The 72,089-nt window shown below is 37.4% G+C and overlaps 2 protein-coding genes and 2 long non-coding RNA genes across 4 annotated transcripts; 3 read left to right on the plus strand and 1 right to left on the minus strand.

Annotated features, from left to right (window-relative positions):
• Positions 1 to 15,159: 15,159 nt before the first annotated feature.
• On the plus strand, positions 15,160 to 18,381 carry LOC113304147 (G2/mitotic-specific cyclin-2-like). Its single transcript, XM_026553208.1, has 10 exons — positions 15,160 to 15,163; positions 15,642 to 15,706; positions 15,859 to 15,981; positions 16,087 to 16,263; positions 16,355 to 16,483; positions 16,811 to 16,900; positions 17,001 to 17,228; positions 17,385 to 17,480; positions 17,582 to 17,760; positions 18,153 to 18,381. The coding sequence occupies exons 1-10, from the start codon at positions 15,160 to 15,162 to the stop codon at positions 18,379 to 18,381; spliced, it is 1,320 nt and encodes a 439-aa protein (XP_026408993.1).
• Positions 18,382 to 27,611: 9,230 nt separating this feature from the next.
• Positions 27,612 to 29,449, plus strand: LOC113304148 (aspartyl protease family protein 2-like). The gene is made up of 2 exons (XM_026553209.1): positions 27,612 to 29,015; positions 29,396 to 29,449. Exons 1-2 carry the CDS (start codon positions 27,612 to 27,614, stop codon positions 29,447 to 29,449), a joined length of 1,458 nt encoding a protein of 485 aa, XP_026408994.1.
• A 514-nt stretch (positions 29,450 to 29,963) lies between these two features.
• Positions 29,964 to 31,805, minus strand: LOC113302405. The gene is made up of 2 exons (XR_003336870.1): positions 31,522 to 31,805; positions 29,964 to 30,604 (listed from the first exon to the last, which is right to left on the minus strand). It is a non-coding gene; the product is annotated as an uncharacterized LOC113302405 (long non-coding RNA).
• A 2,404-nt stretch (positions 31,806 to 34,209) lies between these two features.
• On the plus strand, positions 34,210 to 35,472 carry LOC113302167. Its single transcript, XR_003336678.1, has 2 exons — positions 34,210 to 34,962; positions 35,045 to 35,472. It is a non-coding gene; the product is annotated as an uncharacterized LOC113302167 (long non-coding RNA).
• Positions 35,473 to 72,089: the final 36,617 nt, after the last annotated feature.

Genomic DNA, 72,089 nt, shown 5'->3' on the forward strand with positions numbered 1-72,089 from the left:
TCTTCTCCTAAACCTTGATCAGGTATCTGGGCGTCGTCGTGCTTCCATTAAAACATTGTGACATAGACGGGAGCCATCGGAATTTTTCATCTGCTAAATCAAAAGCAACGATTTTATTTTGCTCATATTCTAACCAGTATAGCGATCCATTTGCAAGAACACCCCTCTTGCACAATAAGTAGCTCACTTCCCCGATGCTTCTCTAGCCTTAAGTGTTACGCCCTAGGATGCATATCTCAACAATTCCCTTGGGGTCTGGAACAAAGTCGTATTTTCTATTCGGATAATGGATTTGTACAACTTTGTACTCATTTCTTAAAGGATGGTATCCGAATCCTCTAATAACGTAACCAGATCTATGTTTCAAACGTGGAAGGTTAATGTATTCCGTAGTGACAGGGTTGAAGATGTAGACAGGATCATTGACTCCGTGATGAGGTATTTTTAAACAAACCAAACCATTGCAAGAATTACCAATTTGATCTACCCATGAATGTTTTATTCGCTGATTAATGACAGGGTGATTGATCTTTGTAAGATTCCCGTAACAAAACTTGTCAGGTGCACAACTTGCTTTGCTAAAAATTTCATCATAATCTCCGTAGTAGAGTTGAAGGTTTCTTTTCCCGTATTCTCCAATCAAAAAAAGAAGACCCACTTTTTTGTGAGAGAGGAGGTTTTCCCATGTTTTGCATACAAGTTTGCACTTCAAAATTTGTTCCGGAGGCAGATGGGAAAAGATTTATAATCTAACATCTTCCGGAAGATCCTCCATTGAAGAATTACCAAAGGGGGAAAATAAATCACTCACCTTACATGGCTGATGTCTCTCCTTAATGATTAATTGTGTTTTATAGACAGATTATACAGAGAAAAAGGCTGTGTTTTTATAAACTATTTCCGGAAACAGATCCGTCTTAGGAAATCTTCTCAGCACTCTAATGAATGAACTTTTATCTTTTCCAAAAAAAAAAAAAAAAACTTTAAAAATTCTTACTTTAACTATGTTGTATAAGGCGCTAGGCGAGGCCTTATACAACATAGCTTGACAGCTTAATATAATCTACAATTTGCTTTAATTGTGATGGCTTAAGATGATATCTGATCTTAGTCTATCTTTTGGTTTTTCTTTTCTGGAATAAGACACAAGAAAATAAAATCTGATCAAGGCATTCATGTGATGGTCTGTATAGCTTTAAGTTCAAAAATACGCACTTAAATTCTCCCGATTATAACTAGGCCTGCACACGGTTCGGTTCGGTGCGGTTATTGGTAAAACCGTTCACCTAACCGTGTATAGTGCGGTTATCACAATTAAAACCGCAACCGAACGGTTTAGTATTCGGTTCGGTTTTTAACCGCACCGACACTATTCGGTTATTTTACGGTTCGGTTCGGTTATTGTAACTATATCTGCACCTGTACATATACATTCTGAAATTCTTAATAAACTGATACATTCCGTACTTAAGTCTTAACAAGATAACCAAAGTCTAAAGATTAAAAACTGAGTTGAAGTTCAAAAACAAGGTAACCAAAGTCTAAAGATTAACCAAAGTCTAAACAGAGCAAGTAGGATGAAGAGTTGACAGTAAAAGACTGCAGTCATCCCCTTAATCTTCATTTCTCAAGTAGCATACCAGTAAAAGACTGCAGTCCATCCATTTCTCAAGCCAATCATCCCCTTAATCTTCATCCTTGCCCAAAATGTCTGCCATAAGAATGCCAAGAAGAAAAGAAATAAATAAGATAAGAGAATGACTAGTGGAATGTTAACATGGCATTGCAATAGCAAATTCCCAATTTCTGTTATCTTTCTGTCAGATGAATATGTTTCAAAACCACACTCAGTAAATAAACATCCAAGTTACACTAAGTTACAAAGTAACACTAAGTTGCACTACAAGATAATTATGCAAAGTTGCCTCTCTTAACAATAAGACTGAAAGAATGCAAGTAAGCAACTGGAATGGGATGACTGAAACTGAAAGATACAACTAATGCTTATGGGGAAAAGATGCAGATTATAACTACATAATGCAAAAGACTCAAACTGGTTTTGACTTCCAGATTCTACTAAGATCAGATACAAACTGACAACAAATTATAGATGAGATTGAGTGAAGCAGATTTAACTAACAGGGAAGAGATATGACAGTAGTTACCAAAAAGCTAAAAAAAAAAAGCTACAGATTCAGATTATTAACTAAAACTACAACAAGTGTCACAGAGCTAAGCTACAGAATGCAATATGCAGTAAACTGAGAAAGTTAAAACCAAACTAGATACAAATATGTACTAAAAGTGGATGACTGAGATTAAGAGTTACAACTAACACTAAGATGCATGCTATAATTACAGACAAGCTATGTGAAAAGCAGCTACAGACTCTCTAACCTAAAAGAAGATAACAGATCTGACTCATCATGCTTAGTGTATCAGCCACAGTTAGTTACTACATTTATTCAAATTTTAAGTCAATTACACATAGAAGAGATTCCATTACCATCTTCAATGCTGGCATTGTCATCTGGTACATAGTCGCATAACCATTTATAGCCCCTGCGAAATGTAAACAAGTTAGTTGAGTTGGAAACTTGGAAATGGCTAGGATGTTCTTAATACAAGCACACATATCTCTGCAACAAATATCATTTCCAACATTTAGTTCTTAATACAAGCACACATATCACTACTCAAGAAGATAAGGAAGAACAAAGGATTCTACTTAAGCTCAAGCAACAATTTAGTAACCAATCAGCATTACAATCATGGATTTCATCATCAAACCCTAGCCACTACTAATTGGTCAGGTATAATTTGCAACTCTAACAACTCAGTTACCAAAATCTCACTTCACAACATAAGTATTACACAAATAGTTCCAAATTTTATATGTGATATGAAGCATTTAACAGAGATTGAAAAGAGTAAATAAATTCTCAAAGAGTAATTCATATAACAACAATACCTCATATCAATCAACACCCATTAAAAGTTTAAAACCCTTTTGCTCATAGTCACAGACTCACAGATAATGAATCACTTCAAGGGTTTTACATCAGCAAAACCTTTTTCATAATCAACACTGAAGATTGAACTCAAATCAAATAGAACAAGTCAAACTGAAGCACTAGTTAGTAGTTACCTGTTTCAGCTGACAATACTCTCTAGCTTTAATGAAGAACTCCAGTTGTTGGTCCTGCTCTTCAAGGTCTGAGAACATAATAACAAAAAAACAAAAAAAATAATTATAACCCTAAATCGATCGATAAACAGTAATCGATTGACAACAGAAATCGACTGATAAACAGAAATCAAACCATTTCGAGAATAAAAAAAACCCTAAAAATAAAAAAACCCTAGAAAAAAAATCAATCAAGGAGAAAACACTTACTACTTACTAGATCATAGAGGTGGTGGCGCTCTTCAGTCTTGAATCTTGATGGAGGTGGAGGAGGTATATGCTACTGGTGGTGGTGGAGGCGACAGGAGACAAGTCTCAGAGAGGGAGAGGAAATGAAGAAGCTACAACTTAATAGTTTAGGGTTTCTACTATTTATACTCTAGGATTACTTGAATTTAGACGGCTAGGATTGATTAGAATAGAAATAAATCAACGACCTACATTAATCGGTTAATCTGTTCGGTTAGGTTGCGGTTGTTGGTAGAACCGTTGGCCGAACCGAAGATCTAACGGTTATTAAAATTAAAACCGAAACCGACCGTTGGATTATCGGTTCGGTGCGGTTACGGTTCGGTTTGTGCGGTTATCGGTTCGGTTTGCGATTACGGTTCGGTTCTGTGCATGCCTAATTATAACTAGATAAGATTCCCTGTCCCTTCCCTTGAGACATAACATTCGTAGCTTTCAGTAGTATGTCACTTATGATAAACTCTCTCTGTCTCTATCATGTGTTCTGTTTCTCTTAAGAAAATCCTTTTACATCTGAAGTTTGAATGTTGGAGATGGAGAGAATATGAAATCTAGCCTTCTCAAGCTCTAAACCGCATTTTTTTCAGCCCATTCATCATGGTTCATGTAGGAGTAAAATACCACGCACGCCTCAAATGTGCGAAATAACGATAATTGAATATGAGCGAAGGATATCACATATAGATTAATTGAAATGACGTATCAGATGACGTCAGAATAATCACGAGAAAAGTGTGAAGAACCGTGCGAAGTTTAGAGTGTGTGCGATATGAGTCAATGTAAGTGTGCGTATATAACACACACCAGATCCGAAAATATGGGCTTTATTAGATGTTATCCAGTATGTAAGATCGTATATAAGGGATTGAGCGGCCATGTAAAGAAGGGGATCTTTTTGAGAGCTTAGACAAGAAACTTAGGAGAGAGAAAGATTATTTGGAGAGCAAGTTAGGATTTTCATATCAATTTGTATCCAACTAAAGATCTTAATGAATGATTTTACAATTTCCATTATGATTACTTAGATTATCACTTAAATTACTTAATGGATGTAGTTATAGGATTTTCTGCAACTACATTTTGGCGCTAGAAACAACTTGGAGTGATATATCATGTTGGTGAATTTGCTTAGGAATCAGACCTCAGATCGTTCACAATATTCCGTTATTAGAAATTTAGATCCAAAATTTTCGAATAAACAATTGTAATATTCATTATCAGAAACTTTTCATTCTCCTAAGAATAATTTTTCCTTAATAAGACAGTGGTGATGGTGAGAATCGAGTCTACTGTAGAGCAAGCGGCAACAATCAGGAGAAGTAGAAGAATTGCTGGATGACGAAGAGCTGAAGTCGATGAATCTTCAAGAACAGAAGAAAGAAATAATCAAAGAAATGAAGCTCAACATGAACCTCCGCGCGAACCAGAGCAACATAATGCTATTGATTATGACAGAGTAAGTGTTCATACTGGAAGAAAAAATTCTACAAAAGAAGATATGCAAGAAACTGGAGATGCAGGATTAACACAAGGAAATGAAGAAAATATGATGATTGAGGAACTTAGACAAAGATTTGTGGCAGAACGACAGAGAGAAGATGAGGAACGTGCGAATTTGATACAACGAAATAATGATTTGAGAGAAGAAAATATAGGATTAAGAGAGCATAGATAAAGAAGTACCACAGTACAAGCTCAAGGACAAGAACAAGCAAGAGCTCGTCAAGACAAAGAAGATCTAATATGAGAGATGATAGGCGAATACAACCTTTAGGAACCATTGAGGAAAATCTACAAGTAGATGATAACTTACAGGATCAACGTTAGGGAAGACGTGAAGAACAAGATATGGAAAATAATCGATATGCACACCCACGCGAACTTCTTCACAGGCAACAAAATCAGAGAGATAATAGACGTGAAAACGCAAGCGAATCCCGTTAGATTTAATTTGGATTTGGTTCTTCTTACATCGCGTATGATTCTTCTTCTACTACTTCTTCTTCTTTTTCTCTTGTTTAATTTGGATTTGGTTAGATTTAATTCTCTTGTAAGATTCTAGGATTTTCACCAAAAAAAATCTGTTTCGATTAGACTTTAGGGTTATATCTGCAATTAGGGATTTTTCTTTTAATCTGGAATTTGTTAGGGATTTTGATTTTTACAGGTATGTTAATGATGTTGTTTTACCTGTTTTATTAGGGATTGTTATTTGAATCTGGAATTTGTTGGGGATATTGGTTTTTTTCATGTTTGTTAATGCAGCTTGTACCAAGAAATAAAATTGGTCGATCTGAATCGATTGGGTATGTGATAGACACATTTTTGTGTCTAATTTGTCCTCAATGTCCGTATTGTTGGAACTCTATTTTTGTACTAATATTGTGTTTTTTATGTATTTTTAGGAAATAAACATTTTTGGAAAATTCGGCTCGAAAAGTTGATTTTGGCACCCGGAGGACAAATGTTATTCGGACTCTCGCTTTTGGATAAGGGGTAACTTAATTACTAAGGGGAACCTCCAGGTCACCCCCAAGGCAGCTGCTATTCGCACCCCTACTATGGATAGGGAACTACCAGTTTCTTCCCCATTTGAAACGATTTTGGCGGGAAATTTCTAAACAGTTCTGGCAGAATTTCGATCGTTAAAATGAAGGGGTTATGGGTCGATTCAATGGCTGAAATTTGGTATAGAGATGTGGTATAGGTTAAGGAACATAGTATGGGTGACATGATCGATCAAATTTGGCTGGAATTTTCGGTATGATTCACACACCCAAAACAGAGCACGTGTACTGTAACACGAGCAAAAATTGAAGTTCTTGTGTGCATGGAAGAGTCCTACTAGCGTTGTAAGAGTGTTGAGGCGTGGAGAAGACATTTGGGATCGTGCATGATCAAAGTTAACGCGTGCATGGGATTAAAAATGGAAATTTTCGTTATTATTGGCAGCCGAGAATATTTGGATTAAATGGAGAATATATGCAATCAATGGTCGGATTTTTGGGTCCAATTCACTATAAATACAAGGAAAAACAGTTTGGGAAAAGGTGTCGAGAGTTTTGGGAGCTAGGGAGAGCTAGAGAAGACGAAATTAGAGTTTAACAAAACTCTGTTTCTGCTGCTGCATGAAGATGAACACGAAGAACAATAGACTGTAAGAGACTGTTGTTATTCAACAGTGACAGCGACAGTGGAGTGTGGGTCGTAGTTTCCCAAAGACTACAGCATTTCATATGTATCGTTCTTGTGTGACGCTTCTGTGGGTCGCACATTAGCTGTTTACACCATTTTCTCTTCTTCTCATCATTTGTAAACCATTTTTGATCCATAATAAATTATTTTGAGAGCATTTATACTATGATGAGCTAATTCCCTCGTAACCAAGGAAATGGAGGAAGCTATTCACGCAACATAAATGGGTAACTATTTCATTTAATTATATAATTCACCTAATCGCTGCTTTTGCAGAGTTTTAAATTGTTTGAATGATTGTCTTAATTATTTGTTATTCAGTTTGATAGGTTATGCTTGGTTTAATCTCTTGATAATCTATGCTTAAGGTTTACAAATAATGTTTGAGAATCTGTATGATTGATAGTGAATTAAAGATAAAAGAGGACTTAAGAATTGAATAGAGTTTTGAAATATTTATCATTCAATTTTGCATAATAGTGGAATCTATTGTCTTGATTACCTCTCGCACCCATTGTTCATAATTTTGTATATAATTTTATTAAATCTTTAAATTTAATCTTCACAAGTCCGAGAGTTTGAACCTCATTACTACAACCCCATCAAAAATCTTTAATCATTTTGGCGCCGCCGACGCGGATTTGTGCTTAGGTAGAATTTTTAGGTTATTATTATTATTTTTTTACTATTATTTGTTCCTTTTTATGTTCTTTTTGTGTCTTTGATTTACAGGTTCGACGTGGAATACTAAGGACTTGCGAAAAGCTTAAAGCTAAAAGCTAAAAGAGAAGAAAAAAAAAGACATAATTTTTTTTTTAGGATTTAATTTTTTTTATTATTATTTCTTTTTGTATATAGCTTTTATTTATTTATTTTAGAATTTGTAAATAGGATTTATTTTTCATAATTTTTGTAATTTTTGGACTTTTTATTTGGACTTTATTCTGGACAATTGGACTTTATTCTTTTTTTAACCCTACGGAAGGGTATTATTAAAAAAAAAAAATTATATAAACTGTGTGCAGGGAAGGACGACGATTACTATATCGTCTCGGCCCCTCGGGTTCGTACATGACATAGGAGTCGTGGCCCGAGTCGACTTCAACGGTTCATCCCCCGTCTGGTACGGGAGGTAAGTCCATCGAAACACTCGCGAATCTCCTGTCAGCGGGTTTACTGTATTCCTTAAGGTGATTCATTGATTGAGGACGAATTTGGACTTTTAAATTCCTAGTAAAGGGCAAGGCCTGGCCAATACAAGATAAGGGTTCGGATTTCATCACCGCTCCCTTCTTGCCCGCCTTAGGAAAACGAAACCTAACGCGAACCCAAGCTTTAAAATTTGGAATAGAACGAGACCGATAGGGTAACGAGCTTAATAGGAAACTGTTCGAAAAATATTGGTTGCTCTTTAAGCACACTTCAAAGTTCATGATGGTTTCTGTGAGTTGAATGCGTGACTGCGCCGCCTTCTAATGCGGTGAGGCCTTGGGTATCAAAGCTCTACTAAGCTTCCCTCGCCTCGATTCAACTTACATTAGCTCGGATTGATTCCAGGGGTGTGCTCAAATTGTAACGAATTCCTTTTCGAAGGAATAGAAGCTGGTCTAGAAAACAATCTAAGTGAAGCCATCATGCTTTTTGTTTGCTAGAAATTTAGGTTTGTTTTGGTAGAGTCGAGTCGGCCTTGTTTGTGGTTGTGTAGAATTCCCTTGCAATGTCTGGTATGATAGAAGCCAATACAATGAGTATCGACCTGAATTTGAATATGGACATCATCAGTTTTATGACCATGGTGGGAATAGTAGTTGGGAACGCCAACCTTTTCAAGGTTATGGTTCATACCATGGTGAGCCCAATTACTATCCACACGCGAATTGGTCTTACGAGCAAGAAAATCAGGAACACTGTAGTACTGGTTACTCGTTTTTGGAAACTAGTCCTGATTATGATATTTCTGAACCTGTTCCATCTCTAGAAGAGACCCAACAACGGATTGAAAGGACGTATAAATGTTTAGTTGCAATGAATAGTTCAAAAGAAGAGTGTACACGATATTCTGAGATGATAAACGAGAGTGGTGAACGTATAAGTGTTATGCTCAGTGAAATTCAGGCACGTCTAGAGGCAGAAAATGAACAGTTGGCTAATGCTGCTCGAAATAATCTAAATTTCCAAAATAGGGTTTCTAATTCTACCCTTGATATCAATAGTGAATATTTGCCTAATTTAGAGGACGAGGTTAGAATTGGTAACACTATTTTTGATAAGGTTCGATCATTTTCATGTTATTATAGTGATGATTATGATGAGGATAGTATTGATGAAGAACATGAAATATGTAGGCATAGTGATCAGGAATTTGTTACTCCGATTGAGCTTTATAATGATAGTGTTGTTTCTAATACAAATCCAAATAATTTTAATAATTATTCACCTATTCAAAAGGATGGATTTGACTAGAGATACCACCGTTTTAGACGATGTAGTTCATGATCCTTTAGCCTGCAGTATGTTGGATAATCCATTATTTGATGTGCCTATCAGTGAATCGGAGGAGGTAACTATGATTAAAACCTTAGTTTATGAGCCTTTCTCTGATAATCCTTTATATGATTGTGATGATGGTTTAGAGGAAAGAGTTTACCCTGAGAATACTGTTTTAGAATCTAGCGATTTAGAAACACTAGTCTTAGAAGATGATAAACTCGTAGAAATGAGTGAGGATGAACCCAACTTAGAAGAATCTATTGACCATTTCCAGGAATCTGATGACCTAGAAATTAGGGAAGTTGTGACTAGTCTTTCTAGAGACACAGAAAACTCTAAGTTTGGGGGTGATTATCATTCTCCGTGTGCTTTAACTCTTAGAAAGTACCCTCCTGTAGGACTTGACATTTGTGCCTCAACCATCTTACAAGATTATCTTCATACACGTTTTCCCGAACCTAATGATGTCCAGAAAGAAGCTCAGTTGTTAGAAACCCATCCTCTGGTTGATGTGGTTAACCTAGGCTATGATACCAAGATTGACTTTGTTTTCCCACCAAAAAATTTTCAACCAATTGTGGGAACTTTTGATTTTAAGATGTGTCGTTTATTAAGTTTTGATACTAAACCTAATCACTTTAGGATATTAGGGTCGACACATTTTCTTAAGGAAAACCACCTCTTTCACTGTGTTCAACTATGTAAGTCATATCTGATTGACTTAGAGGATCCGCAATTATTTAGGTTATTACTTAGTGATTCTAAGTTCGTATTTGAGTTTTTACAGACTCTAAGACCTAGTGATTTGGATCCCATCTATGAAGAAACGCAGCCAATGAAAATATTCTATTTAGACCCTTTCATAGAACCTGAACCTGAACCGCAATTAGCGATAGTTTTCAGGAAACTAGGTAAGGGCATGCTTTTCTTGTCCATTTTCTTGGTTCACTGGAGTTTCCTATGGTCAGCTCTATTTGGTTTTGAAAACCCACAGTTATTTCGACTGTTACTTTATGGTTCGAGTTGACCAATCCTTTTATAAGTCTGGCTGAAGACTTTAAACTTAGCACTTCTTGGGAGGTAACCCAATCTCATGCAACACGGTAATATCCTTCCTTAACTCTTTTGCTTCAAATAGTTCCGTTTCTCCTTGTTATGCTTTTAATTTCATCTTTAGATCATTGAGGACAATGTTAGGTTTAAGTTTGGGGGTATGGGAGAAACTTTTTAGTTGCAATTAGTAAACTCCAGAGCCTAGAAATTTATGCCTATTAAGGTTTGCACTAACCAATCTAAGTGGATGGGAACATCTTGGTTATAGGAGTTGAGGAACCAATCTGATTAGATGGAAACATCGAAAGAGTTTATTCATAAAAGCACAGAGCTCAGGTGTTAGAATAACATGATAGTTGCACCATATCTCGTTGAGTACCTTTTATTTCTTTTTTATTTATTTTTTTCATTTTAAACTATGTTTCTCTAAGTGATTAGGTGGGGCACACGATTCAAGTTGTTACCACTGCTAGGGTGAATTAGAGTGACTGAGTTACTAAAAAAAAAGAGACTGGACCAGTTAGACCAATAGGAATAAGTATTAACACTTGGATAGCAATATGCGTGTGTTCTCCCTGTTTCTGTCTCCTAAGCAAGCGTGGAATGCAGGACCCGTGGGAACTATCGTGTAATCTGCTGACAAGAAGCATGCGCTTGGATCAAAAAGATCTATTCATGCCGTTAAGTTAAAAAAAAAATGGTTATTGTTTTGTATAGTCAACTGCTGGTTCCCTTGTATTTGCCAGTTTGTTGATCTAGATTTAAGTTATCGACCACTGGTTCCCTTGTATATGCCAGTTATGTTGATATTAGTCAGACCGGTATCGCAGTCCATTAGGATAGGTTCATTCTAGCAGTGGCCTTCAGACAGATATGTGAAACATCGATCGTTTGGTTAACATCAAAACCATCTACATTTTTCTATTTCCATCTCCTTTTTTTTCTATCCATATGATTAGTTTGACTCCGAATATCATGTCCATAGTGCAACTATCTGAGTAGATATCTGTCACTTTATATGAATTTTAGTATGCTTGAGTGTAAACTCGTGTACAACAATTGGAATTTCGCATCAGGGTACTTCCTCCTGTAATCAGTGATTGTAAGCCAACCAAGGAGATTCTTTAGTGCCTTCCAAGGTTCTACATAGATAAGCTAGGGTCTGGAGTAATTGTTTTGTGGGCACACCTCTGGTAAACCCTCCCGAGATTAACTCGGTTTTATTTATTTTTTATTAGTTTTTCTCGAGAACTAGCAAATAATAAGTTTTGGGGTATTTGATAGACACATTTTTGTGTCTAATTTGTCCTCAATGTCTGTATTGTTGGAAGTCTATTTTTGTACTAATATTGTGTTTTTTATGTATTTTTAGGAAATAAACATTTTTGGAAAATTCGGCTCGAAAAATTGATTTTGGCACCCGGAGGACAAGTGTTATTCGGACACTCACTTTTGGATAAGGGGTAACCTAATTACTAAGGGGAACCTCCAGGTCACCCCCAAGGCAGCTACTATTCGCACCCCTACTCTGGATAGGGGAATACCAGTTTCTTCCCCATTTGAAACGATTTTGGCGGGAAATTTCTAAACAGTTCTGGAAGAATTTCGATCGTTAAAATGAAGGGGTTATGGGTCGATTTCAATGGCTGAAATTTGGTATAGAGATGTGATATAGGTTAAGGAACATAGTATGGGTGACATGATCGATCAAATTTGGCTGGAATTTTCGGTATGATTCACACACCCAAAACAGAGCACGTGTACTGTAACACGAGCAAAAATTGAAGTTCTTGTGTGCATGGAAGAGTCCTACTAGCGTTGGAAGAGTGTTGAGGCGTGGAGAAGGCATTTGGGATCGTGCAGGATCAAAGTTAACGCGTGCATGGGATTAAAAATGGAAATTTTCGTTATTATTGGCAGCTGAGAATATTTGGATTAAATGGAGAATATATGCAATCAATGGTCGGATTTTTGGCTCCAATTCACTATAAATACAAGGCAAAATAGTTTGGGAAAAGGTGTCGAGAGTTTTGGGAGCTAGAGAGAGCTAGAGAAGACGAAATCAGAGTTTAACAAAACTTTGTTTCTGCTGCTGCATGAAGATGAACACGAAGAACAATAGACTGTAAAAGACTGTCGTTCTTCAACAGTGACAGCGACAGTGGAGTGTGGGTCATAGTTTCCCAAAGACTACAGCATTTCATATGTATCGTTCTAGTGTGACGCTTCTGTGGGTCACACATTAGCTGTTTACACCATTTTATCTTCTTCTCATCATTTGTAAACCATTTTTGAGCCATAATAAATTATTTTGAGAGCATTTATACTATGATGAGCTAATTCCCTCGTAACCAAGGAAATGGAGGAAGCTATTCACGCAACATAAATGGGTAACTATTTCATTTAATTATATAATTCACCTAATCGCTGCTTTTGCAGAGTTTAAATTGTTTGAATGATTGTCTTAATTATTTGTTATTCAGTTTGATAGGTTATGCTTGGTTTAATCTCTTGATAATCTGTGCTTAAGGTTTACAAATAATGTTTGAGAATCTGTGTGATTGATAGTGAATTAAAGATAAAAGAGGACTTAAAAATTGAATAGAGTTTTGAAATATTTATCATTCAATTTTGCATAATAGTGGAATCTATTGTCTTGGTTACCTCTCGCACCCATTGTTAATAATTTTGTATATAATTTTATTAAATCTTTAAATTTAGTCTTCACAAGTCCGACAGTTTGAACCTCATTACTACAACCCCATCAAAAATCTTTAATCAGTATGTTGAGGGTCTTACCAAGGTAAAATCTATTTTGATTTCTATTTAAGCTACATATATCTTCGTATAGTTTGAAATCTTTAACCGTAACTGCTATTCATTTTTTTTTATCTGGTCAAGGTTGATGAAAAAATTGATCACATGGATAAACAGTCAAAGAAGAAACAAAAGGGGTATGATATTGATGCTTCTTGTATCTTTTTATTAAGTGTATAATATGTGGCTAATAGATTGTGTTTGTGATTGTAGGGTCTGGACTATATGGGTGATATTCAATTTGGAATGACCTAAAGTCTGCATGGGTGAAGCAAGAGTTGGAATGGCTAAAGAAATTAAAATCAGGAGAAAAAGATCCATATGTACAATTAAAACCGGGTTCCTCACTTCTCTTAGGATTTCTAGAATCTTAAATGATTACTTTATCGTTCATATTGAAGTCCGTGTTGTTTATGTTGTGTATATACTTAGTGATGAGATACTTTTGCTATGTAGGAGAGGAAGCTAGCTGGCAGGTTAGGATCTTGGTGGAGCAAGAAAGAGCTTACATGCTTTTATGAAGACTATGGGAAAGACTAAAAAAAGGTTTGTTTAGTTTACAATATTGTATCCTAGGTAGCCTTTCTTTTTGTGCTAACCATGGTTGACATAGAAACTCAAGGATGGTGTATTGTTAACTCGATTTGGTGTCCGAATATGAACTCACTTTACATTGTTGGGTATGTTTTGATTCATGTATAGCGTTCCTATTTGATAGATTAATTTTTTTGTCTTCCAGGCATAATTATCTCTTCCAGAAGTGACGGCATCAGTAAATGGGTTAACAACAAGGATGACAGACCATTACAAATTCTGGTGAGACAAAAATTGGTTCTTGGTGCTGAGACTTTTGATCCTAAATGCTTTTATCTTGCACCTCCGTTAAATATGAACATCTTTTGTTTTGATTGCATGGGATGAACATCATCTAATAATACTGTGGTTCTGTTATTGTCATGTTCAAACTCATGTGTTCTTGTTGGTGTTATAGGGAAAATAGTCTAATACTATTGTCGAGTGATGAAATGCATATGCATTACGGATGGAATAAGGATCATTCTTTTTGTTTCTTTCTTTTATCGAGTACTCTATTTTTTTCCTGTCCTAAGTATCGAATTGTTTAACTCAATGGTTGGGTTCCTTAATTTTTCTTCTGTAACATCTCTGTCGATGTCAAATATTAATTCCTTACTTGGGATGCAGAACATGTGGAAAATTAGTTCATATGTTATTCATTGAATTTCAGTTTGAGTGGATATTCGTGTATGTGTTGGTAGTGAAGGTGTCAAGTATATTCCTCATCCCTTTTTCTTTTTGTGGTTGTTAGTTGATATAGTCTTGATTTTATTTGCATCTTAAGGCTGGAATGATGGATCTGCGATTGGGTCAGGGTCGAAGGCCTAAATGTTAGTGCTTATGAAGATCCATATGTGTTCACTGCATCTGCGAACCAAGCTCCACTAATTTCAAAATTTGTAGAAAACAACCAGTATTGGGATGGATATCAGGAAAAATTCAGCTGAATGCTTGAATTTTTCTTTTTTTTATCTTCTCTATGTGAAAGGAGAGCTGAACACATGGTCTCATCTTCATGTTATCAGGAAATAAGCTAAAACCAAGGATTTCAGAACTGTCATCGAGGTATATATCTTCTTTACAACTTAACGAACACCACCATTAGCAGACTCTAACTGCAGTACCTGCAGAACTTTATTGACCTTGCTGGTAGGGGAAGAGCTACTCAGACACATGCATACTGGGCTAGGCTAAGGGAAGGTTTCCACATTAACCCTATTAATTATAATGACTCCGACTAATGTAATCATAAATCTCAGGTTAGAATTTATACGCGAAGGCTACATCAGCAACTGAATTGTGGCCTTCGATATTTTTAACAAGGAAATGGCTTGCTACTAATGCTAGTTTTTCTGCGAACTACTTACTCAGTTTGGTAAAGTAGAAACATATATTTTTTCAGGACATCCTATGTTCGACAACTGTTACTTTTTCGTTTTGTTTTTTTCCCCTTCTAGATTCATTGAAATGGTTGATTAATTAATTTTCTTGTTGAACTATTTCTTGTCATCACAATGCTAAAATCTCATTTTGTGGAACTGTAGATGCTTTTAAAGCTTTTATTATTATTATGTTGTTTGTCTGGTGTACCGATGGGTTAGCAGGTGCTTTCTGCATGACTGAATGATGGACAAAATATAAATCTTGCTCTAAATTGCAGTATGCAGGGGTTTTAAAAGCGCACGCTTCGTGCAGTAGGACTGAAGCTTTCTTGGCATATTTCTCTGTTATGTTTGAAGTTTGCATCCTATTCACCAGAGGGGTGGTGGTAGTGTGGTGCATATACTGTAATTTGCATACTGCTCATTTGAGGGAGATGCCTCTCTTGATGTGCTGCAGGTGGTCCATAGCCTGATAAAGCAATTAACTATTTGACATCATCCCTGTTGGAACTAGAGAAGAACACCTCACCCTGTTGTCTTGTTATCCAAATATCATTTGGCCCCGTTGTGTACATAGATGGAGTAGATGCTGGTAATCACGTGGGAGCACTCAATTTCTTTAGATTTATATAGGTTTCATGTCATAATTTAGTCATTTCTGATGTATTATGTACTTTTCTTAAAAAAATCAGGACATGGTGGAAGTGATGGCGTCCATGGATACATGTATTCCCTTGATGCTGCAGACAATGACTTGGTATGTTTCACATGAACGCTGAAAATAAACGAGAATTTTATCTTGCTCCTTTTGATTCATTTAAAGAAAATTGCTTGAAAAAGTAATAATTGATTTGTGTTTTTTGTTGTCTGTTAAATAACAGAAAGCCATCATTAAGAAGATGTTAGCAGAAAATTGTTTTTTTGTATAAAAATCATGGGATCTGTGACAAAAATCCTTCCGTTGTTGTGCATAGACCAATTACAAGAAAGATTGCTACTCAAATTTCTAACCAAAACCAACCTTGTCAAGTGGTAATTCGTTTCTCTTAGAACCAAAATGTTTCCCAGTAATCTCTTTGTTTAGATGTGATATACGAAATAGATTGGTTTTCCTTAGGTTTATTCAAATGTTTACAGGAAACTAAGAAGCCAGTACAGATTTCATCATCGATTATGATTGAAAAAGTATCAAATAAGGTCATTATAGATGTAGATAAATATAGAGCAGATAGTTCCTTCTCCGATCCAATGTTTGTGAAGCACACTGAAGAAATTCTTGATGAAGTCGAAATCTTCGAGAATATTGATTTAATGGTATGATGATTTTGTGTTTTGTGTTAAGGGTTTGTTCCTTATTTTCTTGTAGTGGCAACAATGTTAACAGTTCTATAATGTAATGTTGTAGGAAGAGGAAGTTGAGATGGAGGATATTGTTGAAGAACTCATTCTGGATATTGATAGTTGCGACTCAAAGAACACACTTGCAGTTTTAGATTATATCGATGATATATATGCTCACTACAAGAAAACTGAGGTTAGTCTCACTGTTTTCAACTCTTACTTTTTTCAATTTTGATGTAGCATTGTCTGATTTTCCTACTCCATTTACTCAAAATGCACATACTCCATTTACTCAAAGTGCACATTTGAGAATCAAGTGATAGTCTTACTTGCTTTAGTGACATTCTTCAATCTGAATACCTTCAAATGCTTTGCCTAACTATTCCAATTTAGAGTGTACTTTAACTTTACTTTCTTTATTGCTGAAATCCCCAAAACTTCAAAAGTAAGAATGCAAAAGTAAGATAAGGTAGACTTGTAAAGCCTGAGGTAACTTGATTGAACCTTGCCTTTTTTCCAGAATTCTAGCTGTGTATCTCCCAACTATATGGTTCAGCAATCCGACATCAATGAGAAGATGAGGGTCATCCTAGTTGATTGGTTAATCGAGGTATACGAAATTTTGACATGATTTTCTATCTCCTAGAAAGGGTAAGCATCCTTCTTGGTTTGAATCTTGACAGGTGCATTATAAATTTGAATCTTGACAGGTGCATTATAAATTTGAGCTCATGGATGAGACATTATTCCTTATGGTTAACATTATAGACAGATTCTTAGCCCACCAAACTGTGGAACGAAAGAAACTTCAGTTGGTCGGAATTACAGCCATGCTTTTAGCATGCAAGTATGAGGAAGTTTCAGTACCGGTTGTAGATGATCTTATTCTAATTTCTGACAAGGCTTATACAAGGAAGCAAGTTCTTGCTATGGTAAATGTTTCACTTTTAAGTCATATATCTCTTATCAAGTGTGTTTAGTTTTTCCCAGTTTCGACATTGTGATTCTAACACTGCAGAAACATGTTTAGCATCCTTAGTTTTACCCAGTTTCGACATTGTGATTCCAACACTGCATAAACATGTTTGCAAGAGAAATCGATAGTAAATACATTGCAATTCAATATGTCAGTTCCAACTTCATATGTATTTATGAAAAGATTCCTTAAAGCGGCTCAGTATGATAAGAAGGTTTGTATAGTTAGTCTTCCATCAGATTAAACTGTTGATCCATAGTATTTTATAACTTTTTATAGCTTGGATACTAACATATTTTTTGCATTTTGAACCAGCTTGAGATTCTCTCTTTTTTCTTGATCGAGCTATCCTTGGTTGATCATGACATGCTTAGGTTACCACCATCTCTGTTAGCTGCTGCAGCCATCTACACTGCTCAGTTTACTCTTAACATGACTAGACATTGGAGTAAGACCACAGAGTGGCATTCATATTACTCAGAAGATCAATTACAGTAAGTGATAACTTCTTCTTGAACACACCGAATTCCTTGTTTTTTCTTTGGACATTCGACAGGTAGTGCGAGTGTTATGAATGTACACATTTAGCCGACATTTATGATTGTTTTTTTTACGAGAAGCTAGTTAAATGTTCTTAGTTTTAATATATTGGGGTTTATCTCATGGTAGACATCGTTCCAGATATCAGATTCGTATTTTTTCTCCTAATTGAGAAACCATTTATACTCCCCACTAAATATATACATTTTTTTATCAAAGGATGGTTGCGGGTGGTTCTGGACTCGGAACAGTGATGGAGTGGAACACAAAGACTCCCTTGTAGTGGGATTGGGAGAATTTAGTCATGTTCAGTGGGAAAGTAAATGACATTCCTAAGGCTTCGCAGCAACCTACTGACTGGGGTGTTGAAGCAGACGGCGGGGGGAATTGATAATGGGTCTTTCTGTTCTCCGCCTGGTGGTGGGAGAGATGGTTCTAGTGGTGGTCATTCTGGATATGATTTGGGAAATAGGTCTTCGTCTAAAAGTTCTATATCAGAATCTATTGATTCTTCAGGGAAAGTAGGAAGTAGTAAATCCAAGTTTAACTTTGACACAGTTGAAGATTTGAGATAGTCGAAATTGTAAATTGAATTCACTATTCAATAAATTCACTATTCCATACAAAATGAGTTTAAAGTCGCTATTATATTCAGTTTCGAAGTCATTATTAATTAATTCCCGTTTTTAGTTTTTGATTCAGTTGAATCAGCTTTGGATTCAGCTGAATCAATATCAATTTTTTTTTATGAAATATAATTTAAAAAACTACTGTTTCTGTCAGTTTTTGCCGATCTGCTGCTAAAGAAAGTAGTTTTTTTAAAGAATTCAACTTTTTCCAGACATAGTCGTTTTGGAAAAAAACCACTTCTAGAATGCAGCTGATGGACACAGTCGTTTTTAGTGATATTACTTCATGTCCTGACAGTAGTTTAACTTCCATTTTCCACTAGTGTGTCACCCTTGAGAGATTGGCAGAAACAATCGATTTCATTTAACGCAGAAGAGGTGCCGGGAGGAGGAGAACCACATGAATGCTCTTTGGTGGTGAAATTAGAAGTAAATCCAAAATTTAAAGTCGATGAAGATGAAGAGGATGATGCGAATACCTGGGCTATAAATAGAATATTAATAGATCTTGGAAGTTCAGTAGATATTTTATTTTATCATACATACGAGACCATGGGTGGTAGAGATGAAGAATTAATTACGTCAACATACAAGATTTATGGTTTCAATGGTACATCCAATAAACCAAAAGGAGAGATAACAATGTGAATTCCTTTGAAGAGCATGTCATCAGAAATCGTATTCTGCGTAGTTGACGTAGAATCACCCTATAATGCTTTGATTGGAAGACCATGGCCACATAGCATTCTAGCAGTCTCTTCAAATTTCCATCAGTGCATCAAATTTCCTATACCCCAAGGTATTGGAATCATAAGAGGATATCTGATTGAAAGTAAAACCTACCAGGAGATTGATGTTGACAAATGTGAAGAACATTCAAGCAAGCGAAGAGAATGGAATAAGCATATAAAAGAAAATTAAAGGGGTGAAAGGCTAATGGTTGATGTGGTATGTAAAGATAGAGAAGATGGAGAAGCTAACAAGGGTAATACAGTAACAAAATCTTCCACAAAAATATACAACAAGCGAACTAGAGAAACTACATTTCAAGAAGGAGAATTGGTATTGAGGAAAAACCCGTGTCATCAGAAAAGAGGTAAATAAAGCACAGAAAGCGTATGGGAAGGTCCATATAAGATTAAGAAAGTTGTTAGCAACAGAATGTATGAATTGGAAGATGAACAGGAAGGAAAGGCATCTACTGAATTATGGAATCAAGTGTACTTGAAGAAGTATGACTTGTGCGAAAATCATCGCACGAAAGGGACTGAAGTGCTTATGCGAATTAATGTGTTGGAAAGCATTTGCGAACCTAAGAAAATTTATAAGGCGAAAGAAGCATGCGAGTAATCTGAGAAGTAAAACTGTTTTATCTTCATAAGTAATAATATAATAAGAGTTCTATGTACTAGAGTTATATAACTCAAAAGTAAGAATGGAATGAGAAATTTTATTTCTTTATGATGTTGTCATGTCAAGAAAAGGAAAAAATAAGACCTTAATAGAAGGCACCAGAAGTAAAGACTCTAATTAGGTAGGCTAGGCATCCAATTGTGTCTTGCAACCTAGTTCGCATACAACAAGAGGCAACAGTAACACCTAATGCACGTCATAATTGGGGAAAACCTAGTTAACATGACTCAAGTGAAAGCTACATCGACCCTGGAGCTTGATTCATGGAGATTTGGGGTAAGATAAAATCCCATCCAGGAGAGACACCTAAATCGAAAGATTAAGGTAATAAGATCTCTCCTAAGGAGTGCAGAAACTAGATCAGGGCGCCGAGGTACACGGTTGAGTCAAGAGTGCCCGGGGCGTCTGGAGTGTACCTTTCCACTCTTGACAAGTCTTGACTATGATGCACTCGGTCCGAAGAAACCCAACTTAGGTTGCGGTCTCGTAACCATATTCCATATCGGTAGGGGGATAAGAGACTGCGAAAACAACTGGTTGTTGCATCACTAGATGGGAGGATCCCACCTTAACCCGTTAGGGGTAAGCTTCCTTGAAGAGGCAACCAGGGGGAATATAAGGACGAAACCCTCAATTAGGGAGCTGAATTGTGTCAAAAGACGTAAATATCATGATACTTTTTACTCATGGGAGTATCAAGGCTTATCGTATTTATGCACCTATAAAACTTGCAGAGGAAATAATACAAGAATATGATAAGACGAGATCAATGGGTCGTTACACTAAAATGTAAAGACCGCCTGCGATATTTTCGCACAAAACAAAAAAAATATACTAGGAAAAGTAAGACCTTTAATTAGAAAGGTCAAATAAGACCTCATGAGAAGAATAGAATACAAACTAACATTGTTTTGCAGAAGATAATCAGAAAATAAACATATTGCGAATTAGATCGCATAATGAAACAAAAAATGGAAACAACAAAGTAGCAAATAACTGAGGAAGGGATAAAAACATCTCCAAGTAAATCGTTTGGAAACGACTAACAGAGGCAAGAATGAGAATGCAAGCATATAAAAGATTGTTACTCGTTCCATACGATAGACTCATGAACATGTTGGAAAGAACAGAGCTTCGCATTATATAATTGCAGATAATCCAAAAAGAATATACATTGAAGAAGACTTTAAGTATTCAAGGAGTTTATATTGAAAAAGATATACAATAAGCAGAAAAAGAGTTTACATATATGCAAAATCATCAATTCTCGCCTGGGTCATCTCTATTACTTCGCTCAGCTTCAGAATCACCGGCTTCTTCTTCTGTTTCCTCATATTCACCATCACTATCTGAGATGTCTATTTCGTTGGGAGAAACTTCACTAAGTTTATAAGTTGAAAGAGGAATATTATTATCAGTACAGATTTTCTTGATTGCCGCATCACGAATTCGGATAACATCCTTGATATTATTAGACACAAAGACAGACAGCTTTTTCTTAAGTCTGTGATACTTAAATTTACGAGCAACTAAGTCTGTTTCTAGACTTTCAATCTTCTCAGGAAATTTCTTTTCACCATATGGAAAGAAGATCAGAATGTTAATTAAGGCTATAAGAGAATGTTTTTCAAAAATAACAGGTATAAAAGAATAATAAACAACCTTCTTTGTTAGAAATAATATCCTAACCAATGCGATATGGTCAGATTCAAGGCTCACATTCACAGCTAAACCTTCTCTAGAATTATTAAGACTCTAGCATCCAAGTCAAATTCATCTTCACTTTCTATGAGAAGTCTAGAACGAATTAACTTCTCTTATTCAATAAGTGCGTTATTTTCGCTTATAGCACGATCTCGCTCTATTTGAACTTGAAGAATGGTTTCTTGAAATTCCTTCAAATATTTAGCACCATTAAGAGAAACCTGATCCTTCTCCTTGATAAGGGAATTAATTTTTGCTTCCAAAACCTTAATCCTTTCCGTGGATTCCCAAAAACGACGTTTAAAGCCATTACTAGAAGTTAAGGCACTCTTATGGTCAATACTGAAAAGTTGGTACTCCGACTTGAGTTCCTCCAAAGATAGGGTTTTCATTTTGTCTTCGGTCAGATTATTCAGAGAAGAGTTAAGATATTTAAGGAGGATATCATTATCAATAGGATGACGGAAGGAGCGAAATAGAGAAGATGCTTCACCAGAAAGACGGTAAATTTCTGCAAGAATACGTAATTAAAAGAAAATAAAGGTGGCAAAGGAATAAAGAAAGAGAAGCAGTAAAGAGTTACGCACCAGTTAATTGATCATTCCTCTTGCGAAGATAAGTTACATCGTTCGCATAAGCAGAAACCTCAGACTCAAGTTTGGTATTATTAACTTCAAGAGAGCGAAGTATTCTCTGGTAATCCGAAGAAATCGCATATGTCATGCGAGCCATCTGCGAAGATAAAGAATGAATATTAGATTAAAGAAATCAAAACATTATCAAAGAAAGTGTGAAGATATAGGAGTTACCAAAGAACCAAATGAAAATTGAAAGATTGAGCTTAGCATTAAAGAAGCTCCGCGAAGGGATTCATCATCTAGAGAAGGGGAATCACAAATCTTGGAAACCATTCCAAAACTACGAAGTAATTCTTCATTTCCAACAGCCGACAAATAATAGAAGAAGAGATTAGATAATTGGCCCATAGAAGATGTGATTGAAGGATCCTCGGAAAGAAGAATATCATCATCGCTAGATTCGGAACTTGAAGAAGTAGGTTAAAATTCTTTTCGCTTCTTGGAGAGATTCGCAGAAGATGATTTAGAAGCGGTCTTCTTATACCACATAACGCCTTTCCCCTTTTCTTTAGCACTTGAAGTTTCCACCTATGCAAATATTGAAAGATAAGAAACGGAGGCAACAATATTGTTAAAATAAAATAAAGGGTATTTCTTACTTCATTATCCTGCGAAGGTGACGCGTACAGTGATTTCTTATCTTTTTTAGCTTTCTTTGAGTGCTTGGCAATCTGACATCAAAGAAAGCGATAAGAGAAGGATGAAACGGTTAAAATAATGCAAAAGAAAGAATTGAAGACAACATACCACTTTAGATTTTTCAGGACAATTGAATTCCCAAGGATGATAATCAGAAAATCTCTCAGGAAGGGGAAGAGGTGAGCCATCAGTACCCCTTCCAGCAATGTAAGGACCCACTAAGATAATGGGACAATTTAGACATCGCGTATCATTGGATCTGCTAGAAGTACGATTGGAATTATCATTAAAATCAACATCTCGCATAATCTTATCGTTCTCACCGATACCATCTTTCCTCCTCAAGCGAACATCCTATTTGGACAACCATTCTTTATGATTGCGACGTAGTAATGCTTGAAGAAATTCTCAAGAGTATAATCAGCAGGGTTGATTGCTTTATCGACGTGTAAGCGATTTCATACCTCTTTTGGATACGAAGATTCTAACCCCGCTGCGCGACGAGCGTATTCTAGGAGTATTCTAATGTAATCACCACTTAATTGAAAAATACCCCGTGCGAATCTTTCGTCCGACAGAATCTCATAAAATATAGGAATTTCAGGATCATACAAAGGGATAGGAAGATCATCAAGAAGTTGCCCTACTGTCGTAATAATTTCTTGGTCAGACCATTCTTCAAGAGAAATTAACTCAAGTCCGAGTTTGGTTGAATGACTGGATCCAGAAGGAAGGGAAAGTGAATCGCCTTTTGCACCAAATTCTTTTTTCAGTCTAGTAAATTCTGCCTCACTTCTCCAACCAGTTGGAGGCATCTTAAGAATGAAAATGGTGGTTTTATATATAAAAAGAGAAAAAAAATAATCAAGATCAGACCAACAAAATCAAGATCAGATGATCAGATCAATGAATCTATGATCAGATCACAAGAAGTAGTAAGAGTGATAAAAGGAAATAATGGTTTGTTCAAGGGTATGATTAAAATTAATGAAGCAGCGAAAGAAGATGTAGTCGCAGACGAAGGAACAACACTAGAATAAAATGAGAATAAAAGAGAACGAAGGAAGAAAGTAAAAAGAAGAAAGAAGAAGATGAATGAAAGTAAATAGGAAATTTACTCCCGTTTCCCAAGATTTTTACCCCTTTAATGCGATGATGGTAGAATGAACGGATAGAAGACGTCGGTTATATAGGACGTGTCAGATAACGAATGGATGAGAAGACACGGGTATACTAGAAAGCCTAAATCATGGAAATATGTCGGAAGAAGAAAATATGAAAAGACAAACAGTTGCGGCATTATAAATTAAGAAGTTCCTCACGTCGCTTATTCCACAGAAAGAACGACATGAAAAGAGGAAAAATGTAGGAGTAAAATACCGCACACGCCTCAAATGTGCGAAATAACAATAATTGAATATGAGCGAAGGATATCGCATATAAATTATTTGAAATGACGTATCAGATGACGTCAGAATAATCACGAGAAAAGTGTGAAGAACCATGCGAAATTTAGACTGTGTGCGAGATGAGTCAATGTAAGTGTGCGTTAGTAACGCACACCAGATCCGAAAATAGGGGTTTTATTAGTTGTCATCCACTATGTAAGATCTCATATAAGGGATTGAGCGGCCATGTAAAGAACGGGATCTTTTTGAGAGCTTAGACAAAAAACTTAGGAGAGAGAAAGATTATTTGGAGAGCAAGTTAGGGTTTTCATATCAATTTGTATCCAACTAAAGATCTTAATGAATGATTTTACAATTTCTGTTATGATTACTTAGATTATCACTTGAATTACTTAAAATCCTACAACCACAGGTTCTTCATCTGCACATCAACTTGTGAGTCTCTCTATCTATCTAGATCTACTTGGTTATCTTTCATTTACATATAAAGTGTGTTTTGATGTTCCAGTACTGTTATTTTTTATTTTTATGGATTATAGCCAATACCTAAAGCATTTCAATTAGACTAGTTAATAGAGAGGATACTGAAGGGGTTGCAACTTTGAAGAGTCCAATGAAATCTTGGAAAGTGAAGCTAAATGACTTTAAGTTTACAGATGGTTGGGCACAACTTTACAAGGTTCATGAACTGAGTACTGGGAATTTTCTTGCGTTTCAATATGAAGGTCATGATTTGATTTTTCAAGTTTGGGTTTTCGACTTGAGTTATTGTGAAGTTGAGTATTCAACACAGTCATTGATATCTTGAGGGTGTAGATGAAAATGAAATGCACTTTGGTGAAACGGGTATTGAGGGAATGGATAGAGCTGAATGTATATGTCTAGGCGAAGGCACAGGAAAAGGCACATGCAAAGGTGAAGGCAAAAGACAAGGCAAAGGCAAAGGCCAAGGCAAGCAGGAACAACCGTTTTCCGATGATTCTAAGGGCAACTCTTAGAGTCACACTGATTTTGTAACCTTTTTTTTTTGTTTGTGTTAAGAGATGCAATATTACCTGCTAATCATGTTTGTTAATGCTTTGTGAAGTTGAAGAAGATAGTGAAGAAACTCATGACGATGATAATGAATTTGAGTAAGTTGATGACAATGCAACCAGCATTTCCAAGTATCTACATTTCATAGCTACATTGAAGAGTTGTAACATTTGCAGATTACTTGTATTCTAATAAATTTCATAGCTAAAAACCAAATTAAGCAACTCATGTTACCTTTTGTTCAGCAAAAAATTCTTAAGAAACATATTTGTTTGAAAGAAACCAAAAACCCAAAGGATCTTTCTTTCATACTTAACCATAAAACTTCAATATGAACTTCATATTTTCTGCGGCGAGGAGGAGGAGAAGGAAGAGATGCATTTGTCCTAGTTTCTTTTTCGTTCATTGCTACCAAAACAAGTTTATACTCTGTCGTATCTCCTCCAAGTTCTCCACGATATTGTTCGCCTTTGGTGATCCTCTCGGCATGAATCACGTGATCCAACCGTAAGTTTGTCTTGGCTTTGTCGTTATGCTGAGTTATGGCTTTATCTGCAAAGTATAAGAGGCGAGTGTGGTTCAAATCATGAAACCATTTTCGATAAGTGCAACCATCATCAACACCGTGATTGTTGCCGAAAAATTGCTTGATTACGATGATAGGTACCAAAATGAGCAATACCAAAACAAAAATCATGCGAACGTATCTAGCAGTAGTAGATGAACATATATAATAATTATTTTTTGATTTAACCTTTTTTCTGTTGTTTTCTTTTTGTGCTTTGGACTTTTGGACATGGCTGCTTGTGGATAATGAAGCCTCTCTCTCTGTGTCTGTATCACTCCGTTTTATTCTTAATTTTTTACCTAACAGAGCGTAATTAGGGAAAACAAAAGTGTAAGGCTCTTAAAGAATATACTACTCCGTACTTGTAACGGACACCGCATAAAATTTGCATTCATTTGCTAAGATATTGTTGGCATGTTCGCATTCCACATAATACTACAATTAATTAATTGCATGCATATAATGCGTTGCACGGTGAATTTTTTTGGTGCTCTGCAAAATGGGGAATCCCACACCAAGGCAATCAACGAGATAATACACGAACCTTTGGGGAAGGGGAAATTTACTGGTTTACGGTAACAATCGTTCTGAACGGATGTCTAGGGCTAAAATGGAAGTAACGGCATGAATTTGACGGTATCTAGAGAGATATTAGGAGTAGGTATTATCGCGAATTACACCAACCAATGGTAATTAAAGAGTAGTACTTGCAATTTCTCACTATGCAAAGGTTAAAGACCTCATAAACATCTCTCCTATAGTGATATTTCTTGCTTTCGGTTTTCTAATTTTTGTATCGGTATTTCATTCATGTAGGGATTATTCGAGAAAATGAGATTCATTTGTCTTGTTTTATAGTCTTCGTGGGAATGGAACTTAGGACCTTAAAGTCTCTAAGTGCACTAAATCATTTCAGTATTTGTGAATGAACCTTTGGTCCCATATAGTGGAAACTAAAGATGATACCTTTCCGTAATTATAAAAAAATTTTGTTCTAAGATGCTCGTTGGGTCGTACACACTTTTATATGAGGAGGAAAATTTAGGTAATAGCTTAGTTGGTGCAACCACATATTACGTATGCGCGGTGCTTCGCACTGAAGCACGCACGCCGACATGTGTTTGTTCGGGAGGGCCGAGCTCAGGCTGGAGTGTGGGTAGGTATCGAAACACGTACGTCGATGTCCGTCTGTTCGGTCGGGCCGGGTTCAAGCTGGGGTGTGGATATGTGTCAATGTCAACCACAACAAAGATTCATCTTCTCGAAACATATGCGTGGTGCTTGGCACCGAAGCACGCACGCCGACATCCTGTCTATTCGGGCAGGCGGGGCTCAGGTTGGGGTGTGGGTATATGTCAATGTCAACCACAACGAAGACATATATTCTTGGACAAATTTATGTTGATTTATTTCATTTCTATTTTTGAAAAATCAACTTAAATTTTGTGTTAATGTGGGGCGTCTGATTCAGAGATTTATTTTCTTTCCATTTTTATATTTATGTCTATATAATTTGCAGTTAATTGCTTAAGCTGTTTCTACCGTTTTAGAAAATCTTGGATTAATGAGAATTTATTCTCCCTTTAATTATGATTTATTCTCTCATTATTTGACACTTAGTTCACATTATTTTCGATCTTCTTTCTTCTCCTTATATATGTCAAACGATTTCTTTCCAATTTATGTTCAGAGGAGTCTACTATCCTCTTTATTTCGTCTTTCTCCTTTCGCGTGGTCTTCTAAACTTTTTTACCTTCGCAAAACATTACGATGATGATGATTTATTGCTTTCCTTTAGTTTTGATCTCATTGACGATTATTGTGTCGCAGTGTAACGGCTTTGCACTGGAGTCATCATCAGAAAGCAAAAAGGTATTTACCTTCACTATAGAACCCATCAAAATGAAACCAAGTACCTTAGCCTACTTCCAAAAAAACCCAGAAATATACTATGGTCTGCTATGTGATAGAGATAATGCCCGTATGAATTACTTAGTAGGAGTCGGAACTTCGATGAACACATCACAGGGGGGAAACGACATTGTTTTTAAACCAGTATCACCTAAGACGGAACTTGGTTGGTCTTTCAGTGTGTTAGTACCTATAGGAAAACCTCTTCAAATACAACCATTATTGCTTGACACAGGGAGTGGCATGACCTGGTTTATGTGCCAGCCAGACTGTGTTCGTTGTCACCCAGTCCGTCAGGGCGATACAATATATCCCATATATGATCAGACCAAATCTGATACGGACCTTCGCGTAGATTGTGGAAATGAAGATTGTGAATCACGTTACAGCTCATGTGTTGACGATGACCATCTGTGGTGTAAGTTCAGAATAGATTATGCTGATAACGATTATGCAAAGGGAGATTTAATCTATGATATGTTAGTTCTCGGGGGTCGTGAAAATATGTATCCTATGGGCTGCTCGCGGGACACCACATATAATAATCCCTCTACTAGCGGAATTTTAGGTCTCGCGCAAGGTTCACTGTCACTAGCGGAGCGGATCATCCGCAACTATAAAGACTTAAGCGTCTTCTCATACTGCCTTTCACCAGATAACTCGACGTCTTTGATATTCAGCGGAGATTATGTTTCTATGCTCTCGTCATCAACAAAGCAGCTCTCTAATCAGGAAATTTTTTATACCAACATGATCACGAATCCTTCCCGGCCTGTTTGGTATTATGTCGATTTGGTTGGAATAAGCATCGGTTCAGGTGAAATCATAGAGGGAACAGAAGAGCCGGTATTTCATATTTCCGGGGAAAGTGGAGGAGTATTTATTGACAGCGGCTTCACGTTCACAACGTTGGTTCCCGAGGCTTACAAGGCAGTCACCAAGGCATTCAAGGAGATGGTCAGCGGTCTATCTGGTTGGGTTCCTTTTCGGCCAGTTGGTGGGTTATCAACATGTTATAATTTGAGCAGCGTATCACGTCCGATTGAATTTCACAGCCTCAACTTTCATTTTAGAAAAGCAGAGAGTCCGGAAGAAGGCCGAAGAAACTACGATGATGATGAGCATTTTAAGCTTGAGTTGGCGTTCGATAACGTTATGACTATGGTTAATCGTCAGTATACAAACCTTTATTGTTTGGCGTTAACCGAAACTAAGAGTGGCATCTCGATTATTGGAATGATAAATCAAAGAAATATCCGGATGGTATATGATTTAACCAATGCTCGAATTGGATTTGATACCAACGGCTGTTTCATTTGATCTGTACGTTTTATCAGTATTAATAATGTCAGCAAGTATTGATTAATAAAATATATAATTTCTTTAGTTCTTCTTGTCGTGTTTCAATTTATGGTTTTTACTGTTTGATAATATTTGAGAGTTCGGTTCTCTCAATGGATTTATTTTAATATTTCTTATTACAGGCTCTACTTAGTTTAGGGTTTATTTATCTCAAGATAAACCCTAAACCGAATACCTAAAATCACTTTTGCAGTCTCTTTTCTCGATGCCCTAACTCCATTATCTCCTTCTCTCTATTCTGCTTATGCTTTAGTAATCCTTGCTTTGATTTTGACTTTCAGGATTTTGGTTTTCAGTTTAACTTTAGTTTACTTGCAGGTACTGGTCATGGATAATCTTAGGGTTCAAGATGGAAGAAATTAAAACCATGGAATCTATCAAGGTAAAACTACTGATTTTCTTGAACTTTAATGGGTTCGAGTCTTGGTTTTTTGTGTTTGGTGGTCACCGGTCTTGCTTCATTTACAAAATGGCTTTCAAGGAAACAAAAGTTACAATTTGGTAAGTCAAGCCACCCATTCAGAAGAAAACAACACTATGAATGCATTTCATGCTTCCTGAGATGTATAAAGTTTATACATGTAAGATTTACACGAGATATATATTCATTTAATTGTGCTAGAATCTTGTTACCTTATCCTGTAATATTCGTACAGCTGTTATTGCGGTGTTCTAGGAGATGTCGACACAATATGTTTGACAGTCGTGGGGTGGCGTATCATAAATCTCATGAAATATCGGTACAGAGAGACTGAGATCAATGTGTACTTTTCACATTTATACGGGGCTTTTCTGGGGAAACAAACATTTATTTTCTGTGAACCATAACATGTAAAAGTAATCCTCATCTGACAAGAACATCATCGCACCAAACCAGTGACCACACAATTCAATTTCATTAAACTGAGAATGAAACCAATGGAGGTGAAATCACCTTTGTTTCAACAAAAAAATCTTAAGAAACAGATTTGTTTAAAAGAAACCAAATACACAAAGGGACCCTCTCTTGGACCCATCCAATTAACCTCAATATGAACTTCATATTTTCTGCGGCGAGGAGCTGCATTTGTCATAGTTTCTTCTTCGCTTATTGCTACCAAAACAAGTTTATACTCCGCATCTCCTCCTCGATATTCTTTGCCTCTGTTGATCAACTCGGCATGAAGCAAGTGATCCAACCGTAAGTTTGTCTTGGATCTGCCGTTATGTTGACTTATGGCTTTATCTGCAAAGTCTAAGAGGCGAGGGTGGTTCAAGTTCCATTCCCGAAGAGCATCATCATCACCATGATTGTTGCCGATACGTACCAAAATGAGCAATACCAAAAGAAAGGTCGTCATCATCCAAAGATATCTAGCAGCAGTAGATGAACATTTATAATAAAAAAAATTTGATCTTAACTTTTTTTCTGTTGTTTTCTTTTTGTTCTTTGGACTTTCGAACATGGCTGCTTGTGGATAATGAAGCCTCTTTGTCTGTATCACTATTCACTAGTAATTGGAGAATATAAAAGGGTTAGGATCTTATAGAGTATAATAACAACCAGAGATCTGTATTAAAGGACACCGCATAAAATTTTCATTCATTTCTAAGATATTGTTGACATGTTTGCATTCCGCAGAATATAATGAATCAATTGCATGCATATAATGCGCTGCACGCACAGTGAATTCTTTTGGTGCTTTGCAAAATGAGCAATACCATTTATGCCTACGGAAGAAACTGAAATAGTCTGGTATGGTCATTAGCATTGTCTATCCTATTATTGAATTCATAACTTAGCAAGCATAAGTTCTTTCCATAAGAAACCCCTAGGTACAGTTGTCTCCATTTTTCTGAAGTTGCATTACCAGATTGAATAACAATACTAAACTATAGCATAAGCAACTTTAAACTCCAGTTTCAGTACTATAGTTACAGAACATCTCACACACACTTAGCAAACTATAATGTTATAATGTTCTGTGTAAATTCTATTGTACTGTGCACTGAATCATTGATATACAGTTCACAGTTACAGCAGCAATACAGAGATAATAAATTCATACATATACTGGTTGTATCTATTACCTCACCACGTTGAGGACCTGTACCAGTCTCAAGGCACGAAAAGAGAAAAATCAAATTCTACACAATTGAGACACCTACCTTGGAAGGTCTATAAAATGCAACTTACAGGTTCAGGTTCATTTTGCAGTCAGATAAGATTGATATCAATCATGGAAAACCAAAGAAAACCAGTTCAAATGTAGAATCAATTATAGGATATGACACAGTATAAGACTATGAGCGGACATATCAAGCAAAATAATATAACGCACACCACAAAAATATAAGAGATATTTCTTTATCAGTAGTACTAATTTGTTGAAGAAATCACTAATTGAGATTTGATATAAAAATTTACCTGAATTTAAACCCAAAATCAATGGAGATGCGGAAGTGTGCTCTTAATTTGATAACCCAAAAATCAAAAACCACAAACAACAACTTGAGATTTTCGAACCATAATTTCCAAACCCTAAAATCAAATTAATGTAAGATTCAACGAGAAGGACAAATAGATTTAACTGAGAAATCTAACAAGAACGAATTTGAGACATAGATCGAGAGATCTACATCTCACAGGGGAAAATAACGAACGAACGAGATTTAACTGAACAAAGTTTTTCCGCAGAAGAGGAAGAAGATGAAGAGAAAGTAGTGAGAAGCTGAAAGAAGCGATGTAATCGAGAAAAAGAAGGGAAAATGATTTATTGTGTTTCTGGGCGCAAGATAGTTAAATTACCAATGGCACAATCGACACCGTTGATGAACCTGCTTATTGGGGACGGCTAAAAAAAATACGTCCCCGTTAGTTGACCACAAGTGACGGCCGTAGAGGAATGTCTCAAGAAAACAAAAAAATAAAAGTCCGGGAGCCAACCATTAGGCGTTGACCGAGTAGTTGACCCTTGTGTAATCGCCACTTAGTACTATAATAAAATATCATAGAGGAATGTCTCAAGAAAACAAAAAGAAAGAAAAATCCAGGAACTAACCATTAGGCGTTGACCCAGTAGTTGACCCTTGTATAATCACTACTTAGTAGTTAGGCTTTTGCACATGTTGTAGATATTGAAACCTCATTGTCCGTCTCACTCTGTCTTTTTCTCTTTTTTATACCAACGAGGAAATATGCGTTATGCCGGGTTGGATACGCTGGTGGGGCCAGTCCGACTACCTGGATCCGGATAAGGGTCTTGACTTGGCTTTCTTATATAAAAAAAACAAAACAACTCTAGGAATAGCTGAAGATGAGCGTCCCAATAACTACCTTCTGTAGTAGATGAATATTTATAATAATCTTTTGATTTTTTTAACATTTCTTCTGATGTTTTCTTTTTGTGATTTAGTCTTTTGGATATGTTGTAGATAATGAAACCTCTCTATCTATCTCACTCTGTCTTTTTCTCATTTTTGATACAGAAGAGAGACTAAAGCAAGCGTATCTAGACCAATTAATTAACCTAAAATGAGTTATATTGAACCTTTCAATGAGTTTTTTCAGCTTCACGGTTTCTTTCTCTTAAATTAAAATTCAATCAAACTAAACATTCGACTCAGTTGTTTTATTTCAGATATTATTGAAAAAGAAAAGATTTTGTTATTATTATGTACGGACATGAGATCTATTATCATAAGAACATCCACTCCTAAATTTTTTTTTTTGAAGCATGTATATATTAAAAGGAACTAACTAGAGTCACTTAAGCATGTATATATTTTTTTGAAGATTACACTGGGCAAAGTAATTCCCATAGAGTCACTTAAAAAAATTTGAATAAGAAAAGGCGGATTTGTTTGATCCCATATCATTGTCGAATATTTTCCTTCTTCGCTTTTATCTGCTGCAAAGTTTGTTATACCATCCGCTGCTTGGTTGCCTTCTTTATAATTGTGTTGAATGTGGCAACAAGGTATGTGGCGCATTCTTTGTTTGATTTCTGCAATCATTTTTGATATATACCAATGAGCTTCCGCTGATGTGCTGATGAAGTGCATGACATTCTCCGTGTCCGTTTCAATTATCACTCTAGGCCATTGTCTTTCCATTGCTATTCTGGTTGCTATTACGGTTGCACATGTCTCTTCCGTTAGCGCAGTAGTTAAACCTAGAGATTGTGCAAGAGCCATAATGGTTTATGCATTCGAGTCCCTGCAAATGAATCCCGCTCCTGCCATACTTGGTTGGCCTCTAGCATCCCCATATGTGTTTATTTTTATCCAACCTGAATCCGGAATAGACCATCCAACTTGAATGATTTTAGTTGTTCTTATCTGACTGGCCCATTCAAATTCTTATTGTTGTGCTAGAGTTGTCCTCATGATGTTTTCATGGTGAGATTGGGATTGGTTGAAGACCAATACATTTTTGGTTGTCCATAGTGCCCAGAAAAGAAAACAGAAACTTGTGATGGTGGTTTTATCAGTAGAAGATTGTAATATATACAATATGGTTGTTTAAGGATATAAGGTGGTTGGATGGTTTTTATGTTGAAGATGGTTTGTTGGTATGCGGTTTAAGATGTTGGTCCATGCCGCAATTGCCACAGGACATTGAATAAGCATGTGTGAATCCGTTTCTGGGTCAGAGTTGCATCTGGGGAACATGTTTGAATTGGTGAGGCTGATGCGCTGTAATAAAGAGAAGGTTGTAATCCTTCGTTGATAGCTTTCCACAAGTAAATATCAATTTTTGGAGGACATGGTAAGGTCCATAGAAATTTTGTGGTTGGGAGGGGTGTTATGTGTAAGGACCCTCAAGCTCGTCAACGTTATTAGACCAGTCAAGAGACGTTTTAGCCGATAATAACTCGATTATTTTAACACGAACGTTAATTATGAGAAATTAATCCAACAATGATCTAGATACGAAACCGTTACCATTGGATATATCTCGGAAAGTTATGCGAAATGGACTATTCGAACGTGTCAATCGGATACCGTACGAAGAAGGTATCATCAGATAAAGTATAAAAGGCAAAATAGTATTTTTGCAACATAAATGTGTGGCTTCCCTTATTTCCAATGGGTGTCTTGTAATTTTGGTGTGGTCGTGTCAATGCCCAACCGAGAAGATAAGTTCGTTTTTTTTCTTCATTTGTTTTTCTTTTCTTCTTTCTTCTCTTTCTCTGTTTCTCTGCGACTTAAGAGATTGAGTGTTCGAGTTAAGATTTTGAAATCGATTTATGAAGGAAGATTTCATGGTATGGTTGTTTCTAGTGGTGTTGATGTTGATTAGCTCTGAAGAAGAAGAAGAAGAAGAAGAAGAAGATTAAGAAGAAGATTAAGTTGTCGTTGTAACGAAGTTAGGGTTCTGTGAATAAAGTTTAGGAATTCGATTCGGTGAAGTTTATGAAGATATTTAAGGACTAGTTGGCTGATTTGTTCGTGATGGTGGTGTTGAATCAGGTTTTGATTCAAACTCAGCGGAGGAGGTAAATCGAAGAACTATGGTTTCTCAGAGGATTATTTAGAGGTTCAATTAATGATGAATAAGATGGGATTAAAGATGGGTTTTACCTGAATTAGAGTTTGAGGTTGAAGTATAACTTAAATCGATAGTTAGGGTTTGATTGTATTTTTGAGGCTGAAGATTTGAATCAGTTGAAGAAACTGGGATTTGATTTGGTAAATAAGAAGGTGATGAAATTGTTAGGATTGTTGAGTTGGTTGTGGTATGAGCAAAGCAAGGAGGTTAGAATCATATGCCTTACTACTAAGAATTTGATAGAAGATGATAGCCTGTTGAATCAATTCAAGTAAGAAGAAGTGATCTTAATTAGCTAAAGTGGAACCAATTGAGGTAATTATTTCTCTGAATTAAATTAGTAAGTTATTCGGTTCATTTGTTGAGTACTTGTGCTAAGTGAACTATAACGGTGCAGGTGAAGATTGTGTTACATATGGGTATGCGCTGTGATGAATGTTGTGTTTTTGATGGAGTTGAGATGTTATTGGTTACATCCGGTGATATCAGATTGATTTGCAGTTCATTGAGGGACATGAACTGAGTTTGGTAGTGGTGCTGTAATGAAGCCACAGGGTTAGTGATGAACAAGTTGTTTGGAATGTTTTATGGAATTGATTGAAGTGATAATGATGCTGCTGTTAGAGAGTTATGTTGGGTGTTGAATGTGTGCATGGGATGATAGTTGTAGGACTATAATTAGTGTTTGTTGTGAAAGCCTAAAGCTGCAATTGCAGGTAATTAAGATGTAATTATGTTTGTAATTTCATTCTGAAATTTGTTTATGAATAGACTGAAGTTTATTCGAATAATTCTATTGATGTATTATTAGTTTGAAGTTTCACCTGAGATAGAGTTATAGAGTTAAGAGTTTTTGGTGTTGCACCATGAGGTGCAGTTCAGCTTTTGGCCTTGAGTTAGTTTTGCTGACTCGGTTTCTGAATAAGTTGAATCAGTTTAACTCAGTTGACCGGACTTGACTCGGTGGATTTTGATTCGTTGACCGTTTAACCCTGGACTTGACCTTGGACGGACGTGGACTGTTAGTTGAACCCTTTGACCGTTTGATTAACTTGAATGGATTGGGCCTTAGGTTAATGGGATGGTCTAATGGACTGAGACATAGGGCTATTTTTCCTAGTTTGATGGACTTGACTCATAAGGAGTCTGAATTAGTTTTTGGTTCCTTCTATGAAAGTGTAGATGTTTATAAGACTTAGATATTGGATTATAGAACCTATCTAATAGAATTAGTAAACCTTATATAGACTTGTATGATTCTTGTGTGAGCCATTTCGGCTAGATTCTTAAACTTCTTGTGTGATTAACAATTAGTTATTAACAACGATCGATTCAAAGGATGAATTAGTGGATCGTGGATCTCGAGGTAGGCGAGGCTTGTCATCAAAAGAGGTGGGATACTTTAACTCTTTTGCAACCATTGTTGTTGTTTCTTTTATAAAAGTATTTGTTTAACAAACTCATGCATTTCCTGATTGTGTATTCCATGCATTGTTTATTTTAAATTTCGAAAGTACTGTTGATTCTTTTAATCTTTCCATTTCCTAGAAAGGAATTGTAATGCTTTGTTTGTCTTTATGATTGTCTTTGGGAAATGAGAATTTCAAACTATGGTATATCGGATACGCTCCTTCGTTATTTTACCTTTGTGATTTATTCGGTGTGGAATTTGCATCAATATTACGGGTGTGTACATTCACCCACAGACTATCTAGGTGGTACGGCCATCAATATTACGGCGTGTAAATATCGCCGCAGAAAGTTATCAGGTGTGTAAATGTCACCGCAAAAACTAAAGAAGAAGTTTAGGTCCATATACATGATTGTTCATTTCAGTGGTTTTATTATCTTTTAATGTTTGGGAAAATATGCATTGTTTTCCAAATCGTGCCAATGATTTCTTAAAAGTTAAATGTTATTCCTACGAGGCACCCCTTTTAGGGATGATGTGCTCACCCATTCCCTAAAAGGGAATTTTTGATGAATTTTTGATGTCACCAGATCGATCTTCACCGCAATAATATTCTTACCGAGTAAAAAAAAAGTGCTCACCCATTCCCACTTTTAGTTTCAGTGACAGATCAGAGTTGCGCAGCGAAGGCTTCGAGGAATTGAGTTTGTTAGTTGGTTAACTTCTGGTATGTTATTATGTTGTATATTCTATTTATAAACCAAATGACTATTTTATATGTATCATTGAGAGGAGTTCTTGTATATATATATTTCAGAGCGGGGCGAGTTTTTAGGTTAAGTTTCTGTAGCAGATTTCTTAATTGTATGTTTAAGTATTTGATTTAGATTCTTAGTGCCTCTTTATTTAGTTAATCTCTTGGATTAGTCAGCTGCTAGCTTAGGGGGCGCTACAGTGTTGGTATCAGAGCTCACTATTAGATCTTATATGGGTAATGATAGAAATAGTCAGTGCCAGTTAGTGAAATAGATTAGTTCAGAACTGGGTTGAGTTTGTGAGATAAATCTTAATCACTAAAAGCTATTAATAATTAAAAGATTTATTTAATTGATTGATTGATTTGTTTGTTTGAATTGATAATGAAGGAAAAAAAAAATAGGGTACACCAATAACTTTAGATAATAAGGATTTAAAAATACTTAATCAAAAAGTATGAACAATAGACAATATAATATTATAAAAAATAGTAAGACTAGTGTTATTGATAGATCTTGTAAATCACATAGAAAGTTACCGAACACATTGACTTATATGAAAAGTAAGGAATTTATAATTACATAAATGTTAACAATATTTTTGGGACTTAATAATATTTTGTAAGAATAGTTAGATCATAGTTCGACCATCAAAGTTAATAATAAAAATATTATAATAGTAATTATAAATGATAATAAAAGTAATAATAATTTTGATAAGTAATGTTAGCATTTCTCAATCAGTATCATACTGATTTTAATTTAACTAAAATTTCAATATGGATATATAACGATAAAAATAATAATTATGATTAAATAATATGAAAAATTATTTGCACTTATCTATGAGTAAGTTTCGTAAACCAAATTAATTACAAATTATCTAGACTAAGTGAATTTCTAAAATGAAATAATATATCCGCAGTAGTAATAATAGTATGCGAACAATTAGGCTGATAGTAAATTTATAATAGATAATATTGGAAAATTTTATATATGGTAGTACATTAAGTTAAAATTATGAAATATTGTAAATTGACATAAAATCGAATTGGAATTACCTACATTGGTAAAAGGTAATAAATAAAATAAAATTTTGATGATTAAATTTCTTAAAATGATGTGAACTATTCATATTTTACAACGCAAAAGGTTAGGTTACATTAGTTAAGATAAAAGCTAAAGACTAATTAATATTAATAAATTAATACTTAGTTAATCTAGCACTGGAGAATAGTGAAGGTTGTGTTTTCTCTGTTCATAGGAAGGCATTGTTGGGATTGGCCAACCTTGACATGGCAACTGCATTCAGAGATGACCGGTCATAGAAGTTTAGTATAATTCTTTAGGAAACCGATAATTATATTTTCACTCAGAAAGATTCGTAGGAATCTCCTTCGTAATTAGAGATACACGTCACATAAAATAGAAATTGGTTTTTTCAACCTAGAGCCACAAATTTTAGCTGTACAAAGCCATTTAGGTTTGTGTTTGGTTTTATGTAGTTTACGCTTAGGCAAGAGATGAGATTATTCTTTAAGGTAGGGAGTTTTTGAATACCAGAAGGATGGTTTGATTTACGAGGAAGAAAATGTATAAGGTGGGGAGAATATAAGGACCCTCAAGCTCGTCAACGTCATCAGACTAGTCAAGAGACGTTTTAGCCAATAATAACTCGATTATTTTAACACGAACATTAATTATTAGAAATTAATCCAACAACGATATAGATACGAAACCGTTCCCATTGGATATATATCGGAAAGTTATGCGGAATGGACTACTCGAACGTGTTAAGCGGATACCGTACGAAGAATGTATCATCGGATAAAATATAAATGGAAAAATAGTAATTTTGCAACATAACTGTGTGGATGCCCTTATTTCCAACGGGTGTCTTGTAATTTTGGTGTGGTCATTTCAATACCCAACCGAGAAGATAAGTTCGTTTTCTTTCTTTTCTTTCTTCATTTGTTTTTATTTTCTTCTTTCTTTATTTTTTCTTCTCTTTCTATGTTTCTCTGCGACTTAAGAGATTGATTGCTCGAGTTAAGATTTTGAGATCGAGTTATGCAGGAAGAGTTCATGGTATGGTTTTTTCTGGTGGTGTTGATGTTGATTAGCTCTGAAGAAGAAGAAGATTAAGTTGTCCTTGTAACGAAGTTATGGTTCTGTAAATAAAGTTTAGGAATTCGATTCGGTGAAGGTTATGAAGAGATTTAAGGACTAGTTGGATGATTTGTTCGTGATAGTGGTGTTGAATCAGGTTTTGATTCAAACTCAGTAGAGGAGGTAAATCGAATAACTAGGGTTTCTCAGAGGATTATTTAGAGTCAATTAATGATGAATAAGATAGGATTGGAGATGGGTTTTACCTGAATTAGAGTTTGAGGTTGAAGTATAACTTAAATCGATAGTTAGGGTTTGATTGTATTTTTGAGGTTGTGATTTGAATCAGTTGAAGAAGCTGGGATTTAATTTGGTAAATAAGAAGATGATGGAATTGTTAGGAATGTTGAGTTGGTTGTAGTATGAGCAAAGCAAGGAGTTTAGAATCATATGCCTTACTACTAAGAATTTAATGGAAGATGATGGCCTGTTGAATCAATTCAAGTAATAATAAGTGATCTTAATTAGCTAAAGCGGAACCAATTGAGGTAATTATTTCTCTGAATTAAATTAGTAAGTTATTCGGTTCATTTGTTGAATACTTGTGCTAAGTAATGGATATAAACTGAATTGTGCTTTAGAGAATTGCTCTGAAGGTGCAATGGATACCAGTGGCTGTTAGAGACGTGTTGTTGGTGGCTGGTGTTGTTTGTGTTAGATCTAAAGTGTATATAATAGGTGGTGGCAGTTAAGGATGGTTGAATTGGTAGTGTTGATGAGTTGGTCTGGAAGTGAACTATAACGGTGCAGGTGAGGATTGTGTTACATATGAGTATGTACTGTGATGAATGTTGTGTTTTTGATGGAGTTGAGATGTTATTGGTTATATCCGGTGATATCAGATTGATTGGAAATTCATTGAGGGACATGAACTGAGTTTGGTAGTGGTGGTGTAATGAAGCCATATGATTAGTTATGAACAAGTTGTTTGGAATGTTGTATGGAATTGGTTGAAGTGATAATGATGCTGTTGTTAGAGAGTTATGTTGAGTGTTGAAGGTTTGCATGAGATGATAGTTGTAGGACTATAGTTAGTGTTTGTTGTGAAATCCTAAAGCTGCAATTGCAGGTAATTAAGATGTAATTGTGTTTGTAATTTCATTCTGAAATTTGCTTATGAATAGACTGAAGTTTATTTGATTAATTCTATTGATGTATTATTAGTTTGATGTTTCACTTGAGTTAAAGTTATAGAGTTAAGAGTTTTTGGTGTTGCACCATGAGGTGCAGTTCAGCTTTTGGCCTTTGCAAAGGCTTTGGCCTTGAGTTAGTTTAGTTGACTCGGTTTCTGAATAAGTTGAATCAGTTTAACTCAGTTGACCTGACTTGACTCGGTGGATTTTGATTCGTTGACCGTTTAACCCTGGACTTGACCTTGGACGGACGTGGACTGTTAGTTGAACCCTTTGACTGTTAGATTAACCTGAATACTTGGGCCTTAGGTTAATGGGCTGGTTTAATGGACTGAGACATAGGGCTACTTTTCCTACTTTTATGGACTGGACTCATAAGGATTCTGAATTAGTCTTTGGTTCCTTCTATGAAAGTGTAAATGTTTATAAGACTTAGCTATTGGATTATAGATACTATCTAATAGAATTAGTAAACCTTATATAGACTTGTATGATTCTTGTGTGAGCAATTTTGGCTAGATTCTTAAACTTCTTGTGTGATTAACAATTAGTTATTAACAATGATCGATTCAAAGGATGAGACAGTGGATCGTGGATCTCGAGGTAGGCGAGGCTTGTTATCAAAAGAGGTGGGAATACTTCAACTCTTTTGCAACCATTGTTGTTGTTTCTTTTATACAAGTGTTTGCTTAACAAACTCATGCATTTCCTGATTATGTATTCCATGCATTGTTTATTTTAAATTCCGAAAGTACTGTTGATTCTTTTAATCTTTCCATTGCCTGGAAAGGAATTGTAATGCTTTGTTTGTCTTTATGATTGTCTTTGGGAAATGAGAATTTCCAACTATGGTATATCGGATACGCTCCTACGTTATTTTACTTTTGTGCTTTATTTTCGGTGTGGAATTGGACTTACGGGTGTGTACCTGATATGTTATTATGTTGTATATTCTATTTGTAAACCAAATGACTATTTTATATGTATCATTGAGAGGAATTCTTGTATATATATATATATTTCAGAGCGGGGCTAGTTTTTGGGTTAAGTTTCTGTAGCAAATTTCTTAATTGTATGTTTAAGTATTTAATTTAGATTCTTAGTGCCTCTTTATTTAGTTAATTTCTTGGATTAGTCAGCTGCTAGCTTAGGGGGCGCTACATTAAGGTTGTATGGTTATCTTGTTGGCCTAAACAGTTGTATCCAGAAGCAGCGGTATATTTACCGGATTTTTAATATGGTTAGATAATTTTATTTGGGTTGTTGTCCAGGGGAAGGTGGATATTTATAATATGTGGTATTGCATCAGGTGGTAGGTTGTGTAGATGATCATGTCTCCAATTATGATTAATATGGTCAATTATATCAACCACGGTTTGGATAGGATAACAATGGGATGGATCAAGGTTAGGAAAGTGAGGTATCCAATTATCTTGGATGGGGGTGTCTAAACCATTTCCTATGCGATGAAATAACTGTTGTTTTACAAAAGGTATAAGGGATGCCATTTGCTTCCATTGTGGGCTGGCAGTAGAAGGAAAGGTGAGCGTACCTTGAAAAATTTGTTGATGTTGGAGGTACTTCTTTTTGTATATACCGGTGCAGATGGAACGCGGTTGATCGTGAATATTCCATAATCTTTTCATGAGTAAATCTTTATTGTGATGGCTACTTTTTTTGATTCCGAGACCTCCTTTTGATATCGGTGTGTGGAGTTTGCTCCATCCTAAAGGGTGCAGTTTTCTAACAGAGGAATCATGCCCCCAGAAAAATTCCTTGTAATTCGGTCGATTTTTTTCTGGACATGAGTGGGGAAAATTTGTGTTTGCATAAGGTGGTTGGAAGTTGGAGTTAGGGAGTTTTTAATGATAACTAACCTTCCGGCATGTGTAAGGCATTTTGCCATCCATCATTTATCTTTACGATCTATCATTTGAAGCAAAGGTTCGAAGATATGACGGGATGTTCTCCCGTGTTTTAATTGGACTCCGAGATATATAGGAGGGGTTGAAGAGGTTGGCATGTTTTAAAATTGGTGTAGAGTATTTATATCTTCTGGCAGTAATCTCGGATGGTGGATGATTGTTGATTTGGATGTGTTGATTAATTGTCCTTCTGATGATCCATAAGATTAAAGCATCTTTTGGAGGTGGATGTTACTTTCTTGGGAAGATCTGTAGGTGATTAGAATATCATCTACATACATAAGATATAATATGGGCGGTGCTTTTGTGATATTCCGAGACCTCGAACCATCTGTTTGGCTTCCAATTTGGAAATATTTGTTGATAGAATTTCAGCACATACAATGAAAATGTATGAAGATATGGGATCACCTTGTCTTATGCCTCTCGTTGGTGTGATGAAACCATGAGGGGTGCTATTGATGTTGATGGAGTAGGTGACTGAGATGATACATAACATGATATAGTCAACAAAAATTTCGGAAATCCCAATTTGGTAAAGGCTTTTTTAATGAAACCCCAGTCAAGGCTATCATAAGCCTTTTGGATATCTAGCTTAAGAGCAATTTTGGGTTCTTTGGTGATGGCTGAGGTTTTGATATAGTGGAATAGCTCTCTTGCAATTGCGATGTTATCATGAATTGAGCGTTCAGGGACGAGAGGCGCTTTGACACGGGCTTATTAGAAATGGGATAAGGGGTCGAATGCGGTTGAACAAAATTTTTGATATGATTTTGTAACAGACATTGCAGAGACTGATAGGTCTGAATTGAGATGGTTTTGTCGGGTGGTCCACTTTTGGAATTAACGTATTTTTTGTGTGGTTCATGAGAGGGTGGATAATTTAAATAATTAAAAAAACTTCGAACCATAGATATTATTTGTGTGTGAGTGGTATCCAGAAAACTTTGAAAAACTTACTTGTGTAACCATCCGTCCCAGGGGCACTTCTGAATTGATGGAGAACAAAGTTTGCTTGATTTCTTGCACCGTGATTTCTGCTGTGAGAGAATCACATTGTGTGGATTTTAATTTTGGTGTTATTTCCTGAAATAGCTTTTCATTTATTATTTTGTTCGGAGCTGTGTATTGATTTGTGAAATGGTCCAGGATTATCTGAATTACTTGATCTTTATCGGAATTCCAGTTGTTTTGCTGATCTTGTAATTGTTGAATGTTGCTGCAACTTCGGTGTATGGTTGATTTTGTGTGGAAGAAGGTCGTATTATTATCTCCTGATTGGAGCCATTGTATTCTAGATCTTTATTTCCAATGTGGCATGACATTAAAGTAAGATTAGGTGTCGGTTCCGTACCTCTTTTTATAGATTTAGCCAATATGCTAATTCCTCACCATTATGAATGGCGCATGGATGTCGTGCCCTCTGTATTTGCGTCGTTGACTTGCGAAATAGAGTTGGAAGATTCCCAAATGTGTTCTAGTGGTGATTATCTTTAGCTGAAGGTCCAGAGCAGGTTCATCGTCACTTTGTTGAGTCCAGGTAGAATCTACAATTTGCTTGAGATGAGGGTGCGTTAACCATAAATGTTCAAATTTGTAATTGTTTTGTCCCTGCCATTCAATTGCTTTGGTGCGCAAAAGGATGGGTGCATGATCGGATGCTATCCTCCGAAGATGAATGACGGTAGCATGAGGATTTGCGATGCGCTAATATGGGGTTGCAAGAGCTCTATCTGATCTTTCTAATATATTGTCTTGGCCCTGCTGATTGTTTGTCAAAGTGTATGGATCTCCACGAAATCCTTGGTCGATGAATCCCATTTTATCTATCATTATGAGGAACGGCTAAGTCTCGCTGTAGTTGACTTGTCTTCCCCCTTTCTTCTCCGATTGGTTTGTTACTTCATTAAAATCCCCTATCAACACCCATGAGGTTGAGTTGGTTGTGTTGGGAAAAAATATTGGGAAATCCTACCAAAAATCAGTTTTTGCCGCTGGATGTGGAAGACCGTATATTCCTGTGCAGAGCCAAGGTTGTGCTGGGCCTTGTGGAGTGACAAGGATGTGGATGAAACTCTGGGATTGAGTTAGCACTTGAATGTTTAGGTTGTTCCATATGAGACATAGTCCTCCTCTTCTACCAAATCTGGGGACTGAGGTTAGGTTTTAGAATTGAAGGGACTGAGCTAGGCTTGACATGTGTCTATCATTAGCTAAAGTTTCTGAAAGGAATAGTATATTGGGTTTGTATAAAGAGATTATATCTTTTAGGTGTTGTATTGTGGTTGGGTTATTGATGCCCTGGCAATTCCAGACCAAAATGTTCGTATTTAAGAACCATGTTTTAGGGCATACGAAATGATTAACCCAACTAGGGTGTGGTGATAAGGGGTATTCAATGATAAGTAATTACTTAGATTCCCTCAATGAATTTTTTAATTTACATATTTTTATTTATTTTATCATTTAAAAATTTTAATTTTTTTGATTTTTTTAAAACTTGTTTTCTTTTTGTTTTTTTTTCTATTTTTATAAAAAAAAAATTAAAAGAAAAAAATTGATTTCTTTTCTAAAAAATACTTCAATTAAAATAGTGTGTTGTGAACAAATAAATATTAAAAAAATTATTTTTTTTTTAAAAAAGTACAAAAAAATTATTTTAAAAAACTTAAAGTTTTTATTTTTAAAATAAAAAAAAATTTATTATAATTTTTTTTAAAAACTTAAATTTAAACTTTTTTAAAAAATAAAAATATAAGTAAGGGTAGTTTTGGTATTAAGCAAAGTATATGAATAAGGGGTTTTTAAGATTACTATCTAATAATCTATTTTTGTCTTTATATATTATGCCCCGAAATTTTCATGTATGCCCTAAAACATGGTTCATATTTAAAGTTGAGATTAGAAGATGAGAAAATTGATGAGTCTTTGGGTTTTGAATGATGTCCAGTAAATCAGAAGGTAACAGAACTAGAATGTGAACTAGAATGTAGGTGGGATTGCTAATAGGCTGTAGATGATTTTAGCAATTAGGTTCTGGGCTTGAGAGGGTAACAAAAATAATATGTAGGTGGGGATGACTAATGGGCTTTAGATGATTTTAGCACTTAGGTTCTGGGGTTGAGAAGATCGGAGAGATAAGGAATAAAAGGAAGAGATTCAGAACTGAACCGGGGGTGAAAGAAAAAATTGCTAACTCTGATTGTTTCTATGTGTTTTGGGTTATTATAGGAAATCAACAGAGGAGCAATATTAAGGTTTGGAACGGCTGCTGGGCTGGCAATTTTTCATGCGCCCTTGGATTCGGCCCGTCAAAATTAATGTGTGATTTAGGATGGTAGGAAATATAGATGTGGTAATGGTCAACTGAATCGTAAACAAAAACTATTGATGGAATTAATTAGGAACTCTAAGGTATCGTATCTGGGTATCTCATACCTCATGGTGAAAATGAGTATGGTTTTGTGCAAGTAGGAAAGGATACCAGGGCTGACAATTTATCCGGCGCTCTTTAATCATCGTCAATGATAGTGCGTGGCTTAGGATGGTGGGGAACTAGGTGCCAACAGAGAGGTAAAGGTCCATATATGGGGATCATAAGAGAAATGCACTCGGTGTCAAACGAGAGGTAAAGGTTAATATATGGGTATTCACAATAAAAATGCAAAACTGGGAATACTCACAGGGAAAACAAAAACTTTATGACCCATTACTATGTTGTAGACTTTTGAAAAGTTACGAACTACAAAAAAAAAAAAAAAAACAATAATTAAAACTGGTGGTGCTATTAACAGCACAAAAACACCACTCTACTCACAGCTCAGGATATCTAAATCCTACATCTCTCAAATGATGAACCCTTTTATCCAACGATGAGTCCTGGCTGAAAACCATGAACCAACATTCTTGCAACACCTAGCATTTGAATGGTGAATAGAGCTTTAAGTAGAGAGATGAAAATATTTTCCGATTTAAAACTTAAGGTAACACATCAACTTAAACTCATCAAATTAAGTCTAGAGGTAGACACATCTCCATCTACACCAGATAAAAGGAAAAAAGGAACTTTTATCGTCTCCCCTTGAATTTTTAATTATAAAACACTAATGATTGCTTCTTTTTTATTTTTTTTTCTCTCTCATATATCTCTATCTTTTTGTTTTTCCTGATAATAATTCTAAGACTTGAAGATGCAAAAATCTACAATGTTGCCGGAAACCAAGCGGTGCCGCTGCACCAACCAGATCGATGATACAGAATTCATCAACCGATCTACTTCAGATCACTACTAACAATCTAATTCCTTTTATATCGATCCAATTCCATCGAAACTAGAAATGGAATTACAATAATAACAAGAAACTGACGAACAAGAAGATCGACATCAAACAACGTCGCTGATAGCGGGGAGAAATCAACAAATAACGATACAACAAGATACCATCTCGATGATTATGTTAGAGAAACTATAAGATAGTCCCACATTGCTAACTCTTTAGCCTAGATCTTAATATATAAGGTGTGGAGCCACTCCACTTATTTCCAATTGGTTTTGAGTTGGAAGCCCACACACTTTAAACATGGTATCAGAGCTAGGCCCGTATGAGAGTGGAATGAGAAGTAGACCCAAAGGGATACCCGTCCACCCGTACAGAGGTCCATGTTGTAGTGGCTTTCCTCCGCCCTACACGTGGAGGGGAAGCATGTTGTAGAAACTATAAGATAGTCCCACATTGCTAACTCCTTAACCTGAATCTTAATATATAAGGTGTGGAGCCACTCCACTCATTTCCAATTGGTTTTTTTGAGAGTTAGTATAATGTTCCAGTAGTGTCATGCCCCATGGGTTTATTTTCATGACACTGGATCACATTTAAAACATCGAAACCATCCAGGAGCCATTCTCGCTCCTCATGTTCCAGTAGTGTCATGCCACAGATGTTTATTGTCATGACACTGGATCGTGTCTGTTTTAGTGGAAGTTGTATGGACAAGAATAGTCCACATGTAACTCTTTTCTTGGGTCTTATATTTACCAAATGAAGAAAGAGAATTTAATGAATCATCTTCTATGCTAATGAAAACAGAGAGTGAGAAGAACTTATCAAGTTCCCACTTCTCCATTAACAAATATCATCAAAATCATATCTTTTAATCACCGAAAAACAAACAACAGTTGGTATCACAGGCAAGATCAATTGAATCTGATCTTGGTAGTAGGATTTCCATCAAAACCCATCAATCAAAAATCAAAAAATCAGCAAAAATAAATTTCTCAAAATCTAGATCCAAAAAATCAAAAACCCAATTTTTCAATCAAACTTAAATCAAATCAATGGGTAGTTCTAGCAACTCAAATCTATATATTCAACAACCATCAATCCCAATTTTTCATGGAGAAAATTATGCTTTTTGGTTCATCAAGATGAATACTTTGTTCATGTCACAATATATGTGGGAGATTGTACAAAGTGGGTATGATAAAATTGAAGATACATCAACTCTAAATTAAGACCAAAAGAATTTACTTAAGGAGAGTAGGAAGAAGAATGCTAAAGAATCCATGTACATCCAACAAGGAGTTGGAGACACTATTCTACCAAGAGTAATTCATTTTTCAAAAGCTAAAGAAGCTTGGGATATTATTCAAAAGGAGTATGGAGGAAACAAGAAGGTAAGAGAGTTGAAACTTCAATCATATATAAGAGATTTTGAAAATCTACATATGAAAGATAATGAAACGTTGAATGAGTTCTCTTCTAGAGTTATTGAAATTGTTAATCAAATATTGATATGTGGTTAGAAGATGGAAGAAAGAAGAATTTGTGAGAAGATTTTAAATTGCTTACAGGAAAAATTCGAACCCATTGTGGCGCTTTTGGAAGCAACAAGAGATCTTTCAACATTGGATTCACAAGAGTTATGGTCTCAATTAAAAGTGCATTTCAATAAAAGATGAACTTGGACTCAAAAAATTCAACAATAAAGAAGAAAGAGTTCAAGGGTAATACTTCATCTAACTACGAAGGAAAGGGAAAATGGAAGAAAGGAGGAGCAAGCTCCAAAAACTACACAAAGAGTGATTCTTCACAAGCACCAAGATGAAATTTTCGCAACAAGAATGGTCATTTGGAGAAGAATTTTTGGAACAAAGAAAAACCCTAATGTCATCATTGCAAGAAGTATGGACATTTGGATAAGGATTGTAGGTAAAAAGGTGAAGAACAAGCCGGCAGAGAGGAAGAGAAAGAAGAAAACCAAAATTTATTTTATGCTTTTCAAAGTGCTATGGTGACTCCCAAAAGAGAAGTGTGGTTTGTGGATAGTGGTTGTACAACTCATATATCCTGGTGAGAAAATCTTGTTTGTTGATATGGATACATACGTAAACTCTCTTGTGAAGATGGGAGATGGAAACATGGTTCAAGCTAACGGAAGAGGTACAATTTGCGTGCAAACAATCAATGGAGCAAAATACATTAAAGATGTGTTATATGTTTCGGATTTGGCACAAAACTTGTTAAGTGTCGGGAAACTTGTGGAGCTTGGATATGCGATTCATTTTGAATATGGATATTGCGCCATTTATGACAAGAAGCACAACACCAAGAGGCTAGTGATGAAGAGTATCAAGATGTAGAAGAATATGAGCTTCCCAATTGTGTTTGAAAATGAGAAGAATGTTGCATTGAGGATGAAAACCATTGATGAAACATGGTTATGGCATAAAAGACTTGGGCATTTGAACTTCAATAGTCTCAAGGTTCTTTCAAACAAGAACATGGTGCAAGGACTTCCATAACATATCAACCACAAATATGGAGTGTGTGAAGGTTGTGCACTTGGGAAACAACATCGCCGACCATTCCCAAAAGGTGTAGCATGGAGAGCAAAAGAACTACTTGGTTTGGTACATACCGATGTGTGTGGACCAATGAAGACATCAACTCATGAAGGTAATAAATACTTTATCTTATTCATTGATGATTTTAGTCATATGACTTGGGTGTAATTCATGAGAAAAAATCCGAAGTTTTTAGCATCTTCAAGAAGTTCAAGAGCCTTGTTGAAAATCAAAATGTTAACTACATCAAAGTTTTGAGAAGTGATAGAGGCAAAGAATACAACAACAAAGAGTTTGATAAATTTTGTGAAGATGAATTATTAGAAAGGAAATTAACCGTGGGTTATACTCCTAAACTAAATGGTATTTCTGAGAGAAAGAACCAAACCATGATGGAGATGGCGATATCCATGCTTCATGAGAAGGGTATTCCTAAAGTGTTTTGGGCCGAAGCCGTCAACTTGATGAATAGGTGTCCAACAAAAGTCGTATGGGATAAAACTCCAATTGAAGCATGGGTGGGAGAAAGGCATCGGTAAGACATCTCTAAGTTTTTGGTAGTGTGTGTTATTCTCAAATTCCAAAGGTGAAGCGAACAAAGCTTGATGAATCAAGTGAGAAATGTATACTTCTTGGATATAGCTTCCAATCAAAAGGTTATAGGTTGTATAAATTGAAGAGCAACAAAATGATCACAAGCCGTGATGTTTTGTTCGATGAAGGAGCTTTATGGAATTGGGAAGAAGGTAAAATTGAGAAGAGAACCATTATTGTTGATGAAAAGCAAGAGAAGTCAGCAACAAATGAAATCGAAAAGGTGAAGAAAATGAGGAAGAACTACCTCAAACACCACCAAATACAAGACAAGGAGCATCTCCAAGTACTAGTGCATCAACATCACCAACACCACCTCCAAAGAAGATGATAAGGTTGAGCGAAGTGTATGAAACATGTAAATTTTGTACGATTGAATCGGAAAATTTTGAAGAAGCATTAAAAGAACCGGTTTGGATAAAAGCTATGGAAGAGGAAGTTTTTGTCATTGACGAGAACGATACATGGGAGAAAGTAGCAAGGACAAGTGACAAAGAAGTTATTGGTGTGAAGTGGATCTACAAGATGAAGTACAATATGGATGGATCGGTTCAAAGGAAAAAATCAAGATTGGTGGAAAAGGGATACTCACAACAACCCAGCATCGACTACATTGATACTTTTGCACCGATTGCTCGTCTTGACACCATTAGAAAGGTTGGTTACTTTATCAACTTGATGTAAAATATGAATCTTTGAATGGAGAACTCCATGAAGAGGTCTATGTAGAACAACCACAAGGTTTTGTGGTGGAAGGAGAAGAAGACAAGGTATACAAGTTGAAGAAAGATTTGTATGTCCTAAAGCAAGCACCAAGATCTTGGTATAGTAAGATATATGGTTACTTCAAAAGGAAAAACTTCAACAAAAGCATGAATGAGCCTACACTATATGTGAAAACACAAGGTACGTCTATTCTCATCATTTCTTTATATGTTGATGATCTTATCTTTACAGGTAATGATGTTCATATGATTGAACAATTCAAGAGAGAAATGATGATAAAATATGAGATGAGTGACATGGGTTTGCTAAAGTACTTCCTTGGTATTGAAGTTCACCAAAGTGAAGATGGATTGTTCATTTCTCAAAGCAAGTATGCCGAAAAGGTGTTGAAGAAATTTGGTATGCTTGGTTGTAACCCCATATCTACACCACTTGTAGTGAATGAGAAACTCAAGAAGGATGATGGAGGAAGAAAGGTTGATGAGACTTACTATAGAAGTCTTATTGGGAACTTATTGTATCTTATGATGCGTGTGTAACCACAACAAATTAATTGAGATATTTCCCACTAATTAACTGGTAATATAGCGGTAGTAAGAGATCGCTCCCACAGAGAGCTGTGTAATTGATATGTTATTTAGATAGAAAAATAAGATAAAACAAAAGGGGGTGGATTATAAGATGGATAAGAAGACAAAAATAAAGAAAAGAGTTGATCAAGGAATCCTTCGCCGTTACCAAGCGATAACTGTATTAGTATACTTATCTATCTTCGCTAGAACCATTCATCACCAACATTAGGAAAGAAGATGGCGTAGTGCTATCCTCAAAGTCCCTTGTGTAACCGGATACCGAAGCGCTCGCGTATCAAGTTCTATCAAACCGAACCACCAAGTAGTAGCACACTCAAGGTGTAACCCAGCGGAAGCTTTAAGTTATGTGAACTTAGGTTGATCCCAACAATTAGACTCTTACAGCAAGGTCCACTTACTAGTTTTATGTTATTGTGTTAGATAAACCATGAGACGAAGCCGCATGGCTAAGATTCTTTTTAGAAGACATTCCTCTTTGGCATAGGTCTGTGCCAACTTTATCTATACAATGTGATAATCAAGTTGCAATGCCTAATGCTAAAAACAACAATCATATATAATGGGAAGTCTATCGCATTTGTCGAGAGACACAATACCATGAAAACACTAATCTCAACAGGCGTTATTTCCATTGAATGGATAAAGACCAAAGAGAATCGCAGACCCTTTGAAGAAAGGTTTATCCAAGGACATAGTTAGTAATGCATCAAAGAGGACGGAGCTTATGCTCATTAATAAATATGCCATAAAGGATAGTTAACCTTGCTGACTAAAGATCCCAAGATTAAGGTTTGAGATGAGACAAAATGTGTGGTGGGTTAAGGTAAACACTATCAGAGAATTTCATTATCTGTCATTTCCTTATGGTGCAGACGTGATAGTGTAATTGCATGTGGAGGATGACTTTTAAATAAGTTTCAATAAGTTTTATAGTTTCAATTTAGGATTGGAATGGGGTCTAGCAATAAACACTCTTGATGAAATTCTCCTATCTAAATAAGGAAGTGGGTCGTTTACTATGAAAATTGAGCTGATTCTCTAGAGTATTCTCAGAAACGGGATATGTCCAGGGCCAAAATGGACCGAGCGACACGAACTTGACAACACTTCGAGAGATATCACGCGTGTCTATTATCGCGAATTACACCAAACGATGGCAATTTTAGAGTAGTTTGGGAAATTTCTCACTAAGCAAAAGTTCAGACCTTATGGACATCTCTTTCCTATAGTGGTATTTTTCGCTTTCGGTTTTCTGACTTTTTTATTAGTATTTCATTAATGTGGGGGATTTTTTGAGGAACTAAGATTTATTTTTTTTGTTTTATAGTTTTTGTGGGAATGGAACTTAGAATCTTAGAGTCTCCAAGTGCACCATATCATTTTTACTATTCATGAATAAACCTTTAGTCCCATATAGTGGAAACTAAAGATAATACCTCTCCATAAATATAGAATATTTCCAGCCTAAGAGTGGTCGTTGGGTTATACAAACTTTTGCGCGAGGAATAGTTTTTGGTGGCTGGTTGGTGCAACCAAATATTTCACACATGTGCGGTGATTCGGTACGAAGCACGCACGCCTTTTTCCATCAATTTGGACGGTCCGGGCTCGGGTTGGGCTGTGGGTATGTGTCAACCAAGACAATTTTTTTTGATTTATTTCCTTTACTATTTAAAAAAAATCAAATTAAATTTTTTCTTTAATGTGTTGGGCGTCTGATGAGATTTATTTTCTTTCCGTTTTATATTTATGTCGATATAATGTGCAATTATTTGCTTAGATTTTTTTATCGTTTTGAAAATTTTTGATTTAATGAAAATTTATTCTCCATTTAATTCTGGTTTATTCTCTCATATTAAGCACTTAATGCACATAATTTTCTAATTATTTGGCACTTAATACACAATTATTCTCGACCTTCTCTCTTCTCCCTTGTATAAGCCAATCGATATTTTAATTCCAAATTGTGTGTAGAAGAGGTTACTATCCCTTTTATTTTTTTCATGTATGATCTCTTAAATTTCGTGTCATTGATTTAAATTTCGTGTCATCGATATTTTATAGTGCTTGCAATGGGCGATTTTATCTTTGATACAACTTCACCACAGGGTATAGGCATCAGTCATTTTTGAGTCGTACCGGTGAACTATAATGCTAAAAACAGCTTGTGATCAAGTGACTCTGTCTTCTGTTTTTGTTCTCATTGAGTGTTATCCAAGTTTTTAGAAATTTATTCTTAACACCATTACTTTCCGTATTTTATTATTGAAGTATTTTGTTTTTGTGAGGGTAAATTACGCAATCGCCACGTGTCATTATCTCAAGGGATGATCTCATGATGAGACGATAACAAATAAGTACCAGATCATAATCCAGAAAGTAATTTCGTCTGCATCGAGACGCCGGCTACAACTCTACATGAAGGACGTGTGTAAGGAGTGGTCTAATCAACTCAGACGGTCAAATCTAAAAAGGAGGACATTTTATGAAGAATCAGAAGAGACGTGAACGAGTCTATAACATCTTAGAAGAGATCCTACGACATATACTATAGCCCGAAGGTGATGCAACACGAGGTTACCTGAGAAGAGCAGCACGATGGTGTACAAAGCGAGATAACTCAAAGAGGAATCCAGCGTACCATCATGAGGGATATTATAGAAGCTCGTTCGAAGTCCTGGGGAGATAGACGACAAACTCCATATACTCGGCGAGGACAAACCTTCACGAGTCTTATTTTGTCTATAAATACCAGTCCATGTAGAAGGAGATGGACAACTTATGTAATCTTAGATGGTATTTCTATAGAGAATTCATGAGGAAGATCTATATAGAGAGGGGGTGAGAAATCTAAGAGATATATAGCTCCTTCAAGGGTAAGACCTATAATCATAAATAAATAAAACATCTTCTTTCCCATGGACGTAGGTCTTCATGGCCGAACCACGTTATTTGCTTGTGTCAATCTTTACTTCTATGCCATTTACATCTTGTTTATGAATGAATCTTGAGTGTTAGTAGCTTTCTAGTCTTTAGATGTTCTTGGGTGTAGTCATCAGAAAAGATGCAACTACATTTTGACCCTAGAAATAGGGAGGTATGAAGATATAATCTACCTCCCTAGTAACAACTCTATATTATTTTCATAATCCCTTTAAAAAGGTGGATTTCATACCAGTGTGTAGAGTTCTGTCAAGATTCATGAGTAGATCTTGGATCCAACACGATCTACATGATCAATGAAATTCTGAAGACCCTCAAAATCGACAAATATACACTTTTTTCTTTGATCTTCGTTGAAATTTTCATCTTTTTATAATTCATTATATCTTCCTTAAGATTCTCAAAAGAGTTGAAGATCGGAGTGAAACTGGAGTCTAGAGCACTTTAAAGCACCGCTCGAACGATATCCTCCATGAAAGGGATGGGAAAGAATTATAGTCAGTGGGTTTCATGAGTGAAAATATCACCTTTTGAAAGTCAAAAAGACGAGCTGCATTTGATGTTCATCATCTTTAAAAGGAAACCCAAAATAATCCAAGATCTTCATCTTAGAAATCCAACTCTAAGTCAAGGGGAAGGGTTAATGAGTAAATAATCAGTCATCAAACTAAAAGTTTGTTGAAAACCAAGAGTTTCAAAAGATCCAAAGATATTTTCCTAAAACGAAGATATGCTGAGGTCATCATGATATTATCTCCCCCAAATAGAGACGTGATGTGTAGAGAAGGGTATTTGTCTCGAAAAAAGAGACAAGAAAGATACATTTTTCCCATCACCATCACTCTATGCACGTGGGGAATGTTTTGATATTTTCGTACGTCTCCAAAAGATAAAGTCTTCATGTACTAGAACTGTCCAGTCTGAGCTATGACTTATTAATTGCACATGACCTGCAAATTAGGGTCCCACTTTTCTGAAAGAAGAGACAAATTAAGTATTATTACACATGTCGCAGGGAAGGCGATGGTGACGAGGCGATCCGCTCGTACGAGCCAAGGAGAAACTGGTGGACTCCCACCCGAAGGGCTATACGATATGGAGCTAGGCGAACCCATGCACAACGGTGCACTCCTAGGAGAGGGACAACCTGATAACCAATATCGGGAAGGACTGACGGACAATTCTAGTTCTGGCGAAGAAGGGAATCCCTTCGAAGGACATGATGATATCCATCAACCTCAACCAGGAGGTTGAATCGTTTTCCAAAGAAAATAGTGAACAATGAAAGGAAGAAGGATAATCTTTCCAATCTTGGAGGCACCACGACAACCATCGGCACCATCCCGAAGGAACAAAAGGCGCATGATGATAGGATGGAAAAGGTAGAAAGGAGTAACAAAAGACTAGAACAGAGAAACGGTAAACTGAAACGCAAAACGAGAAAAAAGGTGCCAACCGTTATGAAGGAGGAAACCCCTGAGGATGAGAATCCTTTCGAAAACTTGCAATATAATGAGCGAGTTAATGTCCCCAATACCTTGAATGAGGAAATAGGAGAACGGTTTCCCAGCGGGAAAAGGAGAGTCATAGACGAGGAGGAATACCCCTCGGAAGGGTCTTCTGATATAGACCCCAAACATAAGCGACAAAGGAGAAAGGAGGACGAACCGGAACTAACTACGAGACCGATAATCTCACGGTTGCAAATCCCAGGCGAGGAGAGACCAAGAGAGAGAAGTAAACTCGCTCTAACATGTTGTCACACACTGAGCATCCCGAAGAGGATTCAGGGCGATCAAGGTATCGTCATTCCGAGACCTCGTTCTCACCCGAGAGGGAATAAGGACAAAAAAAGAAGGCCGAGAGAAGGTATATTGATGATCAGTTGCAAGACCGACTTTGCAAACTTGAAGTAATGTGCAAAGAAGCAATATGAAGGAGAGAAGGAAAAAAATTGACGGAAGTCGTGCAAGAAGTAGGACAATCTCCCCTATCGTGCAAGAAAGCATATATCCACCCAACAGACTCGTGGAGAGTTCTGAATAAAATGGTGCAAGACATGATCGATGAAGGTAAACTTCAGGAGTACATCACACAACCAGCGATCCAACCACTGCCAGGACCACCCGTACATCGTGTGGAAATACCACCCGAAGCACAGTATCTGGGGTGCAATACGATCTCGCACTCGGAAACCATTTCCCCCACGCCTGGTGGAAACATTACATGGAGAATCCACAAGCGGAAATTCGAAGGTTATGCAGTCTTCAGTATATCAAAAGAACCTCCTATGGAGAATTGGATGAAAACTCCTATAACGTTTTCAGCCTCCGAAGCACCAGACAATGGATGAAATCACAATGACCCGTTAGTGGTCATTATGGCCATTGCACTCCCCGAACACTAGGGAGAATAAGAAAGACCTAAGGTATTACCATGGGCCATGCCAAAAAAAATATTAATAGACGAAGGAAGCTCTGTTGAGATTTTATTTTATGAAACATTCAAACAAATGGGAATGTGGGATGAATGCCTAATACCGTCCACCTATAACATATTTGGTTTCAATGTCTCGCCCGAAAGGAGAAAAAACCCTGGAGATTCGTGTGGGAATAGTCCTTACCCTAACTATATTCTGTGTGGTGGACGTAATTTCGCCATACACTGCCATTGTCGGGCGATCATGGGTCCATGGTATTAAAGGAATCGCATCGACATATCATCAGAAACTAAGGTTTCCAACACCCAGTGGAATCGCCAAAATCCAAAGAGATTCGGACGAGGCCAAGTACTGTTACAACATGGACGTACAAAACAGTGATGATAAAGTAAATTCACCCAAAGCAACAAAGAAAAGGGCGGAGAGCCATAAGAATGTCAGTATCTACATGGAAGATACAACTAAAATTACAAGCTTGGATGATGCATCCACCTCGTCCTCCATGCCATCCAGAAAACCTTTATGACAATTACAGAGCTTCTCCGATATTGGAGAGCAGGGGTTGGATCACCCAACCCATAGAATTAATATCGAGCAATATGTGGACATCACATCCAGACTCGAACTATTGTCCCTAATGGATAGTTACTCTGGATACAAGCAGATCATCCTCGGGGAGGAAGATCAAAAATGCACCTCGCAGAGTCCCCTCTATCATAAAAGGATAGAGTCCGAGTCAAAAAAATGATGGGGTACATGTGAGAGAACAATTATTTACATCCCCAACCACATGGGAGCCAAAGGCAAGCAAAGGGCTTTACATTCGCTTGACCACTACTGACATCTCGATCGGTGCAGTAATGACTCAAACGGAAGCAAATATAAAAAAACCAATCCATTCCATAAAAAGAGCGCTAAAAGCAGTAGAACAAAACTACTCAAAAAAGAAAAAATCATGCTATCACTGGTATACGCTACACATTAATGGCGAAAATACTTTCAAAAGTACACTACGAATGTCATTACCAAAACTTCGAAAGAGTTTATATTATACCATGATGACAAGAATGAAATAATCATCAAATGGAAGGCTCAAATCAATCAATTCGAGATTAGATTTCGATCTCACGAAGCAATAGAAATACAAACGACTGTAGATTCCTTGGTCGGACCCCCTCTCGTCGAAGTCAAGAGAAACTACGATAAAGGGAAAAAGCTAAAACGTCAAGCAAAAAGTAAGGAAAGGTCAATACACCCAATAAACTTGGAACCTATTGGTCGCTAATTAAGAGAGGAGGTGGCACTGAAACTCCCCCACAAAACAATGAAGGACATGAAAGGTCTCTAACGATTGATGCAAAATATTTCACACAATGGGGAGAAACACCGAACCAGCAGTATGTCAAACAGCATGAAAAAGTCACACCAATGCTCCCGGCGCATGACGGCCCAGGAAAAGCGGACAGTAAGACTAAGAAAACAGCTCCTGGTGATCTAACAGCAGATGCAGGCGTATTCCTAGCAGATGAATTCAGGGGTCGAGAGGCAGTTTTAACCTCGGACATGTTACCCCCAGGGTCAGACGAACCCTACAATGGACAAGATTACCTCCAACTGGAGCCTCGGACTGAAAACAAACTCGTCAAGCTAAAAGAACTTAGCCCAGACGATATGGCTCAAAGGAAGACCTCGCCATATCAACACACCTCAAGATAAGTCGTCCTATATACTCCTCGCGACCACCGCGAAGGAAAGGAGAAAACACAAGTTGCTCAAATTAAAAGGCAAATGATCAATATGTCTTCGAAACATCGAAATGCCTAAAAAAACATTTGATGCTTAAACGATCTTTTGAATAAAAAGCTTAGCTTTTGAAGAACGGGTTTATTCCCTACTTGTAGAATGGTCGCGAAAACTTATCCAAATATACTAAGGGTCCATACACCCTCTTTTGAGAATAATAAAATTGCTCCTTTTTCACATATATTTGTCTCTGTTCGCTCAATACTTAATTGTTTGTGTTTTTTTTTTTTTCTAATTACTATCGTTCTTATTTTTCTCTTTTCCATATTGTCTAAGTGATAAAACATTTTTTACATTATACCACAAGCCCATCAAGATTATGCCACGGTGCTAGCCACACCACCCATTCTACAAAAGAATGATGCGGTTAAAATGCCTAAACTGCCCGACACGGAAAAAGACATAAGGCAATGTTATCTGACTTAACTAAGCAAGATGAAGCAGGGGACACCCCAAAATACCTAAGACGGGAAATACCTAACATAATGCCATCACGATCATGAAATCGGATGACGTCTTGCCATAACAAGAGGTATCCATATTTGAGTAACTTTCCTATGGCTAAGGAAAGAAATACTCAAACGAGATATAACCCTTCGAAAAATGGTTAAGAAATAAGTGAGTCAGGCATCAGACTACTAAACCAGAAGGAATAGCGTAACCTAAACTGGACACTATTAAAACAGTCAAGCCCAAAAAAACACCAGACTAAGGCAAAGAGGGAGACTACGCCATACTAAAAACCCAACGCCGTAAGAGATGACTCATCCAATTAAGAAACTGATCACTCCTTGGCTTGGCCATCCATGGTTGGATTCAAAGTATATACAAACTCCTACCAAGAAGGCACGGGTCATAAGATACAAGTAAGAAAAATTCTACTTCATAAAAACAGGTACTTCAAAAATAAAAGTATCACTACCTACCACATACAAGGACTTATCAAAATATTCACAATGTAATGAAGTACTTCAAACTTAGAAGGAAGTCTGGTCAGCACACTGACTGAGTTAAACCAGTTAGGCACCACCCCATAAGCGGCGCAAGGACCCAACAAAAAATGTATTTACGATACTACCTCGGACACAACACGAGGAATGAATGAAACAAAAATAAAAGGAGATGACCATGAGCTAAGCTTATACGAGCACCAGAGTTAATAAACTCAGGCTTGTCCATCTTCAGGAGCAACTTGGTCTGTATCCATCTGATCCTCTCCTTCAGCAATGTTAAGAGTAACTTGCTCGGCCTCGGACTAGACAGGTGGGGCAGGAGCCACAGCACTAGCAGCTGCACTGGACACAGCAACCCTTTGGCGCTCGTGGAGAACAACGACTTTTCAAGCATTTTTCACCATGACCTTATATTCCGCATGAAGGTTACTTAACTCTGGTTCTTGTCAGCATGTTCAGTCGCCAGTTCCTCCTCATGGTTACTGACCAATTCATTCAGCTCCTCATCAAGGTTCTGCCTTGGCACCCTCATCTCTTCCAACTGTCTTTCCAACTCTGCATTGTACTTACGATCCAATGCAAGATAGATAAAGGACTAAATGTGAAAAAACATATCTCAAAAAAATTATATACACATAAAATGGAGCTGCTAATAAGCAACCTTCATGATCAATTAACACAGAAGTTAGAGTATGTTCCACTTGAGGTTTTTGACTATCTATAGCAATAATCCGTGCCTCAATAGGCATAATGGCGACATCACCTTGTGGAAATGATAACATATGCTCATCACGCTCCCTCTCAAGACGGACAAACTCTCGTGTGAGACGAGCAAGCTCCTCTCTGTCATCCTCTGCCTGAGACATCTGGGAAAGACGATCGGACTACCAATTAATAAGCTCATCTTTCTGAGCTGGGAGCAACTTGATTTCATTCGCACGATCTACAGCCACTTGGTTGGGCTTATCTAACACCGCACGAAGCTCGACGATGCGATCTCGGTGAACATTCACGTCCGTCTGGAGTTGTTTATTTTCATGTTCCAAGGAATCAATCTTGCACTGGCGATAGCTCACATCGAGTCTTAGGTCGCACAACTCCCTAGAATGCTTAGGAGCACTATTTTCAATATTCTGCTCCAAACGTTTGACGGTAACTATCAATAAAGGGACTCATTCAGAACTCAAACACCTACCATGGAGTCAATTAAAATTGTTCAAGGAAAAATATAAATACCTTCCGATTCTTTTCTATCCTGACGAAATGAAAGGGGTTCTTGTTGAGCCATGTTCATGGTGAGGCTCAAATTCTGATTCTCGTTCTCCAACTCTCTAGCTCGCCTCCTAGCAATACGATCCTCGAAAAGCATTCCGATCCTCAAATTGTTGTTCTAGTAAAACAAACAACAAACACCAGTTAGAAGATGACTAACTTACATACTACAATTATAGTCAAAACTTTAAATACATACCCCTGTCACAAATCGATGCTAGGAAGTTTTAGACAGAGAGGTTAAAATACGAGCTTGCTCGTCCTCGCTCTTCAGAGCGTACTCATCCGAGAACAATAATGATATATCTTCGGACCATCCACCAAAGATAGTGGGAGATGCACTAAAAGAAACCACTGGAGCAGAAGGAAAACCACCGGCCAAGATACTTGGCACACCGGAGACAACATTGCTAATACCACCACCTACTCGAGCACTCGTATCGGGGTGAACGCACTTTTCAGCGAGATTACTCGCCTGGGGCATCGTCACACCCGATGTGAGAATAATCCCACTCAGAATGATCGAACCATCCAACATAACATTATCAAAAAACCCATCACCAAGATCCACTACTTCATCATCACCAAAAAGAGCACCAACGTGGACCTCCAAGGCATGCTCCGCCACTTCCAATAGAGCAGGAGCATTAGATGGACCAGAACCATCTACGACTCTTCTCCTCTGCCCAAAAGACGTCATTAAATGCCAAGGCATAAAACAAAGGCAAGGTATATATATATATATACACGTCAAAATAAATAGTATTTTATACCTTAACATCCTCAATAACTCGAGCAGACGGTGGTGGACGCCTACGAGTATGGACCCATTTAAGTTCCCAAGGACTGTAGGATGACGGATGGCAATGCATCTCAGGAATACCAGGAAGAACATTTCCCTTCTCATCCCAGCCAAAAATATATGGCCCCACAACCCGAATAAGAGCAATAATCCACTTGGGATCGTGAGTCTTACGAAGCGTAAGTTGAGTGGAAGCGGGAGGATCTAAATCAGTCATAAGTGGAGGACCTCGGAGAATATAGTAAGAACATTCTTGGGAGATCCTGTAAAAGTTACCATTGGGATGATATATGGCTCTCTGGGGGTTAAGCTTACACAATACCTCGTACTGGAAAGGATCCAGTGGACAGTACAAAGGAAGACGAAGGCCAGCATCAAATTGACCCACTGCAACGATGATCTCATTTGGACCACAAGGGTTCTCCTAACAAATTTTCTTGGACAGAACACCAAATTGATCGTCTGGGGTAGAAAAAGTGACTTGAAATATTTGAAGACGGTGCCTAGTCTTCGCCGACTCCAAAAATGCTTCATCGTACATGCCAGAGTTGCGGCTAGTGCTCGGGTTTCTCGTCGGACCTTTCCGTACAATGCTAAAAAGCAAACAGAAGGAAAGAATCAGAGCATTCATAAAGAAAAACCGACGAAAAACACTGAAAGATAGATAAAAACGGCGACAATGATCCACAAAGGAACTCCACAGACGAGAAACAATGGCGGAAATCGGTGATAACCAGAGAAGAACTAACACAGTTCACAAAAAACGGCGTAAACCACCGACGAAAACAAAAGATAATAAAGAAGAGAGAACATACCTTCTAGACTGTTGAGATGGGGAATTCCTCGCAGACATAATGAACTTTTTTATGGGAGACAGGAAGTTAAGAACGAACAGCAAAAGACAGAGAAACAAAAGAACGAAAAAGTTCTGAACTCTGAAAACAGAAAGTAAATACATCTTTCTCGTCTCCCAAAAGATTTTGTAAGAAACCAATAGACAATCAACCGGCGCCTTAGGTCCAGCAGGTAAAAAGTGCATTAAAGTGTATGTGGAGAACATCTCGGACGTTGCGAAAATGACGGGACTGTTACAAACTTTTCTTCCCATAATGCCCTTGGAAAGTTGCAAAGAAAAGGAGCAAAATGTGAGGGTAAATTACCCGATCGCCACGTGTCATCATCTAAAGGGATGATATCATGATGAGACGATAAGAGAGAAGCACCAGATCACTATCCATAAAGTAGTTTCGTCTGAATCGAGGCGCCTGCTACAACGCTACCTGAAGGACGCGTGTAAGGAGTTGTCTAATCAACTCAGACGGTCAAGTTTTAAAAGGAGGACCGCATTTAATGAAGAATCAGAAGAGACGTGTACGAGTCTACAACATCTCATAAGATCTCGCACGACCTATACTATAGCCAGAGGGTGATGCAGAACGATGTTACCTGAGAAGAGCAGCACGATGGTGTACAAAGCGAGATAACTCGGAGAGGAATCCAGCATACCATCACGAGGGATAGTATGGAAGATCGTTCGAAGTCCTGAGGAGATAGACGAAAAACTCCATATACTCTACGAGGCCAAACCTTCACGAGTCTTATTTTGTCTATAAATACCAGTTCATGTAGAAGGAGATGGAAAACTTATGTAATCTTAGATGGTCTTTCCACAGAGAATTCCTGAGGAAGATCTAGATAGAGAGGGAGTGAGAAATCTAAGAGATATTTGTAGCTCCTTCAAGGGTAAGACCTATAATCATAAATAAAGAAAACATCTTCTTTCCCGTGGACGTAGGTCTTCATGGACGAACCACGTTATATGCTTGTTTCAATCTTTACTTTTATGATATTTCCATTTTGTTTATGAATGAATCTTGAATGTTAATAGCTTTCTAGTCTTTAGATCTTTTTGAGTGTAGTCATCAGAAAAAATGGAACTACAATTTTATTATTGCAGTTTGAAACATAAACTTTACAATGATGATGATTTACGGTTTTCTTTTAGTTTTGACCTCATTGACGATTATTATGTCGCAGTGTAATGGCTTTGTAGGTACACATTTCATATTCCTCCACGTGCCCACAAAAACACACGTGGAGGACATTGCGGCTAAGGGCATCAAGATATGGTATCACGCGTGGACATAGAAGAGTCACTTTATCCTATCCCTAAAAAGATCTAAGATCTACGACTGGGGATAGTCATATTGACGCAGACAAGACAGGGGCAAAGGACAGCTGTCTACCGCGGACAGACATCTCAACTACCCGCATTAAATACCCTCAAACAGCATACGTGTCAGTCAGCCTGTATTGGAAGAGCAGATAATACTGCGTATCCAGACAGAACACACAGATGCAGCCGAGAACACGAAGACTTCTGCGTGAGTGGCACAAAACACAAGAGGATAAGGTTATAACGGGCTTCAGAAGTGGACCCCACGTAACCTCCCTATAAATACCCCTCTCTCCCAAGTGAATAAGGGGGCCGAAAAACATTGAGAGGAGAATAGGAGAGAGACAAAGAGATAGAGAAAGTGTAAGTGAAGTTCCTCCTGCTACGCAGGCTTATATTGGTCTCAAAGTCATTCGACTATTTCTATAACCTTCATACATATAATGAAAAACCCAAACCCGTAGACAGAGATCTGAGTGATGAATCATATAAGTTCACCGTTTCATCTATATTCATGCATTTACACTTTATATGTTCAATTCGATACTTATGGTATATCATGTTCGTACATTTTATATTTCATCCGCTATTTATCTTATTGTATGAGCCAAGAACAATGATTGTAGTTGATGAGACGAGGAAAAGTATTAGAACTCTGAGTCAAGGATTCGACATAACCTATCCATTCCCCTCGGGCGCAGCTTATTTACTGTATTGTCATGAGTCTGCGCGCATTATTTGTGAATACTCAGATGACACTAGATCTTTGTGTTCACAATCTGGCGCTAGAAACAGGGATCTTCATCCCGGTAAAATATTTATCTTCCCCTGTGACTTATTTCAGGCTTCGTTTTCTGAAAATAACGATGTATGGAACACTACGATTTTTTCCGTTCATGATTTCAAAAACCAAAATTTTTAACAGATCCGCGTTTATCTAAGTAGATCTGTTTCTTCATGCATTTTGTAAGTTTTCACGTCTTTGAAAATCAAAATTATGAACAGATCCGCGTTTATCTAAGTAGATCTGATTCTTCATGCATTTTCTAAGTTTTCACGTCTTTGAAAATCAAAATTATGAACAGATCCGCGTTTATCTAAGTAGATCTGATTCTTCATGCATTTTCTAAGTTTTTAGGTCTTTGAAAATAAAAACTTAGAACAGATCTGCGGTCATCTACACAGATGGACGCCTTAAGTATTTTCAAGATCTTACACCTTTGAGGACTCAAAACGCTAATAGATATCACGTGAGTCCCATTATCTTCGTGATTTTTTCTCTCTCTTTCAGGAAAATATTAAAAGATGGAGAGAAGGAAAGATGTCGGGAAGGCTAAAGCTCCTTCAAAAGATATGCCAAGGACAACCCCAGTGGTAACTAGGAGTAAGCAGAGAGGTGAAAAGTTAAAGGCAGCGAATAGGACGCGGGATAATGCATAAAGCATGGCCCCCATCAATTCCAACACCATCGCAGCAAACGCAGTAAATGCCGCGGCAGCCAAAGCAGGAGCTTCAAGAGATGGCAGATCCAAAGTTGGAGCTCCCAGAGTAACCAATGCTCAACTACAGGAACATCAGGAAGTCGTGGCAGAGTCAGGAATACAACAACCCCTCTATGGGATGCCCTTAAACAACGAACATAACATACCCTTTCCAGCCAAGCAACCGCTTCTAATAGCAGGCCAACCCTCACAACAACCGTCGAGGTCACAAGGTGCACAGTTAGACCCGCCAGAACCATTAATACATATCGTGGATGAGGAACAAACCATAGCCGTTGATGAGAAATTGCGGGCAGGAACACCAAATCAAGGGTCAAATCATTCCGCTCAGATGATGGCCGAGCTGACAGAATTAAGGAAGAACCAGAAGGCATACGCAGATGCTGTGGCGATATTAGCACAAGAGAACCAAACACTAAAGGAAAGAATCATTCATAGTGCATAGGTAGAAAACTAACGAGACGAAGCCAACTCCAAGGCTGTAGCACCTAATCAAGACAGAAGAATGGTGATCGCAAACAACCCACTTCCATTGAATAGAAAAGGAGCAAGGAGCATCCAAAGATCAGACCCTGATTACAATCCCGAGAACTCGGACTACTGCGACGGTACCACCTTCCAACGAGAAAAATCTACCATTCATGAGGAACACCAGATCGCAATGGAAAGTCTGCGTGTTGAGATGCTGGCAGAAATCAAGGAGCTAAAGACTAGGCAGGGAGGCAGAAGGCTAGAGCAAGTGATGAAGGAAGAAAACACTACCCCGCTGACACCACACTTGGCCAGGGCTTCCATACCGCAGAAGTGTTCGGTTCCTGCTTTCGATTGCTATGACGGATCAACTGATCCTGCGGCTCATCTTCGATATTATAATCGAATGATGGCCCGTTGGGATAACGAAGACTCCATACTGTGCAGATACTTCTGATCAAGTTTAAAAGGGTCCGCGTTGTCATGGTTTGATAACTTGCCATCAAACTCCATCGAATCCTACGACCAACTCACAGAAAAATTTCTAGCAACATACATGTACAACAAGGTTGTCAATACCGGCATGGACAAACTATTCTCGCTGGAGATGAAATACAAAGAGACCATCGGAGAATATACTAATATATGGCACAAGATTTTCCAAGCTATTAACAACGTAGATCCCGTGGTTAGTATCAACTGCTACAAATGGGGGATGGACAGGATGAGTCCTTTATTTGTCGAGATCCACGGAACCATCCCTACCACCGAAGGAGATCTCCGGATAATCATATAAAAGCATGCAAGGTTAGAAGAAATTCAGCGTGAATATCCCAGAGCTCATACTCAACGTCCCAAACGCACAAATTCCGTGGATCAAGCCAGTGGGTCCAAAAGAGGAATCACAGAAGAACGTCCCAACGAAGAAAGAAAAGAATGAAGGGATGATAGACGAAGAGGTGATCGAAAATTTGAAGATCAAATTTATACCAAGCAGAATACCAGTTATTAGCGCATCCTGAGAGAGATCAAAGGTAGGGAGAACTTCGATTGGACATGGTCCAAGGGAAAGCAGCCTCCTAGATCAGAAAAATCCAGGGAATACTGTGAATACCACTGTTTCAATGGTCATAAAACAGAAAAGTTCAAAAAATCTCAAGATAATGATTCAAAAACTAATCGACTCAGGAGACCTGAAGTAATATATACAGAAGATTGATAACGAAGATAGAACCAAGAGAGGCAAGCAGGTTTAATTACCAGAAGGCAACCGCACCCTCAACACGATTTCATGTTTAGAAATTCAAGGACCATCGCTAACCGCCCAGATTGGGAAGAGATTCAGAAAACAATTTAAAGATTATTGTGAGCTTTATAAGATCGATGGGAAAGAGGTAAACGAGCACGAACAATGGATGGACGCTCCCATGACTTTCGATGCAGACGATGTGGAAGAAGACATGGAAGACCATAATGATCCTCTAGTCCTCACACTCCCAATAACAGGGTGCAATGTCAAGAAAATTCTCATCGATGGAGGAAGCTCAGTCAACGTCCTGTTTTATGACACGTTCAAACGTATGGAACTCAACGACGAGCAACTGTTGTCATCTTACTATACCATCTACGGATTCAACGGCGCAGCTACAAAGCCTCTAGGGGACATTGTCTTACAAGTAGATGCAGGGCCCATGAAAGTTGACACTCTATTCAGCGTCGTAGATGCACCTTCACCTTACAACGCCATCATCGGAAGAAGATGGGTTCACAAGCTCAATGGAGTAGCGGAAACCTACCATCAATATCTCAGATTCCCAACACCCCAGGGAGTCATGGAAATTAAAGGAGACCAAGTAACTGCGCGGGAATGTCATACCTTACAGAATCAGATCAATAATGAGCGGGAAGAAAAGCACCAGTCCCGAAGAGCCAAAAATAAGGAGATAACCATAGATACATATCTGGAAGAAATCTCCGGAAAAATCCTTCTGAACGTAAGCACCACTGGCAGCGCAGAAGCAAGCACCTCCGCGACAAAAGAAGACGGAGAGCCCACCAAATAGCAATCAAAGAATGTTCCTCTCTTGGGGGAACCGAAACCCACGTTTACACCTGTCGAAGCAGCTAAAGAAGTCAACATAGGTACTGAGGGAAACCCGAAGATTATCAGAATAGGCACCTTGATGGATGAAGATAGAGAAGCCGCGCTAATCAAACTTCTAAAGGAATACGCGGACATCTTTGCTTGGAAATTGGGGGACATGCCGGGAATTGACCCAAAGTTAGTTCATCACGAACTTCGAATAAAACCAGGTACCCCCCCTTTTAGGCAGAAGGTGCGCAAAGTAGCTCCAGAATACCATCGAGCAGTTGAAGTGGAACTCCGCAAACTACTGGACGCAGGATTCATCAAAGAAGTTAAGTACCCAACATGGATATCTAACATGGTCATCCTACCGAAGAAAAATGGCGGAGTAAGGATATGCATCTACTTCACCAACCTCAATAAGGCTTGCTCTAAAGATAGCTATCCACTACCAAGCATTGACCAACTTGTCGAGGCAGTTGAAGGATACGAAGAAATGTCAATCATGGATGGATACTCTGGATACAATCAATTATTCCTAGCAGAAGAAGATCAATAACATGCAACATTCTATACACCACACGACCTCTATTGCTATGTAAGAATGCCCTTTGGACTGCGAAACGCAGGGAAAACCTACCAAAGAATGGTGGATGCAATTTTCAAACCATGGATTGGAAGTACGCTGGAAGTATATGTGGATGATATGCTCGTTAAAAGCAAGCTGCACAAAGATCATCACCAAGACCTAAAAGATATTTTCCAAGCAATGAGAGTGCACAACATGAAGGTAAACCCAGATAAGTGCACTTTTGGTGTCACTTCCGGAAAGTTCCTCGGATATTTGGTCACGAAGAGGGGCATTGAAGTCGATCCCGCTAAAATTGAAGCCATCGTAAGAATGCCATCCCCAAAGAATTTAAAAGAGGTTCAGAAACTCAATGGTTCACTGACTGCGCTGGGGAGGTTCATATCCAGGTCCTCGGATAGATTTAAGCACTTTTTTAACATTCTCAAAAATGGAAGCAAATTGCGAGGAAGCTTTTCGAAATATCAAAGAATACCTGGCTGAGATCCCTATATTACAAAAACCAGACCCTGATGAAGTGTTGGCACTATACATAGCAGCAACAGAAGATGCAGTCAGCGCAGTATTGGTTAAAACCAACACGAAGATAGAGCATCCCATCTATTACATCATCAAGACTCTGAACGCAGCAGAAAGGAACTACACGAAGATCGAGAAGCTCATCTTGGCATTAGTATGGGCAACCCTGAAACTCAGAACTTACTTTTTGACTCACTACGTCCGCGTCCCATGCAAAGCTCCGCTAGAATCAGTCCTTAAAAACGCAGGAAAAGTAGGCAGAATTGCAAAATGGAATACTCACCTAGATCAATTCAATATCATCCATGAGATACATCACTCTCAGAAGTCACAAGTATTAGCATATTTCCTAGCAGACTTACCATTGGATAACTGCGAAGAAGTCATCATCGAAGGACGAAAGGCAGCAGGACTACCAAAAATTGACGAAGGTAAAGACCCTATAGACATCGTGGAACCAAAAAATCCTAGGAAATGGGAAGTCTTCGTAGATGGGTCGAAAAATAAAGAAGGGGCGGGGATAGGCATCGTAATCACCACCCCAACAGGAGACAGGATCATACATGCTTTCAGGTTAGAATTCAAGGGGCATACCAACAACATAGTTGAATATGAATCAGTGATGCATGCCCTTCAGTTGATAATAGAAATGGGCATAACTGACGTGCGTCTGAAAAGCGATTCACAGCTGGTCATCCGACAAATAGGGTTGCAATATAATGTTTATGCCAGAACATTGTCAGCATACATGGAATTGGTGCAAACACTGGCATCACAAATCCCAAACATCAAATTCCGACACCTGGCAAGGAAGGAACTCAGGCACGCGGATGCCTGGCCTACATATCATCGATGCTCAGAAACGAAGACGTCAAAGCAATCAAAGTAACCAGGATTTACGAGCCTTCAATTGATATTCAAGAACTCTGCGCTACACAACAGAGGAACCACGCAGAAGAAGATATTGCAGATGATGACGTGGAAGAATTCATCGCGGATGATTTTGATGAGTGCTAAAAAGTGCATATTTTTATATATTTTTCTTGGCATTTAACTCATCTTTTGTGCATTAATTCTACATTTTATCCCATATTCTGTATTTTCATTGTTTTCAAGAATAAATATTTTTATTAATTAATTTTCAATTTTTAGGTACTAAATAAAGACTAGATGAATAGCGGAGCGAAAAGAGGAGAAAAGTGGTGAAAAGCCGGGAGGAACTTCACAAGGAAGCCGCGAAGAATGTTGTGCACAAGACCAAAAGGCTAGAAGTGGGCTTGAAGAGGAAGAATTGTTCTTAAAGAAGATATGGGCTTGGCATACCCAAGGCCCAAAACCATCACCCAAACCCATTTCCAATATCCATACCCTCCTTCATATTCAGCCGTCTGATTGGATCATCTCAGAATCGTACGGTCGCTTCATCATAGTGCATCAAATTCTGAAGCTCCTGAAAAACACTATAGCACCTAACTCCATCTTGAGCCGTCAGTTTCATTGTACTTTCGCATCCAACGGTCTCTCCTCGCTTCCTTCCATCTCGTCGTTAGATCGATCCATCATCTCCACATCCCACGGCTCATCCTCGCTGTTCATCTAATTTGCTACAACCGCCCAACACCCGAGCACTAAATATCTATACCCAAACCAAACAACCCCCTTTTCTCTTCGTTCTTCTCTCCCTCACCTCCTCTGCAACCACCATTCCCACCACCTTCTCCTGCTGCCTCCACCAACTCGAGCAGAGCTCGAGAAATCAAATCATCACCACCCTATACCACCAACCCATCACTACCCTATCTCTCTCTAACGTCTACCAATTCCTTTCACTGATTTCCCCTACTGCTAGGGTTTTGAAAATTGGAAACGAGAATTGATGGACGTGGCAGAGAAAAATAACTGAGGACGGAGAAAAGACAGCAAGCAGAGGAACAACGACGACATGGGTGTGATTTAAGTAATCGAATTAGGTGAGTGGAACCCTAATTTTGTCACTGTTGAATTTGGGAATTTGGGGGAAAACATTGTAAACCCTAATTTTGAATTCTGGGTATAAATAGAAGGTGTGGGTACGTGTTGTGGTTATGCCTGGACTAGCCAGTGCACCACCAAGAGGACTGGACTAGCCAGTTCCTGAATTGTTCATGTTCTGTTTTTGTTTCACTTTCAAATTCAGTTTTATTTTCACATATTCATCATGTTTTAATTTATCACTTGATAAGGTTGAGATGAAGCTTCCATGCTAATGCTAGTTGGTTAATGTGTAGACAATGTTCTTGTGTTCTGAAACTGTGTAGGACAGTTATAATTTAAGCATTTCATCACATTGCTCTCACGTTGTATGTCAAGCATATATTGTAGTTAGGATAACCATGTGATTGATGGTGCTGCATCTCATGGTTAATGTTTATTGTTCAAACCTTAGACTAGTTGTGCTCTAATCAGACAGTTAGTGCTATGGAAGAACATTTTAGCTGTAATTAGATTATCCTTTAGGAAGGTTTAATCATCTAAGTGGCTTATCTGCGGGTAGTTGCAGTGTGAGAGCCCCAATTACTACTAGGACTAGACTTAACTTAGTGACCCTAAATCCTTCTCTTAAAACCACCTCTTTGATAAGCAGCAGGCTTGAACCTCCACTGCTATCTAGATAGTTAGCGGAGGCTAGAATCTCACTAATATCTAAACAAGGGGCAAGAACATGAGTTAGCATTGAAAATTGACTTAGCATAGGTTAGAGGTGGAATCAAAAGCCTTAGTGATTAAGCCTAAAGTCACTGTTTCTTTCCCTCACTGCCTCATTGCCACTGTTACCTTTTCTTCATTGTCTTTATTTTACTTCACTGCCTTGCCTTTGGCTACTGCCTTTGTTCTCTGTTAAGCTTAGAAAACATTTTAGGAAACTTCAACTTACACACCCTAGTCCCTGTGGATTCGACCCGTATTTGCACAAGCTACAACCGACACCGTGCACTTGCGGTTATAACATGTAGACTTCTTATTCTCTTATTTCATACATCTTTCAAAGCCTACCAGATTTCCAAGAAGACGACATCATGGCTAAGGCATATCAAGATGAAGACTTCAGCAAAGAAGAAGATTGGAGATCTGAGATTCATCTTTTCCTAAAAGAAAGAATACTACCCTCGGATCTAAAGCAAGCCAGAAAAATACAGTCAAAGGCAGGAAGATATGATCTGAGAAAAGAAATTTTGTACAAAAAATCTTTTCTCGGACCATTATTACGTTGCCTATCCAGATCCGAAGGACATTTGATTTTGAAAGACATACACCGCGGCGACGCAGGCAATCACAACAGAATGAGATCCCTAGCAGATAAGGCGAAAACTCAAGGATATTACTGGCCAACAATGATACGAGACGCTGCAAGAATGTCATGAAGATGCGAAGAATGCCAGCGTTTCGCCAAAAAAATCCACGCACCCGCAACAATGTTGAACCCAGTAGACAGCCCTTGTCCATTATCAAAATGGGGTATAGACATCGTGGGTCCCCTAATCGAAGGATCAGAGAAGAGAAGATTTTTGATAGTGGCCACGGACTATTTCAGCAAATGGGTAGAGGCTAAATCCCTGGCAAGGATCCGTGACGCAGATGTCTTCACATTCATTTTTCAAAACATCATTTGCAGGTTTGGCATACCAGCTGAGATTGTATCTGACAATGGCAAGCAATTCCAGGGAAAAAACATCGACTTACTCTTCGATACTTTCAA

The sequence above is a fragment of the Papaver somniferum genome, chromosome 8, assembly GCF_003573695.1.
Source record: "Papaver somniferum cultivar HN1 chromosome 8, ASM357369v1, whole genome shotgun sequence".
In the NCBI taxonomy this organism is placed as follows: Eukaryota; Viridiplantae; Streptophyta; class Magnoliopsida; order Ranunculales; family Papaveraceae; genus Papaver; species Papaver somniferum.

Coding starts and splice junctions, on each gene's coding strand:
- LOC113304147 (XM_026553208.1), top strand. Junction 16,484..16,810: donor CTCACTACAAGAAAACTGAG/GTTAGTCTCACT, acceptor CCTTTTTTCCAG/AATTCTAGCTGTGTATCTCC. Junction 17,481..17,581: donor CGGCTCAGTATGATAAGAAG/GTTTGTATAGTT, acceptor ATTTTGAACCAG/CTTGAGATTCTCTCTTTTTT.
- LOC113304148 (XM_026553209.1), top strand. CDS start 27,612: ATGATGATGATTTATTGCTTTCCTTTAGTTTTGATCTCATTGACGATT. Junction 29,016..29,395: donor ATCAAAGAAATATCCGGATG/GTATATGATTTA, acceptor TTTGACTTTCAG/GATTTTGGTTTTCAGTTTAA.